Below are 72089 nucleotides of genomic sequence, written 5' to 3' on the forward strand. Positions count from 1 at the left end.
AGACCATGCAGAGGCAATGGAGGAGGCCTTCACATCCCCCCTGTGCCCCAGCATGCTCTGTGGCAATTCTGCGTGTGATAACACAGATAGCTGGACGTGGAATAAGTTGGGCATAAAATACACAGGACCACTAGATAAAACCCCTAGGTAGGAGGAGCACTGTAAGACAGGGCGCCTGCTCCAGTCCATGGATTGCATTAGCAATCAATAGGAGTTAGGTGCCTAAATACATTTGAGGATCTGGTCCTAAGTATCTGTGTTGATGATGCTCGCAAGTTGGGAAGAGAATTCTCTCCCTATCTCTCCAATGTCATGTAGGTCACCTGCACAAGGTCCATTTACATGGGTTTTGATCAGATGACAAGGAATCTGATCTAAGATATAAATGGCCAAATCCTGCCTTGTCTCATACATCTGCGGAGAGTCTTGGTAGAACCAAGAACACGGTGGGAGTATGCGCGCTGCCCTCCTCAGCAATCATATAGCCCAGCACTGCAAGGGCTCATTCCATATCAGTGGCACAGAGATGAGAATAGTGGGGTTGGTGGATCTGCAGCCAATGAAAACCCTTTACCTGTCCCGCTACCCATGCATGGAGCTTGATACTGAAGCCCTGAGATTGAAGAAGAGGCTGTGGAGTGGCTTTGCTTTGTGACTTGGCACAGTGTATCTGTCTCCTCCCCCAAGCCCTAGTGTGTAAAGCAATGTGCAGCTGCATGCTGCAGACAGGATTTGCTTCCAAAAGAGGCTATTCTTAGAGGGTAAGATTAAATCATATATGCTCAATGGTGTCCTAGGTTATTAATGGAGAATCTTCATGGCATGTGATTTCTTGGAATTTACTCCACCAAAGTAAACTCCCAAATAATGTATTTTGAAGTAGAAAGCACATGCCAATCATCATACACTATGGCATAGTTTTGTTTAGAATTGTTATTAAAAACTTCAGACTTCTATTTCTCATAATCCTCTTTTAAATATCAGCTTAGTAAATCTATCCCATTTATTGTCAATTACAATTTTCTTGTGACCTTACTTATCTCTGGAAAATACTGAGAAGAGAAGCAGCAGCGGACAAATGAAAAGAAGAACACCCATTGCTTATTATAATTCCCCCCTTTTTCTTTGAAGTGTACAGAAGAAAGCTCTGCACAATTCAACACTGATATTGTCAAGATTACTTCCACCACAAAAAAATGGTCAGTTAGGTTGCTTGTCATAAGCAGAACCAGTTTTATTGCACCAGAATGCAGGCGTTGGAAGCAAATTTTTCTCAATATTGCAGTAATCAGTGTTACCAGCTCTGGAGATTTCATCATGAGCCTCACAATATTTGATGGGTTTTGTACAGATCAAGCTTCTGGAGGCACTTATTATATGAGACTCTTAGCTATCATTAAAAAAATGTCTAGCCAGCATGGTTGCAGTAAAAAACTTGAAAAGTTCTAGCGGTTAGAATAATTAACCACTGGAACAGTATACTAAGGGTCATGGTGGATTCTCCATCACTGACAATTTTTAATTCAAGATTGGATGTTTTCTAAAAGACCTGCGCTAGGAATTATGTTCAATGGCCTGAGCTATACAAGAGGTCAGACTAAATGATCATAATTATCCCTTCGGGCCCTGGAATCTGTGAGTATACGAATCTATGAAAATGTATCCTTAGTGCACCTGGAAGGCTCCTGATTGCACCAGTAGGCAAACAGAAAGACCCCCAACTTTTTTTTTTTTAATAAAAAGTAATAATTTTAAAGCCAACCTCATGATTTTTGGGACCTGACTCATGATGCTTGAATGCTGGAGGTTAGCAATACTGATAACTCATATTTATTGAGCACCTCATATCACAAAGATACCCAGAGAAATTTCTAAATTAATGTATTAAGACTTTTTTTTTTCAGATGATCTACCACATAAAAGCAGAGAGCTCTGGAGATGAACACAGGAACATATAGCAACAGTACATGACAGTTTCAGGGCCTGCTTCAAAGCCAATCAAAATCAACAGAGACTTCCATAAGCTTCAGTGAGCTTTAGATCTGGACAGAAAATTTAACACAATGCAATAATAGTTTGAAACTAGGATTCCCAACATTCTAATTGCAGAAAACTGAACACCCCTGCTCTGCCCCTGCCCCTTCCATGGGGCCCCGCCCCCGCTCGCTCCATCCTCCCTCCCTCCCTCCCTCCATCGATTGCTCTCCCCAACCCTCGCTCACTTTCACTGGGCTAGCAAAGCAGGTTAGGTGCAGGAGGGGTGTGAGGGCTCCAGCTGGGGGTGTGGACTCTGGGGTGGAGGTGGTATGAGGGGTTTGGAGTGAAGGAAGGGGCTGGGGCAGGGTGTTGGGGGGGTGGGATCCAGGGGGAGTTTGGGTATGGGAAGGGGGCTGGAGCAGGGGGTTAGAGTGAGGGAGGGAGTGCGGGGTCCCGGTGGCACTTACTGCGGCTCCCAAAAGCGGCCGCTAGGTCCCTGAAGCTCCTAGACACAAGGGTGGCCAGGGAGGCTCTGCTTGTTGACCTCACACCCACAGGTGCCACCTCCGCAACTCCCATTGGTTATGGTTCCCGGCCAATGGGAGCTGCGGAGCCGGTCCTTAGGGCGGGGGCAGCGCATGGCGCCTCCCTGGCTACCCATGAGTCTTGGGCTGCAGGGGAGCTGGTGGCCGTTTCCAGGAGCTGTGCAGAGCTAGGGCAGTCAGGGACCTTGCCTTAGTCCTGGCTCCCGGCTGTGCCACTGACCGGATTTTTAAGGGCGTCTCTTTTCAGCCGGGTGTTTCGGTCAAAAACTGGACACCTGGAAACCCTATTTGAGACTGTAGGGGGCATTTAGCTAGGAAATACTGTAACTATAGTAAAATGAACAGATTTTCTCAAAACATTTACTTTCATACAAACCTGAGACATGCAAAATTCTGTGGTTTTGTTAGCAATAAGCTTTAATAATTTTTAAACTTTCTTTATTGCAAATGATATTGGACAATTCTCTCTTACTTCGACATCTCACACTTTCAAGCATAGGGAGGGAATAATCCCCTAATATGTTTTCAGAAGGTTGCAGGGCAGTGCCACATGTGTTGTATAATACCTGCACTTGTGTGACTTATGCACATAGTTAGTGCATGCTTTTCCTGAAATTTAAATTAGAGTTCTGTGACTTAACGAGATTTATGGTAAGTCTGCATCTTGAGTAACAATAGGCTTCAAGAGTCTGCAGGCTAGTGACACAAATCCTTCTATGCTATCACATGCACCACATAGAAATTGCAGGATATTAATAATATGGAATGGATTATAAATTTGCAATCAGCCCTGGCTAAGTGTTGGTTGCATTGCCCCAGGAGCAGACCAGAGGATAAATTGTGACACAATCACAGTTCCTACCCTTGCTTTGGGGAGGGAGTAGGGCCAGGTCAATGGGTGTGAGGCACCTAAATCCTTTGAGGGCCTAAGTTATTTCACCCCATTTCACGAAGAAGTTTACTTCCTGCCAAAGTATCTATAAGAGGGTGGCACTGCACCTAGTAACAATATCAAATAATACAAAACATATGGTCAGGATAAGTCCATGCTTTTTATTCTGAAATCATTGATTGTTGTTTCCCATTTCCTTTCATACTAGTTCCAATTCTGTGTTGTTCTTGCTGAGGTTTGCTTCATTATGATCGCTGATGAAGTGCAGCCAAACAGTCCTTTCTGGTCCTACTAGATTCATCCATGCCATCAGGATTGCTTTTTTCTCCCCTCCAGTGTTACTCATAGGAACAGAGTGCTTACCTTTTATAGAGTTTTAACATTTCAGCAATGCCTGTGATACACAAACTGTGGTGTTTTAGGAACAATAATCTCCAACATGCACTTTATTGTGCAAGTCACTTCCTTGTGGGTTAGTTGACATGTCCATTTTTGGTAAATATTTTCCCCCTTGTTATTTCAAACCATTTGAGTTCAGTAGGGATAGGAAGCTGAAAGTACCATTAATAGACATGTATCAGTCAGTAACACTAGCATAATATATATATATATATACACACACCTTGCTTTGCTCAATGATAACAGCACGATTAAAGAGGATATAGGCACCAGGTAACTTGTTTTTCTTCCCCACAGAAAAAATTCTGTATTTTGATGTGTTCTGGGGTGTACAGTAGGAAAAATATATTTTACGCTCTTCTAAAAAATTCTATTAAGACATACCCATGCCTGGGATTTCTACTGAACACCAAAGTAAGTTGCAGTTAAGTCACTTGCATCCAGCTGTATTTAATGGTAGGTTCATCATAGCATTGAGGTCCTTTACCATCTTTATCTGTCACTGCCGATGTCAAACAATTTACAGAGAGACAATATAAATTAAAACAGAGGACTAGGAATGCTATCAATGAGTTTGGACGTTTACATTTTGTTTGTCTGAGGTCACTGAATGCTGTCTCCAATGATCAATGATCTAATGAATGGCTCTAAACCCAGAGGCTGCACTCGATTCCCGTAGTTACTCCATGTTAGGTTAAAAGAAAAGGAGTACTTGTGGCACTTTAGAGACTAACAAATTTATTAGAGCATAAGCTTTCGTGAGCTACAGCTCACTTCATCGGAAGCATCCGATGAAGTGAGCTGTAGCTCACGAAAGCTTATGCTCTAATAAATTTGTTAGTCTCTAAGGTGCCACAAGTACTCCTTTTCTTTTTACGAATACAGACTAACACGGCTACTACTCTGAAACCTGTCAAGTTAGGTTAGGTTTTATTACACAAAATCCTTCTCTTGCATTTTTATTAAATAGATTTTGTGATGATATAATAGTATTTTGGCATTTTTCCCCCCAACAGGAAGAATCCAAATGACTGATGAGATAGATCGTATTTAACCTAGCTGTGATGAATATAGCAGAGGTGAAAGGGTTATATCTATTAATAAACAGCATTTGAAAACCTTTTAACACCATCTTTCACATCACACTGTTTTAACCTCTTGCACTATGAGTTCCAGCCTGGTCTGACATGAAAAAAAAAATCATGATCTCAGGATTATCAAGGTATTTAATTTGTCCTGCTAAATGAATGAAATGTTGGTGGCACTGCAGTTAGCACTTCACTCGAATGCAGAAAGGTGGGAAATTTATTTCAGTCCTAGTGGGCGTTGACATTTTAACCCACTTATCTCTGATTTATTCAGCCCTTGATGGTGCCAAAAGAATGATGTATTTTGCTCAGAGGGTCTGTAGGTGAGGAAACTTGACATAAACGTTTTCTTTCTGTTAAGAGGGTGATCTCCTGAGCTGTACTGCAGGCTGGCAGCACTTCAGTGGGCAGAAAGATGTTTTCAGAGACACTAGCATACTATTTGCTACTGGGAGAAAATAATAGAAAAAGTAAAATGTTCATGATTTTGGAGTTTTTTGAGCCAGTTTTCTTCAAGTTGTTTAAATAACCTTGGAATAAAAAATGTGGGACTTCAACCTCTAAAGGTCAATGTCTGCAGCATGATCTACGGTGGAGTTGAAAAGCATTAATACTTTACCATGACAACACTAAAAAAATATTCAGGAGGATTCCAGGCTTTCTAGACTAGCAGGTTATTTCTGTGCCTATACCTTACCTTGATATATGTCCAGATTATTCTAGGTATAGTTGCCATAGGTATGGGCACTTCCACATGGATATATCCCTCACCTGTGGCTACATGGAGCGTGAGAATGTTTTGTATTTATAGAATGGCTTCCATTCTGAAAAATCCCAAGGCACTTTGCAAGTTATAGGCTGGATCCTGGGTTGGGTTGTCAGCTTTGTGCTGTACCATTGGTGGATCCTGATCTTAAAGCCAGTGGAATGATCCTGTAAGAACCACCCCAGCATAAGAAGGACCGTTTAGTGGTGCACAGCCAGAGCAGAGCTTCTAAACCACTCCTCTGTTGCTGGTGTAGAGTGTATGGCCAGAGAAAATTTTGGGTTAAGTGTCCTGGGTGCCCCTGTACTGTGCTAATCCCCAACTACCATTTCAGCCCATAAGGCAACTCCAGTTTATGCCTGGGGACCAGTCCTGGATACAACAACTCCAGAACTGGGGAAGTGCAAAGGTGAATTTTGTGCTCCTCAGCTGTAGCTAACTAAATTTAATCCTACTCCAGTTTAGTTCAATGGGAGTTTTGCAGTTGACTTCAGTGGAAGCAGGAGCAGATCCCTATAAATGTAACATTTCTGAAACATAAGCATCTCTGGGTGGAGGGAAGCAGATTGGGCCAGCCAAAGTACTTAGGAACTTGCTGGAGCTATCAAGAAAAGCAGGGATGTTGGCGGAGAAGCTTTCTGCTCAGGTAATTCTGCTGGTAAGGATAGGATTCTACCAGGTGGGCCAGGGGAATTCACAGTACAACGCACTTGATGCCTCTCTGAATGGGAGCAACATGTACCCCTGGCTAGCGCATGTCGCTCATTGCATTCCTGCTAGATAGAGCTTAATTCAGGAGTACATGCATAAGTATATGCTTAAATATATCCCTGTTCAGGATAGCACTTTAGTACATACTTATGTTAAGAACAGGGGATGTTTTCCTGAATTTGGGCATAAATGGGGGGGGGGGGGAGCAGGCGTCTTCCTCTCCAGGCTGTGGGGCATAAGCTGATCACAAATCTCCCTTTAAGAACCTTTGCATGCTAGGAAGACATTCTGTCAACAAGTCAAAGTGCAGCGCCAAGATTTTGCAATCTGAAATCGAATTTCTTTAATGGACAGCTGTTGCACACTACTGGGGATAGGTCTCTTGCCTTTCCAGCTATCCAATTGCTCATATTCTGCTGCAAATCAAGGGAGTTTTTTGGGGGGTTGGGGATTGAAATCAAATCCTCACTGTTCCGTCCCCTCTCACTTAAAACAGAACTGGGGCTTATGAAAACTTGAAGCATGATTTTTGTTTCTATCTCACTCTTGCTATATATAGAATAGACATCTGCAGCATAGCAAAGATAATATAAGGACAAGTTCATACAGAAGAAGGAAACAAAATCAATGCTCTTTCCCTGCAGAAGCCTCCTTAGGGAATGGCATGTTTCATAACCCATGCATAGCTAAATATTGGTTTAAATGGACAAACCTGTCCTAATTGACCAACTGATAGGAAAAAATCAATGGGGTGGGGTGGGGCGGGGGGGAAAGAATGCAGAGATCCTGATTAGATTTCCCCTTGGTACATTCCATTTATGTAGCTCCATTTCTTTTGTGGATATCAAAACACTTCACAGGCACTAGAGGCCTAATTTTCAGCAGGGCCATAACCCAGCTTCTGGTATAATGGGTACAAAATTGCTGGTTCATTAAGTGCGCCCATTATGGTGTCAAGGGTCTGATCCAGCTCCCTTGGAGGTCAAAAGAGAGACTCACATTGGCTTCAATTGAAGTTTTTTGAAGTCCTTGGATGCCTGACTTGTATGGACAATCAGGAAGTTAGACATCTAAATGTGACGAATTGCAAGCAAACTTGCAATTTGAGGACAGATTCACAACTGTATGGCTTTAGAAATTAATCCTCACAATATCCCTGCAAGGTATGTATCATTCCCATTTTACAGATGAGCAAAGTGAGGCAGTGATGTGGCTATGATGACACAGCAAACACAGCCCCTCAGTACTAACTACCAGTGTTCCTATCTACCCACTAGATCACAATCCTGCCTCCATGAGAAACAGCACTAAAATCTGCAGTGTAACAACTCTTTCCTGGCTTACAGTGAGCCTGCCACATGCAAGAGAAATGAAGTTTGAACCATGGAATCACCCCAGTTTGCTCCCTCAAATATATATTTCATAATGAGCTACACAATGTAGTTTGTAAACCTTCTTCCAGCCCAATGATTCCTATATAGCACACTTCTCCAGACCTACTCAAGGGAAGCTTTCAAATGATTCTGAGGTATCTTTGTTTTTATTCCCCCCTTCCCCCCGCCCCCACAACATCTTGTTTAGGCCATTTTTAAAAGTGAGCAATGAAAAACAAGAGGAAAAGAGAGTGTACAACAGTGATATACTAATAACAGACTGTGGCCTGTTCTGCACACTGAGACAAAGGAGTAAGGAGCATAAGACACTCACTCCCTTCCACCAGCACTCCCTACTGCTGCTTTCATTGATGGAGGAGAAAAACGGCTCCACAGAGCTGCTACTTCTCCCATCCCGAGCCAAGTGGATGATCAGGAAATGTTTATCCTACTATTAACGCCTTTGGTATATCCATGATAAGAAATTCTATCTCAAAAGGAAAGATCCCCTCTTTCATGGCCTGATCCCATTTCCATGGAAGCCAATGGCAAACATCCCATGGCCTGTGTGTCAGAATCAGGTTCTTAATGCGATCCCTTGGGGAATCTCAAAACAATCCCCATCCAATGCTTATATAAGAGGCTGAAGTCATCCCTTTGGAACTGAGATTCTTGTACAAAGCCCATGATGCCCACAAGGCAAAACTGACAAACAAAATCTTACCGGTGGCGAATCTTTGTCTTTTCTTGCTTCTTTTAGAATTCTTAGCATATTATGAAAATAACAAAAACATAGAAGTATGGGCCTGGGACAGGGCCCTCTGGAACTGCGTGCTGTTAGCACGGTGAGCACTCTCAGTTGTGAATTTTCCCTCCAAGGCCCACAGGGTCAATGCTTGAGGTATCTATGCTTACATCACAGTTGTGGGGCTGATTACACCTCTGTCTCCTTTCCGGTCTGAGTTCATCTCCCCAGGTGCCTTGCACCCTACCTCTCTTAGGGTAGAATTTCTCAGTTCTCCCACTCTTAGACCAGGGTATGTGTGTAATAACCCATCAATGTCAACTGCTTATTATTGTGCAGGTGATAAGGACATAAGAATATAAGAAAGGCCATACTGGGTCAGACCAAAGGTCCACCCAGCCCAGTATCCTGTCTACCAACAGTGGCCAATGCCAGGTGCCCCAGAGGGAGTGAACCTAAGAGGTAATGACCTAGTGATCTCTCTCCTGCCATCCATCTCCACCCTCTGACAAACAGAGGCTAGGGACACCATTCCTTACCCATCTTGGCTAATAGCCATTCATTGGACTTAACTTCCATGAATTTATCCAGTTCTCTTTTAAACCCTGTTATAGTCCTAGCCTTCACAACCTCCTCAGGCAAGGAGTTCCACAGGTTGACTGTGCGCTGAGTGAAGAAGAACTTCCTTTTATTTGTTTTAAACCTGCTACCCATTAATTTCATTTGATGGCCCCTAGTTCTTATATTATGGGAACAAGTAAATAACTTTTCCTTATTCACTTTCTCCATGATTCTTGATTCTTCATGATTCTTCATGATTTTATATACCTCTAACATATCCCCCCTTAGTCTCCTCTTTTCCAAGCTGAAAAGTCCTAGCTTCTTTAATCTCTCCTCATATTGGACCCGTTCCAAACCCCGAATCATTTTTGTTGCCCTTTTCAGAACCTTTTCTAATGCCAGTATATCTTTTTTTGAGATGAGGGGACCACATCTGTACACAGCAATATTCAAGATGTGGGAGTACCATGGATTTATATAAGGGCAATAAGATATTCTCCGTCTTATTCTCTATCCCCTTTTTAATGATTCCTAATATCCCGTTGGTTTTTTGACTGCTGCTGCACACTGCGTGGACATCTTCAGAGAACTATCCATGATGACTCCAAATAAATAAAAAATGGACACCTGCATTTCTGTCTTTTGGAAGCCTGTGACCACTGCCATAGTTAAAAAACAGGCTTCTTGGAATGTGTATGTTTATTAGCAAACAGAACAAAGCTACCTTTCTTAGGTACCTATCTGACACCCATTAATACAGCATCTGAGCATCTCACAGCCTCCAGTGTATTTAGCATGAGAACATTTCTGTGGGGTAGGGAAGTGCTACAATCCACATTTTATGTATGGGAACTGAGGCACAGAGAGACCAAGTGATTTACCCAAGGTAACACAGGAAGTCTGAAATAGGGCAGAGACTTGAATCCAGCTCATCCAAGCCCTAGGCAAGTGTCCAAACCAGTTGACCATCCATCCTCTCTTTCACTAGATGAAATTTCAAAACAACAAACACCCTACACATATAGCTAAACTCAACTAATCATATGCTTCTCTACACACTAAGTTAGAGACTTCCCTCTTGAGTTACAAGAAAAGAACAGACACCACTTACACTCTTTTAGGAAGCCAAGGAGTATTGGGGACTCAGCCTCTGTCTTCCCTTCAGAATGTGTGTATCCCAGACTTTTTCCCCCTTGGAAGATAAACTTCCTCGGTATCATGGAACAGATGAGCCACCAGTGTAACAATATCTATGACAATCAGTTCTGTAGGTTCCTGTTGACTTTTGCATCTGGAATAGGATCCCACTGCTGACTACATGTAACAATTTTGGGATGAAGGGATGCAACAACCATACTGGTTGTGCCCTTGTGGATGCATGATGTAGGTTGTGTGTGGATGAGAATCTAGCCACCATTTCTTGGTCTTGCCCTGTTGGAGCATAGTGGTGTAACCTCGCTATGAACATTGTTCCCTTTAGAGCCAGCAAGTACCACAGCTTTAACTACAACACATGTGCAGGGATTCTATCCAGTACAATACGTGACTACCAGCATGTTACAGCTTCTCAGTTAAAGGCTTTTGTTTTATACCCTGTATTAGCTCTACTTAATATAAATTACCCAATATTCCAGAGATACTCAGCTGTCTTCACTGTTTAGTTTTTTCTGTGCAGAAATAAAATAAAATAACACATCTAAATCCTTAAAGGAAAGTGGTAGTGTCTGTCCTGTTCTCCATTTTCGTTTGTTCAGCAGTTTTTTAGGAGAAACCTCTTCATGCTTTCTTAGGAATTCACTGAAGATTAGTTTAGATTTACTTACAAGGGAGTCTGGTGGAAATTCCATAATTTCCAATTTTCCACTTCTCCCCCACAGATGTGTTTTCTACCTATGCAATTAGTTGAATCAGTGTGGCTCATAAAATTGTGTTTGCTAAACTCAATTTATATAATATATATCCATGTTAACTTTTGACTTTGATGGAAAAAGACATAGCTCTAAACTCATCAAGTTCTTTCAAAACACCCAGAATAATTTTTCTTTTCATCCAATTTATTTTCTAAGGTAGAAATGGGAATGGAACCTTTCTAAAGTCAGAAATGTCAGATTTTCAGCAGTACGGTCCAGATAATGCACTCCTCTTAGGGCATGTCTACACTGCAAAAAAAATGTGTGTTCTTAACTCAGGGTAGCTAGCCTATGCTAGCTAACTGACTGAGGTTAAAATAGCAATGAAGACACAGCAACTCAAGTTTTAACTCAGGTTAGCAACTTGACTTAAAGCCTATAGGGGTATGTTTGTATTGCAACTGGGAGCAAGCCTCCCAACTTGGGCAGACAGATTTGTGCTAGTTTGGCTCGAGAGAGCATGCTAGAAATAGCAGCTTGGCTTTCAAATCAACTGATCAAATCAAAAGTGGTACCTTAGGTGCCGACTCCCTGGGTGCTCCAGGGCTGGAGCACCCATGGGGAAAATTGGTGGGTGCAGAGCACCCACCGGCAGCTCCCCACCCCAGCTCACCTCTGCTCCGCCTCCTCCCCTGAACGCACCACCCCGCTCTGCTTCTCCATGCCTCCCCCCGGCTTCCCATGAATCAGCTGTTCAGCGGGAAGCCGGGGAGGGCTGAGAAGCAGGCTGCGGCTTCCCACTCAGGCCCAGGGAGGCGGAGGTGAGCTGGGGTGAAGAGCGGTTCCCCTGCACCTCCCCCCCGGGTTACCTGCTGCGGCGCGGGTGGCCCTCCTCGTGCCCTCCCCCCTGCCCCAGATCACCTCTGCCTCCCTGGGCCTGAGTGGGAAGCCTCAGCCTGCTTCTCAGCCCGCCCAAGCTTCCCACGCGAACAGCTGATTTGCAGGAAGCTGGGGCAGGGGGAAGAGAAGCAGAGCAGGTCGGCGCATTCAGGGGAGGAGGCGGAGGCGGAGCGGAGATGAGCTGGGACCAGGGTGGGGAGCTGCCGGTGGGTGCTCTGCACCCACCAAGTTTTCCCCTTGGGTGCTCCAGGGCGGGAGCACCCGTGGAGTCAGTGCCTAAGGCGCCACTTTTGGCCAGTTAAATTTAGAAGCCCTTTTAGAACCGGTTGTCCCTTGCGGAACAACTGGTTCTTAAAGGTCTTCTAAATTTAACAACTGGGTCTAGCGAACTGGTGTGAACCAGCTCCAGCTCACCACTGGCCATATCCTTTTACTGCTGGGTTTGGTGGGGAGCACTGCACTTCCAATCTGATGCAGTTTTCTGGGAAGGGAACCCTTGTTATGAACAGATTCAGCGACTGCCCACACTACCCTCCTACATAGTGGAGAGTGGAGACCTGCATTGGAGATCTGGAGAAAGTGCATAGCAATGCTGCTTTTGCTCTTTTGTACCACAGCCAGGTAGTTTTTAAGTTGACCTTGGCCCTAACATAAAGTGTCTTATGATTGTACTCGGCATTAGGAAATGATGAACATTCTTCCTAGAGATAATAAGCTATCAAAATCACAGTGGCTCTTTTCAAAAGGGCCCAGTGCTAATGAGAAATTACAGACTGATAGCACTACAGTCTGAAGATATATCAACACTGCAATTAGACAACCACGGCTGGCCCATGCCAGCTAACTTGGGCTCGTGGGGATCAGGCCACAGGGCTGTTTAATTTATGCTTGCACTTCCATGCTCGGGTTAGAGCCCGGGAGCTAAGACCCTGGAGGTGGGAGAGTCCCAGAGCTCAGGCTGCAGCCTGAGTCAGAACATCAACACCGCAATTTAACAACCCTACTGCCCGAGCCCAAGTCAGCTGGCACAGGCCAGCCGTGGATGTCTAACTGCAGTGTAGACATGGCCTCAAAGGCCCAGCCCTATTTCTCTACAGACTGAATACAGCATGGAAAATGGCAGCACAACTTTTCCCAAACCACCCAGTCAGTGTTATTGCAATAACCTGAGATTAGGACTTTTAATTCACAGTACAAGTGTGGGGATCAGATGGCTTCTTAAAAACCCTTTGATTCTTATTTTTCCCAAGAAAGTATTATTATTTTTATTTCAAGTTTCAGAGTAGCAGCTGTGTTAGTCAGTATTCGCAAAAAGAAAAGGAGTACTTGTGGCACCTTAGAGACTAACAAATTTATTAGAGCATAAGCTTTCGTGAGCTACAGCTCATTTCAAGTTATTTCTTTTTATTCATTGGTAGAGAATTTTTGGTTAGTTAAAAATTTTTCCAGTTTTTACACAGGAAGCTAATTAATTGAACTCCCTACCACAAGTCCACACATGGAAATGTAAGCAAAGTTCCCAACAAAAAAATAATCATTTATATTCATAAATAAAGTAGGATTTTCATTAAACATAGTAGAGTAGTTTTGATCTGTATTATCATAGTAGGCTATTTTCACAGATGGAATCTTGTGAGCAAATCAAATTATTTTTGTGTCCCCCCCCCAAAAAAAATTAAATGGAGTGATTTAAAATTTGCCTTTTGGGTTTTTTGTTTATTTTAAAGGAAAACTCCTGAACTTTGTCCCACAATTTTGCATTTAAATGTATTCAAAGTTCTTGCCTTAACTTTAGGGTGGCTTTTTTTTTTTGGTGGAAAATAAGATAATAGCTAAACTAATCCTAATAGTGCATAAGATGTAGATTATAAGTGACAATTGAAATATTTTTCTTGTGCTTTACAACTGATTTTCTTAATACTACAGTCTGAAGAAAAAGTCTCACCATCTGATATGTATTATTTTGGCTTTGATTTTCCAGAGCAAATGTCATTTGAAGTTCTTGGCATGTAGTCACTTGTTCTGGAAAACTCAGTGCCCCAGTTTTTTAATATTGGCCTGTGACAATTTATTCTAATAAAGTCTTCCCCTTAAATCTTAGATCAGGGGTTGTCAAACTCTTTCACAGTGTGGGTTGCATGTTGGCAGAGAGATTGTACCACCACTTATCTTATTCCTTATTCACAGATTCCCAGGTTAGAAGAGACCATTGTAATCATCTAGTCTGACCTTTTGTATAACATGGGCCACAGAACTTCCCCTTAATCATTCCCAGAGCATATCATACTATAAGGGTCACCTTCCCTTGCATTTGCCATTGCAGAACATCTTTGGTGTAACTAAAAAAATCCCAATTATTGACATGCAAAAGTAATGTTACAAAAGCATTTTTAACAGCCTTTCATGTGATAAGTATGGAACTCTTATAGATTCCAGACTGTTTTTGGCAACAAAGAGCTTAGAGACATATAGCGGCAGATGGGAACAAGAAAAAGAGCCAACATCGCATGTCCAGCTAGTTCTCTGCAGACAAACTCCCCATGGAAACTCCCCATGGAACACAGCCTGGGATAATCTATGCTGAATGAGTGAATGGTCTCACGCCTGTTACTAATGGACTCATCTTCACATTACAAAAAACATCTTCATTTGCACCATTATTGGCAGTCTCAGCAGGGGCACCAAAGACCGAAGGGGGATGGAGTGTGTACCACCATCTCACACCTAGACATAGCTCAAAACAGGGATAAGTAATATTGGTAGGGCAGTGTACTGGGAGGTTTGTATTTCCATTACCCATGCAATGGATATTTTATAAATCTGTGGATCGAATTTAACTCTCCATGGCCAATAATAATCCAATATATTTCATGGGTAACTTAATCAACCCAAGTTAAAGAAAAATAATAATATTCAGCACATTCAAATCCAGTCTATGACATTGCAGGCCAAATTCATTCCTTTTGTAATCACACCGATTTTACCTGTTTTACACTAGGGATGAATTAGGCTCATGTGGCCAGATGGGGCCAGGCAGGTAAAGATGCACAGGTACTGAAAATCCCTTTTGAAAATCCTACTGGTTACCTATCTGCATCTTTAGATAGCTACAGACCTTTGTAACCTGGCTCATGAGCTTCTAAATGGTAACCAACTACACTATGTACTACACTATCTATCCCATGCTGCGAATAGGAAGAAAAGGAAAGTGGATGTTTGATAGTGTGACGGGGCAAGGCCAGATGGCTATGGAAGAGTAGTCTTATTGGGATCCGGGAAGTGGGCAGGCGAAGCCTAGAAGGGGGATCCACAGGACCTAGATTCCAAATAATTCCGGGTGACAACTAATGAAATAACAGGGACAGAAGTGTGGTCAAAGGATCAAACGAAGGGAACCAGATGGGGACACCGAGCAGAGAACCCCGGACAGCACCCACTGCTCCTCAAAGGCATCAAGGGAGTCAGAGGACGCCGCCCAGAGGAATTCTGACCGGATACGTGAACGGACTGAGGATTGGAAATAGGCCCCAGAGTCACAGGATACTCCATTGGCCAACCTCCTCACTCTGGTTTTATAGATGGACATTTTAGCTAGGGCCAGAGTTTCCCTCACGCCGCAAAAGGGGCAGGTGTCTGGGATTGAGGTGAACCGCGCCAAGAACATGCCCGTGCTCACGGCTCCGTGAAGGAGCTGCCAACTGACATCCCCGGTGGGACTTGGGACTAAGGTGGAATATAGGCTGGCCCACCGGGTCTTCTCACCCTCCAAAGGTGGCAGGAGGTCCCGCCATTTTGTATTGGGGCGGGACATGAAGGTGAGGGCGTGAAGGGTGTGGAGCACGAGGGTGTATAGATGTTTTCTTGGCGCAGTTTGAAAGCAGACCGGCTGCATCTCGTGCAGCCGGCTTACAGTGAAGGGGTGAAAGGGTCGGTTGGGTCCACGGGGCAGGGGTCCAATTAAAAGGTCCAGCGGGCCTGGGGTAGGGGGTGGGTGGGGCATACCCTCGTGGAGGACCCATTCGAGATAAACCCGAGCAGCGGGCGGCAAAGCGGCCTTCACCTCCTGAAGTATGCGCCAGGGAGTACAAGGTCTGGAGAGCCCCATGCACTGAGCGAGCATCAGGGGATCCAGCCAGTCTCCTCGGTCATAGTCCAGGAGGTCTCCTCGGTCATAGTCCAGGAGGTCTCCGACTCTTGTGACCTCTGCCAGGACCAACCTTTGGCGCACCGAGCGGGACTCTGCCACCTGCACACAGAGCTGGGGGTTGTATAGCAGGGGCTCCGTGAGGAGATCTACCCACTCAGTGGCCGCCGCGGACCTGGTGGTTGAAAAGAGTTTCCAGGTCCGGAGGAGGTCCTGGTAGAAGACCGGCAGCCCCGAGAGGTCTCGCGGAAGATCTCTCGGATGGAGATAAAGGAGCTGCCGGTCATATTGGAGCCCTTGGAAGCGGTGCAGGAAGGCATGCGCCAGTATGCTCCACGCCAGACTACCTGCACCATAAAGGAGCCTCTGCAGGGCCTGGAGACAGAAGACATGGACCTGAGTAAGCAGACATTTCAGGCCCTACCCTCCCTCCTCCAGGGGTAGATGGAGAACCCCTGCAAGGACCCAGTGCAGTCCTGAACAAAAGAACTCCAGAATCAATGTCCGGAGGTTGGCCAGGAAACCAGGGGTCGGGACCAGGGTGTTGAGCCAGTACCAGAGCATGGACAGAACTAGTTGATTAAGCACCAGCACTCTCCCTCAAAGGGAAAGGCACTGAAGTAGTCCTGTCCATTTCTGGAGCCGCTCTGTCACCCCGCCCTCTAAATTCTGCCAGTTCTCCGGAGGAGAGGGATGTGTGGCAGAAATTAAATGCCCAGATAGAGCAGTGGACCCGTGCTCCACCAGATGGCCTGAAGCGCGGGTGGGAGGGAGCTTGCCTGCCACCAGTCTCCTACCACCAATCCAGAGCTCTTGACCCAGTTAACCCTCACGGAGGAGGTTGCCGAATAAATGGCCTGGCAAGCCTCCAACCGCACCAAGTCACCCGGGTCCTGGACCACGAGGAGCATGTCATCAGCGTACGCCGACAGGATCAGCCGCAGCTCCAGCTCCCACAGCACCAACCCTGTCAGCCTCCTTCATAGGAGACAGAGGAAGGGTTTGATCGCCAGAGCATACAGCTGGCCTGAGAGGGGGCACCCCTGCTGTACTCCTTGACCGAAGCTTACCGGTTCGGTCAGGGTCCAGTTGAACCTGACCAGACACTCTGCGGAGGTGTACAGCACCCGGAGAAAACCCACAAACTGGGGTCCAAAGCCAAATGCCTGCAGAGTGCTCAGGAGATACCCGTGATCCACCCTGTCGAACGCCTTCTCCTGATCTAAGGACAGGAGGGCGAACGACAGAACATCCCTACACCCAAGTTCCAAAAGGTCCCGGACCAGATATAGGTTGTCGAAGATGCTGCGGCCCGGGATGGTGTAGGTCTGGTCTGGGTGGACCACGTCCACCGGCACAGAACCTAGCTGCAGCGAGATAGCTTTTGCCACGTCTTTGTAGTCCGTGCTGAGGAGCGAGACGGGATGCCAATTTCGTAAATCGCGGAGGTCCCCCTTCTTCGGCAATAAGGCGAGTGCCGCTCGCTTGCACGAAAGAGGGAGGACCCTGCTCTGCAAAGACTCGGCCCAGACAGTGACTAGGTCTGGGCCGAGGACATCCCAGAACATGCGGTAGAACTTCACGGTCAGCCCGTCCATGCCCGGAGATTTATTGGTGAGCATGCAACGGAGGGCTTCCGAGAACTCGGCCAGAGTGAGAGGCAGCTCTAGCAGGTCTCAGTCGCCTGCGCTGACTGTAGGGAGCTCCTCCCAGAGCACTCTGCAAGCGTTAGGATCGGTTGGATCCGGGGAGAAAATGCTTGCGTAGAAGGCTCTCGCCTTCCTGCACATCTCCACTGGATCCGTGAGAGGGGTGCCATCTTCTGCCAGAAGGCAGATGACATATTTCTTGGCTCCCTGCTCTTTTTCTCCAGGGCACAGAAGAAGTGGGAGCCACGATCCATCTCCTGAAGGAGACGGATGCGGAATTGAACAAAGGCACCCCAGGCCCGATGGTCCTCAAGGGGCCAGAGCTCCTCCCGCTTTTCCCGGCACGCTCCGCAGAGGGGTGGATCCTCGGGGCTGGTGGCCAGACGCCTCTCCAGCTCTAAGACCTCCCGTTCCAACAGCTCTATCGCTGCACCCCTCCATCGGCTGGCGCCACGGGTGTAGTCAAGGCAGAAGCGCCGGGCGCGCACCTTCCCTAGGTCCCACCACCAATGTGCCGAGAGAAAGGCACGCCGCTGCCATCGCCAGGCCAGCCAGAACTCCCGGAAGGACACCACAAAGCCCACATCCTCCAGCAAGCTGTTGTTGAAATTCCAATAGGCCGGTCCTGGCCTCTCTGTGCAGAGGGAGGCCGTCACGGTGGATAAATGATGGTCAGAAAATGGGCCGGCCGGATGCTGGAGGAGTGGGCTTGTGAAAGATGGAAGCGTGATAAATAAATGCGGTCCAACCAGGAGTGGCATGACCAATGGACCTCCACCCAGACAAAGGTAAACATGGAAGTGTCATCCGGGTGGTGGTCGCGCCAGACGTCCACCAGGTAGTGGTGTTCGACTATCTCCTGGAGGACGGCGGCGGCGGCCGGGGTCTGCTCGGTCCCCGAGCGGTCCCACTTCTCGAGGGTGATGTTAAAGTCCCCTCCCAGGACCAGGCACTCATGAGGATCCAAGGTGCTGAGGAAGGCGGACACCTGCTGATAGAATTGCAGCCGCTCCGGGCTCGCTGCTGGGGCATAGATGTTAACGAGGTTGACTATGAACCCCTCCATGTGGACCTGGAGGTGCAGCAGGCGGCCCGGCACAGCCTCGGTGACGCCCAGCACCTCGGGCCGTAGGTCAGGGGAGAACAGGGTCGCCACTCCAGCCGTACGAACTGTGAGATGGCTAAAGTAGACCCTGTCCCCGCAATCCAGCCGCCAGCTGTCTTCGGCAGTCGGATCTGTATAGGTCTCCTGCAGAAAAATTACAGAGTACCCCCCCTCCCGAAGGAAGGAGAGCACCTGGGACCTGCGGAGACCCATCCTACAGCTGTGGATGTTCAATGTTGCGATGGTAAGAGGTGCCATGAGGAGGGCTGGGGGGGATCCTCGCCGGCAGGGATGCTTGCGGCTCCTGACGGGCCGCGCAGCAGTCTGTGACCTACCCCGTAGATGAATAAGGAGTCACGGAAAAGGCAGACCCCCCCGGTAGCCGGGGCGCCCTGCCTCCTGGTCCTTTTACCCTCCCGCATGAGGGCCCTTGCGGCCCGGAGGATTTCATGAAAGTCCCCCCATCGCTGGCGAGCAAGCTGTACTTTGTTGCGGGAGCCATGGATGTCTTCTAAAAACTCCCGCAACTCCTCTCGCAGCACATGGGGGGCTGGGGTTATGGTCTCCTGGTTACTCCCTGACGGGGCCCATGATACAGCCCTGTGGCCCACCAAGACGGGCAGACAGGGTGCGGACCCCTGATGGGGCTCCTGATGGGTTGGCTTCACTAGGCCCGCCTGGAACCCTGGGGCAATAGGTGGCGGCAGAGGGAGGATAACAGCCCCTAGTGAGTCGGGACAGGTAAACACAAAGGCCGCTCTCTGGGGGTCATCTATTGGAAAAGGGAAGGAGACAGCCCCAGGGGTGGCAATAACATCTCAGGAGGTGGATGGGATAGGGACGGGGCAGGGGCAGGGTTAGAGGCGAGATTCTGGGCGGGGAGAGGGCTCTCAGTGATGCCTGGCGCAGGCTCTATGGTGGATTTGGCAGCCCTGGCATCAGGAGGTGGACTCTCTTCTATAGGGCCCTCTCCCGGGAAGGAGATCAAATGCTCCTCATCAACGAGGGGTGCCCCTGGTGGCTCAGGTCCTGGCCACGTGGCTCCGGCCATCACCTCAACAGGCTCAGTGGCTCTCAGCGGGGTGCCATCTGCAGCCGGGTTGATGGAGGAGTCCAGGGGCTCCTTGGGGGGTGGGAGCGGAAGCAACGGTTAGGGGGAGGGAGCATGGGGAGAGGGGGGCTGGAGTGAAGTTGCCCAGATCGAGGCCCACTGGCATAGGGTTGTCCTCCCCCTGGGTGACCGGAGTCAGACCCAGGGCCTCTATCTCCTTATATATGGACGGAAAATCATTTTCTGCCACCTTGGGATTCTCCCCGCCGGCACCTGACGCGCCGGTCGCCTCGGGGCACGCTGAGGTTTCAGCTGGCACCAGAGCAGAGTCTGGCACCTCGGGGGCCTCAGAGGGGAGGAACTCCCATCGAAGGGAGCTACTGCCTTCCAGTGCTGCCACGTCTTCCCCAGCCAGCACCGGTGGATGGAACACACCCGTGGGTAAAGCAGAAAGCTCGGCATCGGTGCCCCCCTTCCTGGTCTTTCAGGGGGCCTCCGCGTCAGATGGAAGGAGCGGAGCTTGAGCCTTCCGCTTGCCCCGCTTCCCCGTACTAGGGCCCAGCCCTCCATGGCATCATCCGGGGGCTGGCTTGCAGGGGTCATGTCAGTGGGCAAAGGCGATGGCTCAGGGACTCGAGGGGATAATGGTGGGGCAGCACAAGGGAGGGAAGATTCCCCTTGGGGCGGGTCCTCTCTCATGCCCAGTGGTGTCCCTGCTGCACCCTCCTCCAGAGGCCCACCAGATTGCAAGCAGCAGGGGCGGGGCTCTCCCGCTCGTCTGGGCATAGTTGGGGAGGTGCCCCTTGGGCCTGAGTGGGAGCAATGGTGGACTGGGAAGGAGGAAGGGTGGTGTCGGGTGCCGGGCAGCCAGGGGCGCTGGCGATGACGGGGCCGGTGCCCTCCCGAGGCTCGGGGGTCCTGGATGCCCCTCCTTGCCGGGCCAAGGGGCAGTCCCTCTGGACGTGCCCCATCGCCCGGCAGAGGTAGCACTCGGCCTCCCCCATGGAGTAATGCACCCGGTAATGGGTCCCCTGGTAGGGGACTAGGAAGGATCTCTCCAGCATCTCTCCGTCACGCGCCGCTGGCGGCAGTTGAAGCTGCACTTGCTGGCTGAAGGAGAGGACGTGACGGAGGGCGGAGTCTTTGCAGCCCAACAGGAGAGGGCTGATGAGAGAGATGGGTTTCCCCAGGGTAGAGAGGGCGGGTAACAGGGTGGCATTGGGAAGAAAGGGAGGGATGGAGGTCAAGACCAGGAGGACGCCCAGGTCCTCTAGCGGTTCCAAGGGGACGAACACGCCCTCTATTGCCAGGCCCTTCTCCACTGCCTCCTGGGCGGCGGCCTCCGATGCTAAGAAGAAATGCCATACATTTTGGAGGCTGCCACAATGACCGTGGGCCCCACCACCCTCGCCAACACCCGCACATAGGTCTCTACGTGGGGCGAGGCAGGCACCAGGAGGGAACGGACGCCATGCTTCCTGGTCATAGTGGGAAAGGGGCCCCGGCTGCTATAGATGGTAGCGGAGGCGGTGGGCAGGAGAGATGACGTAGTGGCAGGCAGGGGGGCTGCCGCCACCTGGCTGTACGCCCTGGGGGCCGGAGGAGGGACACCCGCAGAGCTGGTGGAGGGAATGGTGGGGCTGGGGCATTGGAGGCAGCCCCTGCAATGGAGGGCCTGGTCTTTTTAGCGGGGCCCTTCCCTTTCTTCTTACCCTGGCCCTTCCTGCCGACTGGGGGGACTTCCCCAGAATCTGAGGGGGTGAGAGATGTGGCAGCAGTGGAGGTCACCCCAGTGCCCATCGCTGCTGGTGCCCCAGTGGGGGCGGTGGCAGATTGTTCGGCAGCGGAGGTAGAGGCTTGGGGGGGTGATGGAGGGGCAGGAGGGGGGGTAGCTGGCGCTGCTGGGGGGCCCCCACCCATCTCGTCCCCCAGCATCATGAGCAGGGAGGGAAGGGGAGATACCAGAAGAAGGAGGGGAAAGGGGAAGCAGGTCGACCACTCCTACCACTAGGCTGCAGGCAGGGGAGGAGGGCGCCAAAAGGGGTGGGCTGGACAGGGGGCAACCAGGGGTTAAGGATCAGTCGCCGACACAGGGTGAAATTCCAGCTCCTCTAGCTGCACTAGGAGAGGGTGAGATACAACATCATTGGGGGTGCAGTGAAGAGGGTTGAAACTAAAATGGGGAGTGGCACAAGCGCATGGGAGGGGGCATGGGTGCACTGAGCAAGGGGCTAAGTGGGCTGGAGTTACGGCAGGGAAACCAAGGGGCTAGTTTCAGAGATTGGGGCAGGGCAAACAAACAAAGGCTGTAGAAGGAAATGGGTGGGGCAGGAGAACAAACTGAAGCTAGTAAGGGTGGGCTGGGGAAAAGAAGGAGGGCAAAAGCTGCAAGTGGCAAATGGGCAGGTTGCAAGGGCAAAGCTGTAAGGTAGGTAGTCTGGGGCGGGGGGGGACGTGCGCTTACAGAAAGTCAGTTTGGGCTGGTTACTGCTTCTGGCTCTCGGGTGGAATCAGGACGTGGCAAGCCAAGCAAGCAGCTGAGTCCAGAGGCAGGAGCTGAGGCTGATGGTATACAGCCAGTGGGGGTGGTGGAGGGGGCAGCGGTGGTGGTAGTAGTGGTGGGGGTTAGGAGGGACACAGATGGATCGGGGGGCAGCTCCACACCACACCCCCTGTGTCCCTAGAAACACACTCAAGACCCCCACCATAAGAGCACAGTTTGAAAGTTACTCAGTCTTAAAGCCCCGTCCACGGTGGTCTGCAAAGTCTCTAGGTGCTCCCCCACTGGTAGATGGTCCTCTTCTTCTCCTCCTTGGGGCTTCAGCAGCTCCAGACAGCAGACTCCGCAGCAGCAGCAGCTCCAGGAACTCCAGGTGGTGGTCCAGGGAGGCAGAAAGGACCCTTTTCAGGTGATGGTGGTGGTGGTGTCCACAACAACAGTGGCTGGGGTCCCTCACTCCTCCTCTCTGGGGAGTGGGCTAGCAGCCCCCCCCCCCCAGGGCTGCAGTTGAAGCAGTAGCAGCACCCGAGAGTGGGGGGTCCAGCAACCAGGTAGCAGAGAACGGGCGGGGGGGGGTGTCTGGCCCAGCCAGGAGAGCAGCTGGAGCAGCAGGGAGAGCTTAGGGCCTAGCAGCAGGAGTAGCAGCTTCCCCCCTCCCTCCAAGCTAGAAGACTATGGAAGAGTAGTGGGAGATAGATATATTAGCTCCAGGCTAAACAAATCCCTGGACCAGGATAAGTGAAATGGCAGCTGCTACAGGTCAATTAAGACACCTGGGGCCAATTAAGAACTTTCCAGAAGGCAGGGAGAAGGCTAGGTTGATTGGGACACCTGAAGCCAATCAGGGGCTGGCTGAAACTAGTTAAAAGCCTCCCAGTCAGTCAGGTGGGTGTGCATGTCAGGTGCTGTGGGAAGAAGTTGCGTGGCTGGAGAGGCTGAGTAGTACACACCATATCAGGCACAAGGAAAGAGGCCCTGAGGTAAGGGTGAAGTGGAGCTTTAGGAAGTGACGGCTGCTGTGGGGGAAGTAGCCCTGGGAATTGTACATGTCATGTTTCTAAAAGGTCAGCTACCATAGCTGATACTATTAAGGTCCCTGGGCTGGAGCCCGGAGTAGAGGGTGGGCCTGGGCTCCCCCCCTCCCACACCTTTGCCCCCGATTAATCACTGAGACTGGGAGACAACAGAGACTGTGCAAGGAAGGATAACTTCTCCTCACCTCCTTCACTGGCTTATGATGAAAATGTCTCAGTGGACTGTGACCCTTGTCTCTAGAGAAAGAAGGGTTACGTGGAGGGTCACAGTGAGTCTCTGAGGCTAGCAAAATGCACCAGGAAATGTGGGACCCATGGAGGCAAGGACAGAGCTTTGTCACAACTGGTGTTAGAAGTGGAATTTTGTTCACAGCGTGGCAGAAGAAAGAGTTTTTTTTTTTAAAAAAAAAACGTGTACTGGGGGTTTGGATTTTTTTTGTTTTGGTTGTTTGCTTTGCACCACAATGGAGGAGGTGGTAAGAGCTCTGGTACAAGCCACGGCAGCCCAGCAGGAGGCCACCCAGGTTCAGGCAATGGCACAATAGGAGTCTATGCGGCTACAGCAGGAAACCAATCAATTATTGATGAGCCAGGCGACCCAAGATCATGCTCTCTTGACAGAGGTGGTGGACCAGCCTCACCACCCAGGCCCAAGGGTCCAACGGGACGCAAACCCTGAGGGCCACTGGTTGTCTGCCAAAGATCACATCAAGAGATGACATAGAGGCATATCTCCTCTCATTGGAAAGGACTCCTCAGCGTAAGGCATGGCCCCAGGAGCAGTAGGCCAGCATCCTCGCCCCTTTTTTGTGTGGAGAGTCCCAGAAAGCCTATTTTGACTTGTCTGCCACAGATGCCACTAACTATACCCATCTGAAGGCAGAGATCCTAGCACGATCGGGGTAATGGCAGCGGTAAGGGCCCAGAGATTCCATGAGTGGAAATACAGGAGAACAAACCTCCGAGGTCCCAGCTATTCGACCTCATACACCTCGCATGGAAGTGGTTACAGCCCAAGGTGTGCAGGCTGGAGGAGATTTGGAAACCCTGGTCATAGACCATTACATGCGGGGACGGCCGCCAGATCTCAGAGATGATCAGAATGGTTCCTTCTGACCTTAGTATCTATGAATCTATGAATCTATGAATCTCCGCAAATGGGTAGGCCAGAACGTTCCGTCCACGTGTGACGAGATTATAACACTGGTAGAAAGACGGATGACAGCCAGGGTACTGACCCGACTACCGAAGAGATACAACAACTTCTGGTGCCATGAAAACATCAAAAAGCCATATTGAATCTCGCCCACAGTCACCTGGAGGATACCTAGGGGTAGAGAAAACCCAGGCACGGATCCTGCGGAGGTTCTTCTGGCCAGGAGTACATGAAGATATCCGGCGATACTGCACCTCTTGTCTGGAGTGTCAGTTACATAGCCCTCGCCCGCACTTGTGGGATCCTTTGATATCTCTTCCAATAATAGAGGTTCCTTTCAAATGGATAGCCATAGATCTGGTAGGGCCTCTAGAGAAGACAACTCAGGGCCACCAACATGTGCTTGTTGTACTGGACTATGCAACCTGGTACCCGGAAGCTGTTCCCCTGTGCAACACAGTTTCCAAGACAATAGCTAAGGAGCTAGTACAGATCTTTGCCCTGGTTGGGCTACCCAAGAAGATATTGAATGATCAAGTGATACCTTTCATGTCCAAGTTGATGAAAGATCTCTGTTCATTGCTCCATGTACAAGCCCTATGGACCTCTGTATACCACCCGCAAACAGATGGCCTTGTGGAAAGGTTCAATAGGACCCTCAAGCCCATGATCAGGAAAGTGGTGAGCCGGGATGAGAAAGACTGGAATATTCTATTGCCTTACCTCATGCTCACCATCTGGGAGGTTCCGCAAGCCTCCACAGGTTTCTCTCCATTCGAACTACTATATGGGCACCACCCTCGGGGCATATTGGATATAGCCAGAGAAGCTTGGGAAGAGGAGCCAAATCCCAGAAGGAACATAGTTGAGCATGTACTGCAGATGAGAGATTGAATAGCCTGAGTTATTCCCATTGTACTGGAACACTTGAAGAGAGCACAGGAGACCCAATGAACCCATTATAACCACCAAGCGAAGCTTCAACGGTTCCAACCAGGGGATCGGGTGATGGTACTGGTGCCCACAGCAGAAAGTAAACTGTTGGCCCAGTGGCAGGGACTCTACGAAATAATTAAAGCCCTGGGAGAGGTGAACTATAAGGTGCGGCAGCCAGACCACTGGAAATCAGAGCAAATTTACCACATCAATCTTCTAAAACCTTGGCATGATCAAGAGACATGCTTAGTCATGCAGCAGACCCTTCCCCAGGAGGATAACTTACACGAGCAAGTGAGGATATCATCCGACTTGATGCTGATCCAAAAGATCGAGGCAGCCGACATGATTAATCACAACAGAGATGTGTTCTTTACAAAACCAGGGAGGAAGACTGAGACCTATCACCATATCCGCACAATCCCTGGAGCCAAGGTAACATTGAGACCCTACCGAATCCCAGCAGCCAAAAGAGAGGAAATCAAGGCTGAAGTAAAGAAAATGTTAGAATTAGGGGTTATTGAAGAATCTTACAGTCAGTGGTCCAGTCCAATTGTTCTAGTGCCTAAACCTGATGGTACCATGAGATTCTGTAATGACTTTCGCCAACTGAATGAAATATCCCAGTTTGATGTATACCCCATACCATGCATCGACGAATTGGTTGACCGGTTGAGTAGTGCCAGATTCTTGACTACACTGGATCTGACAAAAGGGTACTGGCTGATTCCTCTGACCAAAGAAACTAAAGAAAAGACAGCATTCTCCACCCCGCATGGGCTATTCCAGTACACCATCCTCCCTTTTGGGCTACATGGGGCCCCAGCCACATTCCAGCACCTCATGGATAAGCTGCTGTGCCCCCATACTAGTTATGCAGCTGCATACCTAAATGTCATCATCCATACGCCAGACTGCGGAACCCACTTGGAGAAAATTGAGGCAGTACTGTGCACCTTAAGGCGGGCTGGCCTCACTGCTAATCCTGCTAAATTCACGATAGGGCTAGCAGAGGCTAGATACCTGGGATATATTGTGGGAAGGGGCATAGTGAAGCCCTAAACGAATAAGCTAGAGGCAATTCAAAACTGGCCCCGGCCAACCTGAAAGAAGCAGGTCCGTGCGTTCTTAGGCATGGTAGGCTAGTACCAACGGTTTATTCCCCACTTCGCCATTAGGGCAAGTCCCCTAATGGACCTGGTGAAGGCCCAAAATCCAGACATGGTAAAGTGGACCAACGCAGGAGAGGGGGCATTTACAGACCTTCGGATGGCCCTCTTTAATGACCCCGTACTCATAGCCCCGGACTTTAACAGGGAATTTGTTTTACAAACAGACGCTTCCGAGATGGGGTTGGGAGCAGTTCTGTCGCAAATATTGGGAGAAGAGGAACACCCAATCCTCCATCTAAGCAGAAAGCTTCTCCCAAGAGAACAGAAATAAGCAGTAGTCGAGAGAGAATGCCTTGCTGTCAAATGGGCTATGGAGACACTGCGTTATTACCTATTAGGCTGGTGATTTACTCTTGTGATGGACCATGCACCCCTCCAGTGGATGCAGTGGAATAAGGAAAAGAACACAAGGGACAACAGGTGGTTCTTATCCCTCCAACCATTCCAGTTCCACATATGGCACAGGGCTGGATGCCACCATGGTGATGGTCTGTCACAAGCATACTGCCTGGCGTCCCAAGTTGCCCAACTCTATGGTGTTGAGCGGGCGGGGGGGGGGGATATGTGACGGGGCAAGGCCAGATGGCTATGGAAAAGTAGTGGGAGATAGATATATTAGCTCCAGGCTAAACAAATCCCTGGACCAGGATAAGTGAAATGGCAGTTGCTACAGGTCAATTAAGACACCTGGGGCCAATTAAGAACTTTCCAGAAGGCAGGGAGAAGGCTAGGTTGATTGGGACACCTGAAGCCAATCAGGGGCTGGCTGAAACTAGTTAAAAGCCTCCCAGTCAGTCAGGTGGGTGTGCATGTCAGGAGTTGTGGAAAGAAGTTGCGCGGCTGGAGAGGCTGAGTAGTACACACCATATCAGGCACAAGGAAAGAGGCCCTGAGGTAAGGGTGAAGTGGAGCTTGAGGAAGTGAGGACTGCTGTGGGGGAAGTAGCCCAGGGAATTGTACATGTCATGTTTCTAAAAGGTCAGCTACCATAGCTGATACTATTAAGGTCCCTGGGCTGGAGCCCAGAGTAGAGGGTGGGCCCGGGCTTCTCCCCCCCGACCTTTGCCCCCTGATTAATCACTGAGACTGGGAGACAACAGAGACTGTGCAAAGAAGGGTAACTTCTCATGTCCCTTGCTGGCTTATGATGAAAATGTCTCAGTAGACTGTGATCCTTGTCTCTATAGAAAGAAGGGTTACGTGGAGGGTCACAGTGAGCCTCTGAGGCTAGCGAAATGTGCCAGGAAACACGGGACCCACAGAGGCAAGGACAGAGCTTTGTCACAATAGGTTCCAACATACAGCACATTTTGTCAGTGTGACACTGAACCCGGTTTAGTTCTTGGGGAAAAAAACAACATATCAGACAGTAGAAGATCCACATTTTTGGCTAGATCCTCAGTTGGTTTAAATCAGTGTAGCTTCACTGATAGTTTAATGGAACTACACTGATTCACACCAGATGAGGAGCTGGCCCTTGTAGTTTCACCTGACCATAGTAGGAGAAACCCTACATGTCCTCTACTTCTATAAATTATTGACTATTAATCATGAAGATTCAGATTGTGCAACAGCTAATTAGCCCCTCTGGTCATTTCTTAATGGTCCTGAGAAATTAATTGGTTTTAGATAAAGGCTTTTTGCTGAGCTGCAGGCTGAAATATTCCCAGAGTCTGAACAAGTTTGGGTTCTTTATTTGCTTTTTAAATAGTGCATTTTGAGGCCAAGCCTTGGCAAGCAGTTATGAGGTCAGTATATTTGCTTGGTAAGGAAAAATGTGACAGCTGGAATTGGCATTGGCTTTTTACATGGAATTTGTCTTGAAATGCTGTATTTTAAAAGCAAAAATAGAACATCAACTTCTTATAAAATTTGCAGCCATAGATCAAGGAATTAAGCTATTAATAGTAATCAGTGTACATCTTTTGTAACACTACAGATTTTAAAGCAGGGTCTTAAATCTTTCTCTCTGTTATTTGATTATGGTGTGGTTGTTAAGGTTGCATTGTTAAGTTTTCTTTATCATCCTGAGGCTAGCTCCCCACCTAAAATGAATGATGAACTTGTATTACCATTAAAACTGGCAGGTTAAGTCTGTGCCTAAGGTAGAACTTTTCTACAAAATTTGAAGTACATTGACCAAAGGATTCCTGATATATTACAATCTAAAAACAAATGTGTTCAGAAGAATTAGAACAGTCTTTTAACTTTGCTTTGACAATTGGTGATAAAATTAAAAATTTAAAAATATCCAAACAAACATTAAGAAACATGCAACATAACCAATCAGACAAAGCTAAAGAATATAAAAACCTATGAGAGAGCTAAAAGTTTGCTTTTTGGTTTCTTCTAGTAGAGATTTAGTACAGAAGACCAACATATAGGTGATTTAATATATCATAAGCAAAAGTGACACCAAACTCATTGCATTTTCTTTCACTCATGTTTATAGTAAATATAATTCTGGTTCAACCACATGTTGTTGGACTCAGTGGAAGAACTGGGTGCAGCTCCATAGCTTGTGTTGAACAGGAGTTCAGACTGGGTTCTTAGACTTATAACTGTACTTTCTGGTCTTAAAATGTATGACTTTATAAATATTGGGCAAGTCTGTGACTTGAATTACATGACCCCACAGTAGAGTAAAGGGGACTAGGAATCCCCCAGTACACCTCTGTGTGGGCTACCCAGAGCTTGGATCTAGATTTGGAGGAATAAAGGCCATGCAGTGGGCAGGGATTGGACAGAGTCTGGGCTCCTCTCCCTAAATATACTGGTTAGCTGAGCTGTGCCGGCATGGTGGGGTGTCATAATCTTCCACTGACCTAATTTGTTGTTGGGGTCAATAAAGTTGCATAGTTAATGAACCTGCTTGGCATGAATATTGACCTATTGCTTTTCACAGTTGTGCCTGGAGTACTGTCGTGGATATTTGTTCCTCAGAATTCTTCCAGTCAAATAACATTTCACAGCTTCAGGAAACTGTGGTTGCTAGAGATGTTGGTGACCAATAAATCAGAAGAGCACTTGATATTCACCTGCACTGATACAGAGATCCAATTGTTGATTATATGCCTACAATACTAGACTGAACTTTGCAAATGGATTTTGCCACATAAAGCAAATAGGATCAGGAAACATGCAACATGATCACTGAAGAACTCAAAGAAACTACCTTATATGCAGTGCAGCAGTTTATCATATGGCTTTCTCCCTTGTTCCCTAGCACTGTATGATAGATCCCAAGATCACATATGTAATAAAGTAAGGCTAATATGTATATACCATACTTTGCTCCAGGCTATTCATCATTTCATCATCTCACATTACAACAGGAATAAAAGAGCTGCACCTGTGGTTACTGTAATCAGGCACTGAATATTAATATAGCGGCACTTCCCAAACACATGTGGAGGAACATATTTTAGTTTAGCAAGAGAAATGAATGCGTATCAGAAAATGTAACATCCTTGTTATGTGCTACTGTCACTTATGAGTATTCCAAGAGCCATTTGCATTTCAGTCTCAAAAGATCATTGCTGAATCCTCGTCTGATTTGTCAATAAACATTCGCCTTGACTTCAGTGGGACTTTGCTTGGTATAACTCTAAGACCACCCCAATGCCAGCTCACACACTGTTGTCATGATATATACCCAAAAGGTGGCATATAATATATCACTGGAAAACTAATAACTCACCATTAATGCTGTATGTACAGTAACCCCCCAAATGACTTTATAGGTATGTGCTGGGAATCTATTCTTAAAATGTATTTGGCAAGCAGTACCTAAGCGATGGCTGTTCCAGAGAAAATAATGCGGTTCTGACTGCTTGATTGTGTCTCTGATGTAAATTTAAAAAGGTGTGACCAAAGAGAAAGAAAAGGCAAAAATAATTGTGCAAGGCAAACAATGCCATCAGGAGAGCAAGTGAGGAAAGATGACCACTTACCAATCTCAAAGGGGGATGGAGACTACACAGTCAGGAAGCCTTCCTGATACTTGAAGCAGGGTCAAAGAACTTTGGGAAGATATAGGAAGAGAGAAAAAGCCATTTTGGCATCCTTCACCTGAGGAAACAAAGGAACCGGGCCCTTTGAGCACTGTGAAGGGTCCTGGCCAGAAAGTCTGGTCATCCACCCTCGAAAAGGGCACATTTTTACTTTTGCTTGCTTTTGTAACCCTTTCGATCTTTATTGCTTATACTTGGTATCACTTAAATCTATGACTTTTTAAAATAAAATTGTTTACTTTTACTGTAAATCAGTTCAGTGATTTCATTCAAATTGCGAGTTTGTTAACGCTAGTGAAGGTAGCAAGCTGCTGATTACTGTCTGTTTAAGGAAGCAGTGAACTTAATAACTTCTGTAAGTGTTTAGAAAGAGTGCTGGAGGCTCCAGGGCAGATGGTTTGGGGAAAGTCTGAATTGGCAGAGGTATTGGGGTCATAGAAGGTAATTAGATTAGTCAGCCATGACTTGCCCTTGGTGAATCCATGCTGACTGTTCCTGATCACTTTCCTCTCCTCTAAGTACTTCACAATTGATTCCTTGAGGACCTGCTCCATGATTTTTCCAGGGACTGAGGTGAGGCTGACTGGCCTGTAGTTCCCAGGATCCTCCTTTTTCCCTTTTTTAAGGATGGGCACTACATTAGCCTTTTTCCAGTCGTCCGGGACTTCCCCCAATTGCCATGAGTTTTTAAAGATAATGGCCAATGGCTCTGCAATCACATCCACCAACTCCTTTAGCACTCTCGGATGCAGCGCATCTGGCCCCATGGACTTGTGCTCGTCTAGCTTTTCTAAATAATCCCGAACCACTTCTTTCTCCACAGAGGGCTGGTTACCTCCTCCCCATGCTGTGCTGCCCAGTGCGGTAGTCTGGGAGCTGACCTTGTTCGTGAAGACAGAGGCGAAAAAAGCATTGAGTACATTAGCTTTTTCCACATCCTCTGTCACTAGGTTGCCTCCCTCATTCAGTAAGGGGCCCACACTTTCCTTGACTTTCTTCTTGTTGCTAATATACCTGAAGGTTTCAGAGTAGCAGCCGTGTTAGTCTGTATTCGCAAAAAGAAAAGGAGTACTTGTGGCACTTTAGAGACTAACAAATTTATTTGAGCATAAGCTTTCATGAGCTACAGCTCACTTCATCCGATGAAGTGAGTTGTAGCTCAGAAAGCTTATGCTCAAATAAATTTGTTAGTCTCTAAGGTGCCACAAGTACTCCTTTTTTTTTTTTGCGAATATACCTGAAGAAACCCTTCTTGTTACTCTTAACATCTCTTGCTAGCTGCAACTCCAGGAGTGATTTGGCCTTCGTGATTTCACTCCTGCATGCCCGAGCAATATTTTTTATACTCTTCCCTGGTCATTTGTCCAATCTTCCACTTCTTGTAAGCTTCTTTTTTGTGTTTTTAGTGTTTAGGATTCATTGTTATTTCTTACTGTTGATATCTTCCACTTTTTACAAGCATGGTTAGCTTCCGGTGTCCTACTCATCTTCCAAGTTCTGGTAAACCCATTCTGCCTACCTAAATTCCTTTGGTATTTTCATTTGCTTTATTTATTCACTTCCATAATATAGGGCCAAATTCTGTTCATGTTTCCATTGATTCAAGTCGAAGGGCAGATTTTGACTGCTGGAAACAATTGTGTACCATAATGCTGCTAGCTCAGCATGACTGATTTTTTCCATCCAAGGGGTAGCTACATTTCACCATAACTATGATCCCTCTCTACATACTGGGTATTCGAGGTTGGGGTCTATAGTGGGATAAATAGTTAAGAATTGAATTATGGAGCTTTTAAATTGCTTCTTTTCTTGAATAGAGTTCCTACTGACCTCTTTAAAATTAAGAAGCATTGGTACTTTAAAAAAGCTGACATTTGCAATCCTCAAAATGTGGACAACCCTAACCTGCAATTAGAGGGATTAGTGAGGATCTCTCTATGAAGACAAATTCTTTATGCAACACATATGCTTTTCAGGGACATATTCATGTGCAAAAATCCAAACATGCAATAGTGAAATTATTTTATTGTAATGGTTGCATGAGTTCTTTTGAGGAGTTTATGGTTTTTGACATTTCCTGTTTAAGAGCTGGCAAAGGTAAGAGGTTGAATAGATGGTACCATTGAGAACACAATTCTTAAAACACATTGCTCCTTACATCTCTCTAATTAAAGACTAAAGTTTTAGAATATGGTAGAAAAGCAATCATCTCTTTCTAAAAGGCTGAAGAATCCCAAAAAATTAGGTTTCTAAAAGCAGAGGCCTGATTCTCATCTCACTTACATCAGTCTAAATCATGAGTAACACAAATGAAGCCAATGAAGTTTCTTTGCTGTGAACCCAGTGTAAGTTGGAAACTGAATATGTTTAATATTGAAGCAAAGGAAAGGTGAGAATGTAATGGTGTTTAATTGGACTCTCTGAATAATGAAAGCAAATTAAGTAGCAGGTGATACCAGGTGGTAGGGAAGGAAGTATAAGTAATCACTACACTATGTGAGCTTCCTGCCATTGCAGTATTGGCTCTCTGTGTCTATCTCAGGCTTAGTGGCATCTGCTCCTGCTTTAACTGCTTGTGTTGCAGAATATGCCATTGACTTTATTGTGGGAGTGCAGGTTTAGCAGCAGAAGCTTCTTGCCTGTAGTTTCTGTGCTCCTCTCCTTAGTATCATAGTCCCAGTCTCTGACCCACCTTCTCAGAACTACCCGCTAAACTAAAAACAAATAGTTCATGCTATTTTCAAATGTCCTAAAGAGAGGAGACTAAATACAGAGCACACAGATTAGAGCCTATTTTGTGCTTTTATTAACTACATCTGGGAAATAATTAACTTCACTTGTCTGAGACCAGATCTAGTGTAATTATATGTATTACTGTAGTGCCTTGGAAACTTAGTCACAGACCAACACTCCATTGTGTTAGGTGCTGTACAAACCCAGAACAAAGAAATGGTCCCTGCCCCAAAGAGCTTACTCAGTATTCATACTCACCTGCCTCTCCCAAACTACTTTTTTTTATCTCCTTAGTCACCATCTGTTGTTTTTAATAGTATAAAAATCAGAAATTTACTGGGACTGCTGACAGCCGACTTACAATATCTATTTGACTGGACAATGAATGGGAGTGTCACACTTTTGTACAGTACTTTCTAATCAACTCTTGTACTTGTAATATTTCAGAATGATGCAGCTGTATGCAATAGATAGATACACTCTGTGGAGATGGATGTATTTCTCAGTCTCTTTTAAATTTCTGTTTATCCACCAGAATTCCTTAATTGTGGCATTTAACTAGTGTCTTGGCTCCTGGTCCTTGCACAATTTCCTGTAGAATATAATATTTTCTTAAATTTTGGAAATAACCACCTATTTCTCAGTGTATTTTAGATCTGGATCCAAAGCAAAGACCTACAAAGGAGCTAAAAAATGCTTCAGTGGTAAAACATTATTATGGTAGTTGAGATAAGCTAATCTTTTCCACATTTATGTATCTTAAAATACCTGATTGTTTCTGATTTGGCCTACCTATAAACACTATTGCCTTTTAGTGACATCTGCTGGGACAGACAGAATTGAAGCATTTTCAGGTTCCCTCCACAGTTGCTACCAGCCAGCATTTGGCTCCTGAGCAAGAAAGCAGCTCATTACATTTTTCACAGCAATCCTGGGCCAAGCCAGGTTTGAATTTTTCCATATCCCCTTGGTACAGCTTCTTTCCAGCCACCTCCTCCTCATTGCAGGAGAATGACCAACTTGCCAACATGACAAAGATCCAGAAAGTTATAGAAGCTTCATTGTGAGCCCAAATCCCTAACAGGGACTCAAAGTGCCAGCACCAAAGAAGAGTGAAATTGTGCATTTAAAGTCATTAAAATAATATATCACTTGGCAGGAACTTGAGTTTTTTTAATAGTTTACACATTTTTGCAAGAATATTTACATTTTTGAGTTAGTCCTTATTTTTACATTGTATCCTCCTTGCACAGATTTCAGGGCAAATTAGCGATCGCTCTTTAAGAGCTGTATTTTAATTAATTAATTAATTATCATTAACGTTTGTTTCTAGCTGAGAAAACCTGCTGGAGTGATTTCATAATGAAAGCAAATTGGGAAAGAATCTTTTCTCTCTTTCCTGTACCTACGGCTGTCACTATTACTTGCTATTTAATTCTGATGGTAATTGTAACTCTGTAATGCATTTTGGGTTATGGTTTGCCTGAAAGACATCATAGAAAGTAAACTTGTATTTTACAATATAAAACTAGTAATTGTATTATTTTCCTTAAATATATAGGTCATTTATGACAATGACAGTATACTGAAAAATGGTAGAGGAATACATTTTTGTCAAGATAGGATATTATGATTGTTTTATATTAGTTTCTGCTGTATTTTATAAGTAACAAGAAAGAAGGAATGGACTGACATTGGCACCTTGTCTTTATTTGTGCCAATCACTGAGCCAACACAACTCCTTTTTAGTGCTGGTTGGGACAGAATTTTCCCTTCAGCTTTTTTTTTTTTCTGGTGACTAAAATTGATAAAAAGAATTCATTTGCATCACAAATTGTCTGCAGTATGTTTTTTTCAGGCTTTCATCAAAAACTGAAAATAGCCCTAAACTTTGAAGACTTTCTCATTTTCACATTTTTTATTATGTTGTGACAACCCCCTCACGCCCACAATTAATTGAAAATGGACATTTTTCACTTTGGCAAAAAAGCCATTTGCCATCAAATAAAAGTTTGTCGGAAAATTTTCAAGCAGCTAATAATGTAAGATGAACCTAGAAAAACTCCAGCAAAAATTGTGAAGGAGGCAGTTTCTTTTCATTGCCAAAAAAGGATTAAGTGACATAAATATACTCTGGCTGTCACTAAAAATAAAAGGGAGGCCTGTCCTCATATGTAAGATAAATTATTTTAAAGTATTTTAATCTGCATAAAAATTACCACTCTTATGATGGCTTAGCTCTTCTAGGATACCTGCTGAGTAACTACTTGTAGGATAGATGCATGTTGCTCAGAGGAATCCATCCATGCTTTGATAGACTATTCTTTACCTTTTTGATATTTGTGACAGTAAATGACATCTCTTTTCCCTCATGTTTTGCTTCTTCTGGACTTGAAAACATTCCCTTTACATAGTGAGATGAAAAAGTGGGCTGCTCTATATACCAGTTTTACCAGCCTCCTTATTAAAGTGCACTGCATGATCTACTAATGCAATGTCTACAAAACTGAGCTTTTACAGACCACCACTAATTCATAAAAGGCTCTTTATCTGAGGTTTAGATCACAGATCAGACTTGCCCCTGGTGTAACTCCAGTAACTTCAGTGAAGTTGCACGAAGTTGGTATGTCCCATAAATTTTAAAAGGGAAGTTGGTAAGGAAAAAACATATCAACAGCTCCCTTAAATAATGGGCACTGGGATTATGTAGTGGTTTACCTACAGCAGAGGAGACAATCAGTGTGTAAAAAAGAATGGAATATCAATAATATCAACATCATAACAACCAAAACAGATAACTATTGTAATTAGATAACACATGAGACTCCAGTTTTAAAGCCTCAGACAGATTCCTAACCCTTGGAAAGATGAAAATTTTGGCAGTCATCCCTGAGAGTTATCTACTCTCCGGTTGTCTTGTTATTACTGAGCTCTCCTCTTTAATTTTATCTTTTTATATACACACTTTTTTCCAGCATGCTTCTGATAGCTGGCCCTTTAAATCTGAGAGAGACATACAACATAAAATGATCATTTTACCTTAAGTTGTATCCCTCTGTTTTCCAGGTGATGAGTGTTTAGTTATTTAATTAATTTTTCATCTCAGACAGCTGTGTGTGTCATCGAATGTTTCCTGGAGGCACAAGAAGCAGGTCTGCTATAAACTATTTAACAATGTTTTCACTGAACAGTTTTTGCAGCTACTGTAAACTGACAATCTGAGAAAACTCAGGAGCAAATGCTAATGGAAAACTATTTCAGTTGACTGTACTAATTCTTATTCTTCTTTATTATAAATATTTTCTTGCCAATCCTAGGCAATCAGACACCGTTTTCCTTTCTTGAGACACAGTGCACTGTCATTAGTGCATACAGAACGTCATGTACATTTATGATACCGAATGTTTCTATATAAAGAATGTTGTACATGTTATGCCTTTAAACATAGCATAAAGTGTATTTTGTTGAATTATTAAGAGTTTTTTGGGAAGGGGTTTTTTTAATGAAATTTCCCTAGTTCTCTTATAAATAAGCTATCTTATCATTGGTTATTCTTTAGCTTTTAAAACTTGTGTTAGGGAATTCTGGCCAATTTTCCTTGTGGGCTGACTAATTTCATTTTGAATAATTAAAGATAGCATATAGCATGTTGAAAAGTGCAACTTAGGAATTGTCAGAGTGTATCAACATAATTGTCCATCTGGACCAGTATCCTCTGTTTGACCAGAACCAGAAGACAGAGGAAAAAGCAAGTAATAATAATAATGCCTAGCTCTTACATAGTGGTTTTCATCAGCAGTTCCCATAGTGTTTTACAGAGGAGGCAAGTATTATTATCCCCATTTTACACATAGGGAAACTACGGGAAGTGATTTGTCTAAGCAGATCAGTGGCAGAGCTGAAATCCCACTAGGCGACACTGTCATCTTCCCTAGAGTAGCCTGTTAAGAGAGAACTGAACTCTCAGTAGTTACAGATTGGTTTATACTTTGAAGCATAAGGGTTTATATCTCTTCCAAAAATGTTGCTGTGTTTCATTTAATATTTCCTATCACCACTCTGGATCATCTTCTTTATTTATAAAAGCATCTAATCCTGTTTAGAATCTTTTTGAGTGACAATACAAAATTCAGGGCAATCGTGAATCAAACCCTGTAAATCACTTCATCCACCCGATAAATCACTTCATCCACCATGGAAGCACCAATACCTAGGCGAATTACAGCAATTGTTAACTCTTAATAGTACTGCAATACTACAAAAAGATTTTAAGCCAGAAAGTGAAAAATATCCCACTGAAATCACTAAACAGAATGTAAATACCTGTGCTGGAATTCGGCCAGAATACAGATCAGGATTAATTAACACCCCTATGCTTGCAATGAGTGCTGTGACATCTTTAATGAAGAGCCATGATACATTCGGGCTATATGACTAATCCCAAAGATGGCACCTCCAACAATCAGTGCTTGCTAACAAAATGACAGGACATTGGTTCTGTGCCTTCTAAGAAGGAAGAATACCCCTCTTTTACCACATTTGCCATTTCCTGCATGCAGGACGTGAATGCTTATAATCTGGAGAGTAAACAAGCTGTTATATAGAATTTTGTCATCTATATAGTGAACAGGCCCTACTTTGCTTAGCTTGTAAGAACTGTGTAAAGTGGTATGGCTGCAGGAGAAAACATGAGTGGAACTAAACGGTTAATTAGGTTATCACATTTTACTCAGATTTGTCTGGAATAGTTTCAAGCAAATGTATTATTTATGAATTACTCATCATTTATTACATTCAGTGTCATTGTAGTCATGCTGGTCCCATAATTATCCTTTATTACATGCACCCTTAGTACTACAACTAATAGGCTAGGTGGCTGTGTGGTTCAGGCACCTAACAAAACTCTGAAGGTTACAAATTTGAGTCTTGCTTGGTCTTGCATTGACAGGACACTGCTATTTCACCCAGTTACAAAATGGGTACCTGATTCATCAGGTAAAGGCAGCCAGACATGATGCTGACCACATCACTCTCTCATGTACTGCTGGTTATGAAATGGAGGTGACTTAATTGTGCAGCCTGATGAGTCATTGGCTTGGGGGAATGTTTTTACCCTAGGCCCAATCAGCATGTTAGCTGAATATGCATTACATAATTTAACCATTTAATCATATATCCAATTCCTCCTCTCCCCATCAGTCAGAGCCACATAACTTGAATGGACAACAGATCTAGTTGTTGCCCACTGAGAAGGGCTATCAGTGGAGTGCTCTGAAACTCAGCTAGGGGAAGTTGAGATTTGAAAAAGATGGCATTTCAGAATGCATTAATACTTTAAATGGGGTCTTTGGGTTTTATACATATCTCCAGATAGTTTAGGGGAAGAGTGTGATCTGTTTTTGCTAAATCTGATTATTAGGAAAAATCTGATTCTCTCGAATTTAAATTGCAACAAATGGCATTACTTCAATAAATAGTCTCCTTAAGATGTGATATAAAATTGTTGTAATTAAGGGCCAGGTCCTGCTCCCACTGAAATCAATGAGAGTTTTCTCACTGATTTAATGGGAACACAATCGGGCCTTAAACCTTTGTTAATGTTGTTCCATCAGAAGGAGATTGCACGCTTATATTTTTCCTCTGCTCAAAAGCAATTTTCAAGAGCAACACCTGCACAAAGTGAACATGGTCCAGATCTCAATAGAAAAGGTGTATCGGGGGGGGGGGGGGGGGATTAAGTTTATCATTTGGCTAGACTGCTAATGAATGCATTCTCTGACCTAAATGTGATTCACCACTTCTAAGTAGGAAAGAATACAAAATCGGTGCTACACCTCTGATAATGATGATTTTGGAAGAGAAGCAAAGCTCATAAATTAAAAAAGTTTCAGCTTACCTGGCTGGCATTTTATTAAACGTTTCCATCCTCTCTTTCAACTTCTACAATATAATGAGGTTTTATGTTTTTTTTGCTCTTATTAACATCTTCTCTTAAAGGGGAAAATATCAAAGCCAGGAAAGCTAATTTCCTGCAGGATTAACTCACCTCTTTTAGTCTTTATCACATCCTTATTAATATAAGCAACCTTTGCTTAAGACCCCACCCACTTAGTCTAGTAAACCTGTTCTTCCACCCGTCGCTTCACTTTGTTTTGAAACAGGTGTGTGGTTTTCTCAAGCTGGCCAAGAACTGCCTTTGCTGCCTGTTATACCACATAATCATTTTCTAATCTAAACAAGTCACTTAAGACACTTTTATGCAACTGGAGCCAGTAAAGCACACAAGGGAAGTAGAAGTAATTACATGGCATTTAGTAGCATTCAGCCAAAAGGTGCAGTGTTTACTCTGCTTTCAAGAAGATACCCCTATAAACCTTACAAAGAAGGTTTGCTGTAATTATGGATTAATCAGAATGTGATCTTGTACAGACTGCACATTCACAGTAAGATGGTGGAGATTCCAACTCTGTGAGCACTTATTTATGCACAGAGTCCCATTGTAACCCTGAAGGACTACTTGAGTAAGGGCCAAGTAACCGAAGTAATCAGTGTGAGTAAGGACTCCCAGTCAGGACCATAGTGCAAGGCTTTTTTTAAGACATTGTCCAGTTCTATAACACTTGTGTCCTGGTTTTCCCTTTTCTGGATATAATATCTCTGATTTCTAGACATACACCATTTCTCTATTATTTATAAAATATCCTTCTTCCCTCAGATTTCCAGTGACACTGACAAATCAAGAGGAGATTCATGAGTTAATTCAAATTAAGAAGTACTTCTCATGTTAAAGAAACAACCTTTTACTAAGCCTTTTGCATGCACGCTTATTGTTTGTATTGCTCTTATTTTTTGCATTCAGATCTATGATGAAAACTGTTGCAGCCGCAAAAATGAAACTAGTTTAGAATCTAAGCTTGGTTTGTGCACCCCAACTGCAGTTTTCTAGTGAATGCAGCTAAACAATGTTTCCAACTGAGAACTTCAACTGAGTCTCTTCAATTATTTCTTTTATACATTATGTTTAAGGACTTTAGATAGATTTCTGAATTTCATGTGCATTAAATTTGACAGGCTGAAAGCTCAGGAGAATAAAGTGGCTTCAGCCCCAAATTCAGAAAAACTCTTAAGCATGTGTTTACATCCATCCCTTTTTAGGTAAACATGTAAGCAGATTCTTAACTTTATGTTTACATTTACGTGCACTCCTTAATTGAAGCCATAGACAACAGTAAAAATTCCTCATATCATAGAATCGTAGACTACCAGGGTTGGAAGGGACCTGAGGAGGTCATCTAGTCCAACCCCCTGCTCAAAGCAGGACCAATCCCCAACTAAATCATGCCAGCCAGGGCTTTGTCAAGCGTGATCTTAAAAACCTCTAAGGAAGGAGATTCCACCATCTCCCTAGGTAACACATTCCAGTGCTTCACCACCCTTCTAGTGAAAAAGTTTTTCCTAATATCCAACCTAAACCTCCCACATTGCAACTTGAGACCGTTACTCCTCGTTCTGTCATCTGCTACCACAGTCTAGATCCATCCTCTTTGGAACCCCCTTTCAGGTAGTTGAAAGCAGCTATCAAATGCTCCTCATTCTTCTCTTCCGCAGTCTCAGTTCCCTCAGCCTCTCCTCATAAGTCATGTGTTCCAGTCCTCTAATAATTTTTGTTGCCCTCTGCTGAACGTTTTCCAATTTTTTCACATCCTTCTTGTAGTGTGGGGCCCAAAACTGGACACAGTACTCCAGATGAGGCCTCACCAGTGTCAAATAGAGGGGAACAATCATGTCCCTTGATCTGCTGGCAATACCCCTACTTATACATCCCAAAATACCATTGGCCTTCTTGGCAACAAGGGCACACTGTTGACTCATTTCCAGCTTCTCATCCACTGTAACTCCTAGGTCCTTTTCTACAAAACTGCTGCCTAGCCATTCGGTCCCTAGTTTGTAACGGTGCATGGGATTCTTCCATCCTAAGTGCAGGATTCTTCACTTGTCCTTGTTGAACCTCATCAGATTTCTTTTGGCCCAATCCTCTGATTTGTCTAGGTCTCTCTATATCCTATTCCTACCCTCCAGCGTATCTACCACTCCTCCCAGTTTAGTGTCATCTGCAAACTTGCTGAGGGTGAAGTCCACGCCATCCTCTGGATAATTAATGAAGATATTGAACAAAATCGGCCCCAGGACCGACTCTTGGGGCACTCTGCTTGATACCGGCTGCCAACTAGACATGGAGCCATTGATTGCTACCCGTTGAGCCCGACAATCTAGCCAACTTTCTATCCACCTTATAGTCCATTCATCCAGCCCATACTTCTTTAACTTGCTGGCAAGAATACTGTGGGAGACCGTGTCAAAAGCTTTTCTAAAGTCAAGGAATAACACGTCCACTGCTTTCCCCTCATCCACAGAGCCAGTTTTCTCATCATAGAAGGCAATTAGATTAGTCAGGCATGACTTGCCCTTGGTGAATCTATGCTGACTGTTCCTGATCACTTTCCTCTCCTCTAAGTGCTTCACAATTGATTCCTTGAGGACCTGGTCCATGATTTTTCCAGGGACTGAGGTGAGGCTGACTGGCCTGTAGTTCCCAGGATCCTCCTTCTTCCCTTTTTAAAGGATGGGCACTACATTAGCCTTTTTCCAGTCATCCGGGACTTCCCCCAGTCGCCATGAGTTTTCAAAGATAATGGCCAATGGCTCTGCAATCACATCTGCCAACTCCTTTAGCACTCTCGGATGCAGCACATCCGGCCCCATGAACTTGTGCTCGTCCAGCTTTTCTAAATAGTCCTTAACTACTTCTTTCTCCACAGCGAGCTGGTCACCTCCTCCCCATGCTGTGCTGCCCAGTGCGGTAGTCTGGGAGCTGACCTTGTTCGTGAAGACAGAGGCGAAAAAAGTTTTGAGTTCATTAGCTTTTTCCACGTCCTCTGTCACTAGGTTGCCTCCCTCATTCAGTAAGGGGCCCACACTTTCCTTGACTTTCTTCTTGTTGCTAACATACCTGAAGAAACCCTTCTTGTTACTGTTCACATCTCTTGCTAGCTGCAACTCCAAGTGCGATTTGGCCTTCCTGATTTCACTCCTGCATGTCTGAGCATTATTTTTATACTCCTCCCTGGTCATTTGTCCATCTTCCACTTCTTGTAAGCTTCTTTTTTGTGTTTAAGATCAGCAAGGATTTCACTCTTAAGCCAAGCTGGTCGCCTGCCATATTTACTATTCTTTCTACACATCAATCAATGAAACTTAAACCTGACTTCTCAGTTGGGGTGAAGGTGGTTTTGTGATGAAAATCTGAGATGACAAGGAACTGGATTGAGACCATCAAATCATTTCATACCGACCATTCAACAGTCACCAGAAGGTATAGACCTCAACATGACTTAAACATTTGTGGCCTTAGTGCTTCCTATTCCACAGTGGTGGAAGGGAAGTGGAGAATAACCAGAAGATATGCACAAAAGTGCCCCTACCCTTACCTCAGTCTTGCCACAATCCTCATGTGTGACACCACAACAGGAACCCCAGAAGGGAGATGGGTTACATGATATGCCAGGGCAAACAGGCCTGCACAGCTTGCCAAAATCCTGCTCATCCATAGTAAACCCACATAACTTGCACTGCTATAGAGCCTTCCACATGTGTGAGGTGGTTACATAATTTGCCCCTTAAAGCACACATGTGAAACAAGACAATTTACCAGGAAAAAATAATGGAAAGAAAAGTTAATATATGTCACCAAGAAGTTGGAAGGTTGACTTGCAACATAAAAACTAGCCTAATTATGAATTTCTGAAAAAAGAGTATATAGACACAGGAGAAATCAGTTGAATTCAGAAGTCCAGAGCTAAATTTGTAATGTATTGGCTATGGAAGAACTACTCAGAAATCAGGGAGACGAATAAAATAATAAAAATAATAATTTAGTAGGAGTAATACTGGCACTAATACTGAAATATGGTGGTTGCCGTTAATAGGACATTTATGTGAATTTAGTACAGCACAGCATCTGGGGTTCCACAATATTCTAAGAGTAGTATAACAGTGTGGTATGCCAGATATACCTCTGAGGTAATTGTTCATGAATATTTGGGAAAAAATTCCAGAAGAGCCTCAGTGATACTGGACCTCAATTTCCTTTGAAACTCTTAGCCAATAACTTTTCACTTAGAAACACAATAGACAAAATAAATGAATAAATAACAAAAAGGCTTATATAAAATGATAGAAATGACATTTATCTCTTCCTTACTTCTGAATCATGGTGGACTTGGGTTTGTGTATTCTGTTGCAACAGAATTTTGCAGGTTACTTTCATGGGTCAAATGGTTTGCTTCAACACCTTCCCAATACTTCAAGGCATAAGTATATATGGTGCTGATGACTAGTAGATACCGACAAACCATTTGACCCTTAAAAGTAGACTGCAAAATGCTGTTGATATAAAATACAAAAGCCCAAGCCCATCTTTGCCTGAGAAGTAAGGGAAAGAGAAATGTCATTGCTATCATTTTTTACTCAAAAGATGCTCAAAACTATAGCTACAGAGAGATAGATGACATTGATTTATTGATTGGCTTGGTAGGATGAGCTGTAAACTACCAAAGGCAAAAAGAAATAGGATTCTGGAATAATTAATTTTAGTATATAGTTGTATAGATTGCTTCCAGATTCTCAACTCTAGTAATACCAATAAGAAAGACACTCAACTGTTCAACTGGGATAGAAGAGAATTTTCATTTGGACATTAACAATGACTTGGCAGCAGTTGTGGCTTGCAAGATATCGGTTTCTTTGGAGAAGGAGAGGCAGGAGAATGATAATATTGAGCCCCGAAGAAACTGCTCGTGTGTCAAGGATCAGTGTGACCAAGAAAAAAGTTTCATGTTGGATTGCAGTTTTCTTGCCAGAAAGGTGCAAAGAAAAGAACTGCCTTTCTGGGAATCTGGACCAAATTTATCTTTGGTGTAACTCTATTCAAAACAGTGGATTTATATCAGAGACTAATTTTACTCACTGTGTCTGCTTAGAGACAGCATATCTCTTTGTAAAGGTTTCATTGCAAAGTTCATCAAAATAGGGCATTAAGAAGTGCCAGCATGTCAATCAGTGGCATAGCTTCTAAAATCTTAAGGGTGTTGGAGCTAAATTAGTATCTGACACCCTTATTTTAAACCTGTAACTCTCTTCAGATGGCCATTTCCTCATCTAGTTGTCAGTTACAGCATATCACACTGAATAAAGTAGTTAGACCAGTTCATGAACTCATTGTTTACATGAGTGAATGTTTAGAAGGAAAATAATTGTACAGGTATTTTTAAGTGAAATCATTACAAAGGAAGAAGAAGAAAAAAGTTAACCGAACACAGCTGACAATGTTTATCTGCTGATGGTATTATGTGGAATAAGCTCATACCATCTTGCAAATGAACTAGTTTTATCTTCTTGTGTTTGGAAAATAATGACGTATTTTCTTTCTGTTTTCAACAAAAATGGAATATAATAGAATGGATCTACTTATGTCCTTATTTGTACACCTACTTCATGGATTTCAGCTCAGTGCAAAAGCTATGTTTGTGGCACATGTGCCTGGCTTCATGAAGTCTGATATAGCTTCACTGCCAGGTAAGGCAAGTGAAGAATGAAGTCTGAATAAATTCAAAGAGAAGGCTGATGGAAAAGAAATTTTGTATGAGGCAGATTATTTAATTATTTAGATTCTAGATGTGAAGTTTGTAAATGAAGGATTGTGGTCTGTAGATTCTCTACCTTTTCCTCATTCTGGAGGTCCATGTTAATAGGAACACATAACATCATATGTTTTATATTATGAAAGTCCATAATGCTGATCCTACACTAGGATCTTCCAGGATTTGTATCATTTATTTGCACCACTCCTGAGTATTGACCAGCTGATTTACATGATAGCACTACATCATGAGAATGTAAGCCCTATAGTGACAGCCTGCAAGGGCAGAAATACAAGAGGCAGTGGAGGGAAATATCAGACCTTAGAATGGAGTGGGTTAGGTTTTCCTACATGCAAATCTAACATTCTACTCATCAACAACAAAAAAAGACAAATTATTTTGGACCATTCAGTACTGTGCCTGCTTTGATAAATTCTTGGTACCTCATCGTTGACCCCGAAGGTGGAATTCCTCCATACAATTGGAATCCATAGATTACCCAGTTTGCATCCACAAAAAGATAAAAGAAACTGGACACAAATGAATAACATGTAGACTTATTCACAGAAACAAGCATATGGCTTTTGCCAGCCTATATTACATTCTTTGCTCACTAAAGTTAAAAAAGGAATAGCCATTGAATGACCCCATAATGGAAGTAAAGAATGCAAGAACTATAACAAAAAGCCACAAATGTCCTGCATAGTTATCTGGCTTCAGTCAAAAGGAAATATCTCAAGTAAGAAAAGATTGCCTTAAGTTATCACAATTCACCACATAAAAGGGTTTAAATTTATAGAGTGCAATCAGCTACCAGCTGTGTTTGTCTTTCATATCCATGTCGTTGAACTATTATTCATCTGATTGGCTTTCCGCCTAACTTGTGCATATATTGCTTATTCTGTAGTGAAATTCTAGCTTGCGGGTGATCATACCCAGTTAATTAGTTATAGTTGCTCACATTATATAGGTTCTACTTTTCAGAACAATGTGTAGAAGCCTCTAGCTATGCCTATCTCTAAGGCTATGTCTTTAACTTCACACTGATCTTCATTTTCCATTTTCACATGCACTATCAAAGCAAAATATATGATCATTCTTACGCCAAGATTATTGATTCTCTAAGCTTTTGTATTTGGTTTTAGTTGACTTAGTGATCACAGACAATTAAGCATTTTTTATTGTTCACTGAATTCCCTCCAATTTATACTTTTCAGGTACTGAGATTTTTCAGAAAGAAGATTCATAGATATTAAGGCTAGGAGGGATTATTATGATCATCTAGTCTATCCTCCTGGATAATATTGGCCATAGAATTTCTCTTGGTTCTGAGGCATGAAGGATTAATAAATAGCTCAAAATAAAAAAAGACTAATAGAACTTGTGATTTTTTGTGCTAACATACAGTATGATCACCAAACTATGAGTCACTACAGCCTATGATCAAGCCAGACCTGACAAAGGAGCATAGAATCATGTAGAATTTCTATGGTTTGGTTTTAGAGTAGGCAGCCACTGCAGGGATTGCTGGTGATCTTAAACAGAACATTTAGTTTCTGTCTTTTGAAAAATACTTGAAGAAAATCTTGAGACCAACTGGTCCTCTTGGAAATAGCTGTATCCAACAGATTATCCATGAACAAAAACTTCAGCTACAAGCAACCTGATGACAATTATTTTTAAACACCTTCTAATTGATTTTCTATAAACTGACAATTGTAAAAAGTGACTGATCTGCCCCCAATAATCAATACTAGGCAATTTATCTGTGTTTTTCCATCCTGATTAAATTAAAGGACACTGAAAAGATTAGGGAATATTTTTCCAAGTAATGACACTGATGCTGAGAACTTGTATATGCAGTGCACAATGCTTGTGGTTTTATACCACGCCTGGATGAAGATGGTCTATGGAGGTCATGCCAAGGCTTTAAAATGTCAGATGAGATCAGTGCTTTTATTACTGCTAAGAAGCCTGATGTGGTGGACAAGGAGTATAGTTACCTTATTGAATTTGAGAGAGATTGAAAATTTAGCTGCAAGTGAACAGGGTATTGATTTTGTTTTCCATTGTTGCCATTGGGATCAGCTGTTCATAGCTTATTTTTCTGTTTCCAAGAGACTGATAAAGTTACAGCCATATGCTGAATATTCTTGAGTAGATTTGAATGTTTTGTTTTACTCTGTATCACCTGCTCAGGCTAGCCATTATATAAATGCACGGTAAGGGATATGGGGTAACTTAAATACTAGCAGAAGGTTCCTTTATTTTAAGAATTATGATTTGGTTTAATCTGTACTAGATGAAGCAGAGTTTGGGTTTCATGTGGTTCATTCATCCAAGCTGGATGAGCAAGCATCTTAGAGAGGTGATTAAGAAGAAGCAGAAAGCATACAGGGAGTGGAAGATGGGAGGGATCAGCAAGGAAAGCTACCTAATTGAGGTCAGAACATGTAGGGATAAAGTGAGACAGGCTAAAAGTCGAGTAGAGTTGGACCTTGCAAAGGGAATTAAAACCAATAGTAAAAGGTTCTATAGCCATATAAATAAGAAGAAAACTAAGAAAGAAGAAGTGGGGCCGCTTAACACTGAGGATGGAGTGGAGGTTAAAGATAATCTAGGCATGGCCAAATATCTAAACAAATACTTTGCCTCAGTCTTTAATAGGCTAAAGAGGATCTTGGGGATAATGGTAGCATGACAAATGGGAATGAGGATATAGAGGTAGATATTACCATATCTGAGGTAGAAGCAAAACTGAAACAGCTTAATGGGACTAAATCGGGGGGCCCAGGTAATCTTCATCCAAGAATATTAAAGGAATTGGCACCTGAAATTGCAAGCCCATTAGCAAGAATTTTTAATGAATCTGTAAACTCAGGAGTAGTACCGAATGATTGGAGAATTGCTAATATAGTTCCTATTTTTAAGAAAGGAAAAAAAGGTGATCCAGGTAACTACAGGCCAGTTAGTTTGACATCTGTAGTATGCAAGGTCCTGGAAAAAATTTTGAAGGAGAAATTAGTTAAGGACACTGAAGTCAAAGGTAAATGGGACAAAATACAACATGGTTTTACAAAAGGTAGATCGTGCCAAACCAACCTAATCTCCTTTTTTGAAAAAGTAACAGATTTTTTAGATAAAGGAAATGCAGTGGATCTAATTTACCTAGATTTCAGTAAGGCATTTGATACCGTGCCACATGGGGAATTATTAGTTAAATTGGAGAAGATGGGGATCAATATGAACATCAAAAGGTGGATAAGGAATTGGTTAAAGGGGAGACTGCAACGGGTTCTACTGAAAGGCGAACTGTCAGGTTGGAGGGAGGTTACCAGTGGAGTTCCTCAGGGATCGGTTTTGGGACCAATCTTATTTAATCTTTTTATTACTGACCTTGGCACAAAAAGTGGGAGTGTGCTAATAAAGTTTGCAGATGATACAAAGCTGGGAGGTATTGCCAATTCGGAGAAGGATCGGGATATTATACAGGAGGATCTGGATGACCTTGTAAACTGGAGTAATAGTAATAGGGTGAAATTTAATAGTGAGAAGTGTAAGGTTATGCATTTAGGGATTATTAAGAAGAATTTTAGTTCTAAGTTGGGGACGCATCAATTAGAAGTAACGGAAGAGGAGAAGGACCTTGGAGTATTGGTTGATCATAGGATGACTATGAACTGCCAATGTGATATGGCTGTGAAAAAAGCTAATGCGGTTTTGGGATGCATCAGGAGAGGCATTTCCAGTAGGGATAAGGAGGTTTTAGTACCGTTATACAAGGCACTGGTGAGACCTCACCTAGAATACTGTGTGCAGTTCTGATCTCTCATGTTTAAAAAGGATGAATTCAAACTGGAGCAGGTACACAGAAGGGCTACTAGGATGATCCGAGGAATGGAAAACTTGTCTTACGAAAGGAGACTTAAGGAGCTTGTCTTGTTTAGCCTAAGTAAAAGAAGGTTGAGGGGAGATATGATTGCTCTCTATAAATATATCAGAGGGATAAATACAGGAGAGGGAGAGGAATTATTTCAGCTCAGTACCAATGTGGACACAAGAACAAATGGGTATAAACTGGCTACCAGGAAGTTTAGATTTGAAATCAGACGAAGGCTTTTAACCATCAGAGGAGTGAAGTTTTGGAATAACCTTCCAAGGGAAGAAGTGGGGGCAAAAGATCTATCTGGTTTTAAGATTCTACTTGATAAGTTTATGGAGGAGATGGTATGATGGGATAATGGGATTTTGGTAAGTAATTGATCTTTAAATATTCAGGGTCAATAGCCAAATCCCCTGAGATGGGATATTAGATGGATGGGATCTGAGTTACTATAGACAATTCTTTCCTGGGTATCTGGCTGGTGAATCTTGCCCATATGCTCAGGGTTTAGCTGATTGCCATATTTGGGGTCGGGAAGGAATTTTCCTCCAGGGCAGATTGGAGAGGCCCTGGAGGTTTTTTTGCCTTCCTCTGTAGCATGGGGCATGGTTGACTTGACGGAGGCTTCTCTGCTCCTTGAAGTCTTTGAACCATGATTTAAGGACTTCAATAGCTCAGACATGGGTGAGGTTTTTCATAGGAGTGGGTGGGTGAGATTCTGTGGCCTGCGCTGTGCAGGAGGTCGGACTAGATGATCAGAATGGTCCCTTCTGACCTTAATATCTATGAATCTATGAATCTATGGTTAGGCAGCTTACCTGTTCTGGCGACTCATTGAGTTCTGAGCCACTGGTGAGCCTGTGACTCAGGGCCTGCTCCATCATTCTCCAAAGATTATGCAAGTATTTTTATTGATTTTGACATGATTTGGATCAACCCCTCAGAGATGGGATGTTTTTCTTGTGAGAATCAATGAGCTAGATCTTCTTAGGAGCATTACTGTTTAATTTGATTCATAATGTAGTTTTTTTAATGTTTTTTCCCCCCTGCTCTGGAATCGTGGTATCTGATAAAAGCTCTTGAATAAAGCCAGAATGATGCTAATTTGATTTTATTTCTCCTCATGTAACCCACACACCTTCTGGATGTGGTACTCTGTCCCATCTAGTGGCACTGAGACCACTTAAAGAGAAAGAGAGAGTTAAATGCATCTTCTCTACAGCCTTAGTTAAGAGGCTTTTAGCTCATGCTATAGAGGCTCATGCACTAAGCTCCATAGGTCCCCAATTTGATCCTGCCCACTGACGCCCAGGGTCTGTTGGTGTTACACCCACACACACCTTCCACACTGAATTCTCTTACTGTCATAAGGGTAATATTAGCACTCCATTTCAATATGATTGAGAGGAAAACAAAACAATGAAGATTCTGGGCTGGGTGAAAAACTCCACTGAAATCACAGTGCAACAGGTGAAATGCTTATTGTTGCTAATGCAGGACAGACTATAGGCTGTTTCTCGTTCTAGATATTCAGAACATTCCAATGTTTTAACAAATGCTATTTCCCCCCACTAATCTATCTCTTCCTTGCAGAGAGGAGCGCTGAAGGACTGGGCAATCTATTGATTTGTTTTTTTACTTGAAGAGAAAGGTCTTCTGATAACCATACCTGAGGAGGAAGGTAACAAAAGCAGGTAAACATGTTCATCTGCAATTTGCCATGATAATTTATACTTTTTTCTTGAGTGAGAAGTAGTATTCATAGCACAGCATAGCATTCAGCTAATAATCTGAAATGGGGTTTGGGGATACTTACTATTATAGGGAATCCAGAGATATCCTCTGTCATTTGGTACAATCTTGTTCATTCCAGAATTGTAGTCCCCCATAGAGTGTCTTTTGGGAGCCGATAGCCTGGTCACTTGGAACCTGCAGGACACTGGATGTAATTAGAGTAAGAGGGAGTTAGGCATCTGATTGGGTTTGAAAGGTTAGTGGGGATCACTTGCACTTTTAGGGAGTCTGGTGAGCTAATGAGGTAATTAGCTAATCAGCTGGATAGCTCAGAGAAGAAAGCAAACAAACATTATAAAAGGCTGTGCCAGGGACACTGATGCTGAGAACTTGTATATGCAGTGCACAATGCTTGTGATTTTATACCCTGCCTGGATGAAGATGGTCTATGGAGGTCATGCCAAGAAAGGGTGCCCTTTCTACCTGGAATGTAAATCAAGAAGTAATCATGAAGACACTTTGTGGAGGTAGCTTGGTGGAGTGTGTGTGTGCTGTTTAATTGCCAGCAAAGGCCCTTAGGTCTGGAGGTGGAAACCCACTTACAATCCCTAAAACAGGAGTTTATGCGCCTAACTCCTTTTGTGCATCCAGCCGCCTGTTTGCAGTGATTCTGTCTTTGTCAGTGTTCCTGTAGTACAACAGAGGGCCTTAGTTATGGAACATTATACCCTACTTATGCTTGATTTTCAAGTTATTTATGGAGAAAGTTGTGTAATGTCCCCTCTAGGTAAATAACATGCAATCAGTACTTATCACGATGGGTTACTTGTTGTATAATGGAAGACTCTTCCAATATGTGGTCAGAGGCTCCACAAGGGAACAGAGTAAATGAAAAAGGAGGCAGCAAAAGTATGATTATGGAAACAATGCCAATTTGTAAATGAAAAGCTTGGAATTATTTTTTTTCCAAGTCTGGTGCCCGTGGGCATTTCTAAGTAGATTTGGGCAAGCCAGCCGATAAAGCGACAACACAGCCAAGCCAAGGGGCTGGCTATTCTCCATAAGCCAAAAATAGAAGCCAAGCCATTAGAGCTGACTGAACAAATATGAAAAAAGGAAAATGTATACAGAGAGATATAAAGCTCATGTGACCATAAGGAAGCCATGCCAAAGGATCATCTTCATTCACAGAAACAAAGCCAAGCCAAAGACAGGTACTCAATTAGAGGAAGAATGTTTTTTCAGGCCAGGTTTGGACTTAACTTTTGTAAAGCTTTGTAATTAAAATAAGGTAACAAGAATTGCAGAATCAACTTAAAATTAAGTCCCTTGACTAGATGCAGGGCAAAACAGCTCTTTATGGGAGTAAACAGAAAGATCTTAAAAAGAAAAGGAGTACTTGTGGCACCTTAGAGACTAACAAATTTATTAGAGCATAAGCTTTCGTGAGCTACAGCTCACTTCATCGGATGCATTTGGTGGAAAAAACAGAGGGGAGATTGATATACACACACAGAGAACATGAAACAATGGGTTTATCATACACACTGTAAGGAGAGTGATCACTTAAGATAAGCCATCACCAGCAGCGGGGGGGGGGGGGGGGGAAGGAGGAAAACCTTTCATGGTGACAAGCAAGGTAGGCTATTTCCAGCAGTTAACAAGAATATCTGAGGAACAGTGGGGGGTGGGGTGGGGGGGGGGAGAAATAACATGGGGAAATAGTTTTACTTTGTGTAATGACTCATCCATTCCCAGTCTCTATTCAAGCCTAAATTAATTGTATCCAGTTTGCAAATTAATTCCAATTCAGCAGTCTCTCATTGGAGTCTGTTTTTGAAGCTTTTTTGTTGAAGGATAGCCACTCTGAGGTCTGTAATCGAGTGACCAGAGAGATTGAAGTGTTCTCTAACTGGTTTTTGAAGTTATAATTCTTGACGTCTGATTTGTGTCCATTCATTCTTTTACATAGAGACTGTCCAGTTTGACCAATGTACATGGCAGAGGGGCATTGCTGGCACACGATGGCATATATCACATTGGTAGATGCGCAGGTGAACGAGCCTCTGATAGTGTGGCTGATGTGATTAGGCCCTATGATGGTGTCCTCTGAATAGATATGTGGACACAGTTGGCAACGGGCTTTGTTGCAAGGATAGGTTCCTGGGTTAGTGGTTCTGTTGTGTGGTGTGTGGTTGCTGGTGAGTATTTGCTTCAGATTGGGGGGCTGTCTGTAAGCAAGGACTGGCCTGTCTCCCAAGATCTGTGAGAGTGATGGGTTGTCCTTCAGGATAGGTTGTAGATCCTTGATGATGCGTTGGAGAGGTTTTAGTTGGGGGCTGAAGGTGATGGCTAGTGGCGTTCTGTTGTTTTCTTTGTTGGGCCTGTCCTGTAGCAGGTGACTTCTGGGTACTCTTCTGGCTCTGTCAATCTGTTTCTTCACTTCAGCAGGTGGGTATTGTAGTTGTAGGAATGCATGACAGAGATCTTGTAGGTGTTTGTCTCTGTCTGAGGGGTTGGAGCAAATGCGGTTATATCGTAGAGCTTGGCTTTAGACAATGGATCGTGTGGTATGATCTGGATGAAAGCTGGAGGCATGTAGGTAGGAATAGCGGTCAGTAGGTTTCCGATATAGGGTGGTCTTTATGTGACCATCGCTTATTAGCACCGTAGTGTCCAGGAAGTGGATCTGTTGTGTGGACTGGTCCAGGCTGAGGTTGATGGTGGGATGGAAATTGTTGAAATCATGGTGGAATTCCTCAAGGGCTTCTTTTTCATGGGTCCAGATGATGAAGATGTCATCAATATAGTGCAAGTAGAGTAGGGGCATTAGGAGACGAGAGCTGAGGAAGCGTTGTTCTAAGTCAGCCATAAAAATGTTGGCATAGTGTAGGGCCATGCGGGTACCCATCGCAGTGCTGCTGACTTGAAGGTATACATTGTCCCCAAATGTGAAATAGTTATGGGTGAGGACAAAGTCACAAAGTTCAGCGACCCGGTTAGCTGTGACATTATCGGGGATACTGTTCCTGACGGCTTGTAGCCCATCTTTGTGTGGAATGTTGGTATAGAGGGCTTCTACATCCATAGTGGCTAGGATGGTGTTTTTAGGAAGATCACCAATGGACTGTAGTTTCCTCAGGAAGTCAGTGGTGTCTCGAAGATAGCTGGGAGTGCTGGTAACATAGGGCCTGAGGAGGGAGTCTACATAGCCAGACAATCCTGCTGTCAGGGTGCCAATGCCTGAGATGATGGGGCATCCAGGATTTCCAGGTTTATGGATCTTGGGTAGCAGATAGAATACCCCGGGTTGGGGTTCTAGGGGTGTGTCTGTGCGGATTTGTTCTTGTGCTTTTTCAGGGAGTTTCTTGAGCAAATGTTGTAGTTTCTTTTGGTAACTCTCAGTGGGATCAGAGGGTAATGGCTTTTAGAAAGTAGTGTTGGAGAGCTGCCTAGTAATCTCTTGTTCGTACTCCGACCTATTCATGATGACGACAGCACCTCCTTTGCCAGCCTTTTTGATTATGATGTCAGAGTTGTTTCTGAGGCTGTGGATGGCATTGTGTTCTGCATGGCTGAGGTTATGGGGCAAGCGATGCTGCTTTTCCACAATTTCAGCTCATGCACGTCAGCGGAAGCACTCTATGTAGAAGTCCAGGCTGCTGTTTTGACCTTCAGGAGGAGTCCACCCAGAATCCTTCTTTTTGTAATGTTGGTAGGAAGGTCTCTGTGGATTAATATGTTGGTAAGAGGTGTGTTGGAAATATTTCTTGAGTCAGAGACATCTGCTGATAGCAGGATTGTCTACTCCTTTTCTTTTTGCGAATACAGACTAACACAGCTGCTACTCTGAAACCTGTCATTAAGAAAGATCTTACAGAGCATTGTATTGACCCACACACTATCTGGAAAGATGAGGATGTTAGAGAGACAGCATGGATGAAAGAAGAAAAGGAGTAGACTAACACGGCTGCTACTCTGAAACATGGATGAAAGATGAGCCTTTTAAAGACCTGATAATTAAAAGAGACTATCTCAAACACAAACAGAAGATTATGACACTAGAAGAAACAACACTTCTACATGGACTCAATTACCAACCAAAGTTCTTGTATTTAAGTCATAAAATACATAGGAAGAAAAAAAGGATGAGTTATAAGCAGAACTGTTTTCTAAGCAGACTATTGTTCATAGATTTCCATAATGCAATAGCGGCTGCTTAACCATGTCCTTTAAAAATTGTCATGGGGTAAATCAGAAACTGGAACTAAAATGCAGCCACTCTCTGAGACACACTTTGCTCTGTTTGGAAGTGGGCTGCTGTTTTAAAGCGTTCTGTTTACGTTTACTCTGCAAAACATACAGTGCAATTTAATTAGCATGTGATTGAAAAATGTTGACGTCTTATGTTCTGCATGGCCAAATGAATTTCCTCATGCTGGGGAATATGCAAATTCCTTGAAGAATTGTTTATTCTACCAGAGAGACTTTTAAGTAATTTTGATTACAAGAATTAAAGTAGACAGCTAAGACAGTTATTTTGAGGATTTAACATAGTTTTGAGACCAAGAGTGTAAATAACTTTTTCAAGGACCTGAAGCAGCCTGTGAAAACAGCTGTACAGATTTATTTTTTTCACTTTATAGAACAGTTGAATTTAATTGCAGCTTCTTTCCCTTCTCATCCCTGGCAGCCGAAAATAAGATCAATAAGTATAAAAAACTTCCATTCCCCAGCACTGAATATCAACTTTAAAAAAATAATACAAGACTTTGGGCCTGATCATCCTGTGCTTTACAAAAGTATAAAACCATTTATAGATTACAAGACTTGGAAGGATTATTCTGTTCATCTAGTCTGACCTTCTGTATAACATGGGCCATTGAGCTTTCCTTTGCGGTGTTGTTGTAGCCAGGTTGGTTCCAGGATATGAGAGAGACAAGATTGGTAAAGTAATATATATTGTTAGAACAACTTCTGTTGGTGGAAGGTACAAGCTGTTGAGCTACATAGAGCTGCGAAAAAGATCTGTGTGACTTGAAAGCTTGTATCTTCCACCAACAGAAGTTGCTCCTGTAAAAGATATTACCTCACCTACCTTGTCTCTCTCATGAAAAATGGTTGCTTCTTTGATTGGTTTGTCTTGAAAAAAAAAAGACAGTTAAGTGTATTTTTAAACCATTTTCTTATTGGTACTGCTTCACATTTTGAGTGAAGGCTCATTGACTTTTTTATCTGAACCGTATTGCCCCTTCCAAATCAACTTATATTTTATTTTAACTGGAGATGGGATCCAGGTGAAAAATTCTGATTTGGATCAAGACTTTGAATTCAACAAAGTTTAGGGTTTTGGTTCAGTCCATGAAGAAAAAGTCTGGGTTAGGATTAAGACCAGCATCCAAAAATTAGTTGCATTTGGATCCAGGATTTGGGGTCAAATGTACCTTCGTCAAATATGATTATTTTAAAATTTACATTTTTAGGAAAGGTGTTTTATGCTGATTAAGAAGGGACTTGGAGATGTTTTTCATAATGATTCCAAAGTGATTTAATTTTACCGTCATTGCTACTGATGGACTGAAGTTTTCATTTAAGAAAAATAGGGTCAGGCTAATACCTTGTGCAACTCCAACTACATCAGGGATGAAATTGGCCCAATGGTGTCGGAGCAGACCCAGTGAAACCTTCCAGTCAGTTACCAAAGGGGAGGGCAGGAGAGAGAGGGAGAGAGAGAGAACAGATGTTGCCTCATTATTCACTGGAAACTTGTTTATTTTTTCTAACATCAAACAATTATGGAGACTTCAGCTGTTGTTAAGGTGGCTTTAATTTAATTGACTATATAATTACATAGGAATGTTACTTTGGAGCAGGATTACTCTTTGAAAAATTAAGAAAATCTACATGGTGGCGGATGCATGTTTCACTTTCTATTACCGTAGCACGTCTATATAAACGAGTAAAATTGCTTTGGAAACAATTGTAATACACCTGCATGTGTTTTCATGGATGTGATCGTGAGAGCAACACTGGCTACTTCTGCCCTCTGGGAATCCCACATGTGCTATTGGATATAGTCATAAGCAGCCTGGAAGATGCTACCACAATCGACCCATGCTCCTGCACTCCCTGCATGTCCTCACTGCAGTTGGAGCTAGTGTGCTAAAAATAGCTGTGTGGACATTGTGTGCTCACCTTACCCCCCTAGGTTTGACAGCCTGAGCCACAACATCCACATGACTAATTGTACCATGCTGGCTTGAGCCTCGCTAGTATCAGTCTGTCTATCTTGGCCAGGAGGCTGGCTCCCAGCTGCAGTGTAGACATGTCTAATAACCGACGCCTCATACACTGCCTCCGCACTTGTCTGTACTGGGGCTCTGATTCTCATTTACATGAAGGCCACACTAGCAGTATAACCATGCATTAATGTGGGTCCATATTATGCCCATATTAACACCTTTCTGTAAAGTGGCCTTAGTGTACATGAGAATCAGGTGCTAAGTGTTAGACTGACAGAGGGACACTCCACCCACACTTACACCCCCTAACCTTAGATGTCTTACCCAATGCCAACACAGGACAGTGTTGCAGAGGTTTTCTCCCAAGTATTGGTGTCAGTAGAGAGAGCCCCATGGGACAGATGGGGGGACCCTAATGTTCCCTAGGTCATGGGTAGGTTGTCCTCATGCTCCATACACACAATTTTGCATGGGGTCACCCTTCTCAAAAGAGAGGAGAAAACAAAGGGAGAAAATAATTATTTCAAGTGGGATTTAAACCTACCACTTTTGATGGGGATTGTCTACTACTAGTTCACACTCACTGCTGGGCACCACCTAAACATCTTGGGTGCCTAACCGATCTGATTTGCACCCACAGCATATGCATGAAACACCAGGAGAGAAGCAAAGAAGGCTGCTGTCATGCTACCATTCATGAAGACACTTTAGTAACATCACTGTTATTTTCAGGCTTCAAGACACTTATGCAGAAGAAAAAACTACTGTATATGTATGTGAGATCAAACTCTTCTTTTGGATGTACTGGTTGACTTCAACTTTGCACAAGAGGGAACAAAATTTAAGCACACCCCTGGGCAAAATTTCACCACTACTGAAATGAAGTCACAGTTTTTTTATGAGCGGGAAAGATCAATACTATAGTGCCCAACTAAGATCTGAGGATATCCTAAGAGAAGTTCTGTAACTATAAACATATTGCACTGGCATGTCTAAATTACTTTAAAATGCTTAGTATGCAAGGTGAAATTACAGACTGTGTCTGGGGGAATGAACTTGGTCCTGATGAAGCCAGTGGGATTCTTGCCATTAACTTCAAAGGGAGCAGTAAAGTATCCAATTGTTATAACACATCTGAAGATAATTAGTTGTTGGGGAGCCATTGCTGTTAAACAATGTGTTTAATGAAGTATCTATAACTGTTACCTTGATTTAAAAAATTTACCTCATCACCCTGTGAAAGAGAAATGGATTATGGTGTTGCTATGGTTTTGTTGTATATCTTATAATATACTGTGCTGCAAATCTGTTTGTTTTTCTCTCTGTTTGTTTGAGTTCATTGATGTAGAAAGTGGGGTGAAGGAAGGATGATTCTTTAAAAATGGCTGAAGATTGAACGTTGAGCTTCATTTTCATCCGAGGCTTGCAACATTTCTTTACACTATATGAAATACATGGAACAGTCCTTATTTTTGAATGAATTAATCATAGCTGGCTGCAACTATATAATGAATTTGCAGAGAATTGAGTGTTTAACTCAGTGAGTCACTTTTCTATCTATACTTGCCCATTTGCAATGAGTACATTTAAGTAGCGTGTTCTCAATTAATCTATTTGTCAGTTTAGCTAAAGATAATCATAATGGAATAAAAGATGGAAAATCATGGAACAAATAACTTAAATGAGCACATAGTAAAATAAAATGTAAGTAAGACAAATGTTTAAGCTGAAAACTACTGAAAAAATACTGTGTAAGTATTCAAATCACTATACAGGAATTTCTCACACAGGAATAATTCTTGCAAATATGATTTCTGGGATGAACATCTCATAGTAAACCCTGATCCTTAACTACTTGTTGAAATCCAGACCACACAAGTTGTACACTCATTTTTATGATTTGGGGATTTGGCTTATTGCTGCCACATGCTGCACAATAAATGCACCCTATACAATTTCTGTTATACATAAGCAAAGAAGAGATAGGGTAGGGGAGAGAAATCAGTGGTGGGCTGAGTATCCTGGGGTTTAAATATATGTACAAATTTGGGTGGGAAAAGCCAACCACTTGTAGTTATTATTTTGGCCCAACACTGCAATAGCCGAAAGTGACAGTTTTATGCATGAGGATGGAGGAGACACGTTCACTGACTGGGCATATCAGTCATACAATAGTTGGCAAAACAAATGTTAAAACAGACATATCACTCTCAGATTCCAGCTATCCTCCCTCTGTCTATGTTTCTGTCAGACCTCACAAGCAAATCAGGCCTCGGACTAGGTAAGGAGATGCAAGGCAAACAAAAGACACAGGAAGTGGTGTTGATAAATCAGTCCATGCCTCTCTTTCTCCAGAGTTAGTGCAAAACCATATGGCCCTCATATGATGTCAGGGTGACACTCTAACGGCAGTTATGCTGGTTTTGGGATGAGACCATAAAACCAGACTCTTGACCCTTTGACTTCATTAAAGATCCCATAGTACTTTTCACAAATTTTGGGAGCATCTGCTCTGATGTCCTAGGTGAACTCTGTCTGAGGATTATGACTTTTTGACAGTCCTGGTACTAGAGCAGGGTGAATCATTCATATTCAATAAATAATTGGACCATTTTTTATCATTTTGCTTCTATTCAGAAATTGCCAAATGATATTATCATGATATTATCAGATCTCTTCAATATTCCAAACTTTTGGCTGAATAATATCAGGGAAAAAAAGAGAGAGAGAGAGAGAGAGAAAAGGAAGAAAATAAACCCTTTTGCTCTGTAGTTTATTAGTGCACCTATTTCAATTCAGGGAGCCGCAATTGAGGCCGGGATTCTATGCGCACAAGCACATAATAAGAACAGTGCCTGCCCTGAGGAGCTTTTAATCGATTGGCAGAAAACAGACAAAGGGTGAGAAAAAGAAGGAATTATCATCCCCACTTTACAGATAGGGAACCAAGGAACAGAGAAATTAAGGGTCTTGAATTCAAAGTTAATGGGATTTTGACTACTGAAAATATTTAGTCTCTATGTGCCTCAGTTCCCCATGTGTACAATGGAATAATAGCACGTCCCTACCTCACAGGGGAGTTGTGAGGATAAATAGATCAAAGACTGAAGCACTGAGATACTGCAATAAGAGGTCATATAAGAAACTAAGAAAGATAGATAGTGTTGTCTCCAAGTGTCTTATTTGATGGAATTAACATTGTTCATCCCAAGAGACATTCCTAATCTTAAATAATTGCTCCTTTCTTAGGCACAAATGAGAGTGCTGTATGGAGTGCCATTCTCACAGAAGACAAACATAATTCGCCAAGGAAGCACACTGAGGAGCACCCTTGCTCTTCCCTCAATAAGGAACAGAGAGTGCTTGATAACAGAGACCATATACTGGACAAGTAAAGACTATTATTGTTAATTATTTATGCCTCGCCCAAAGTGTACTTGGGGTGAAATCCTGGCCCTAATGAAACAATGGGAGTTTTCCCACTGAATTCAATAAGGGCAAAATTTCACCCTTGGTATGCTATATTACTCAGGCAGTCAGAGGAATCAATTCTACTTTCAAATACCTGAATCATAGAATCATAGAATATCAGGGTTGGAAGGGACCCCAGAAGGTCATCTAGTCCAACCCCCTGCTCAAAGCAGGACCAAGTCCCAGTTAAATCATCCCAGCTAGGGCTTTGTCAAGCCTGACCTTAAAAACCTCTAAGGAAGGAGATTCTACCACCTCCCTAGGTAACGCATTCCAGTGTTTCACCACCCTCTTAGTGAAAAAGTTTTTCCTAATATCCAATCTAAACCTCCCCCATTGCAACTTGAGACCATTACTCCTCGTTCTGTCATCTGCTACCATTGAGAACAGTCTAGAGCCATCCTCTTTGAAACCCCCTTTCAGGTAGTTGAAAGCAGCTATCAAATCCCCCCTCATTCTTCTCTTCTGCAGACTAAACAATCCCAGCTCCCTCAGCCTCTCCTCATAAGTCATGTGCTCTAGACCCCTAATCATTTTCGTTGCCCTTCGTTGTACTCTTTCCAATTTATCCACATCCTTCCTGTAGTGTGGGGCCCAAAACTGGACACAGTACTCCAGATGAGGCCTCACCAGTGTCGAATAGAGGGGAACGATCACGTCCCTCGATCTGCTCGCTATGCCCCTACTTATACAACCCAAAATGCCATTGGCCTTCTTGGCAACAAGGGCACACTGCTGACTCATATCCAGCTTCTCGTCCACTGTCACCCCTAGGTCCTTTTCCGCAGAACTGCTGCCGAGCCATTCGGTCCCTAGTCTGTAGCGGTGCATTGGATTCTTCCATCCTAAGTGCAGGACCCTGCATTTATCCTTATTGAACCTCATTAGATTTCTTTTGGCCCAATCCTCCAATTTGTCTAGGTCCTTCTGTATCCTATCCCTCCCCTCCAGCGTATCTACCACTCCTCCCAGTTTAGTATCATCCGCAAATTTGCTGAGAGTGCAATCCACACCATCCTCCAGATCATTTATGAAGATATTGAACAAAACGGGCCCCAGGACCGACCCCTGGGGCACTCCACTTGACACCGGCTGCCAACTAGACATGGAGCCATTGATCACTACCCGTTGAGCCCGACAATCTAGCCAGCTTTCTACCCACCTTATAGTGCATTCATCCAGCCCATACTTCCTTAACTTGCTGACAAGAATGCTGTGGGAGACCGTGTCAAAAGCTTTGCTAAAGTCAAGAAACAATACATCCACTGCTTTCCCTTCATCCACAGAACCAGTAATCTCATCATAAAAGGCGATTAGATTAGTCAGGCATGACCTTCCCTTGGTGAATCCATGCTGACTGTTCCTGATCACTTTCCTCTCCTCTAAGTGCTTCAGGATTGATTCTTTGAGGACCTGCTCCATGATTTTTCCAGGGACTGAGGTGAGGCTGACCGGCCTGTAGTTCCCAGGATCCTCCTTCTTCCCTTTTTTAAAGATGGGCACTACATTAGCCTTTTTCCAGTCATCCGGGACTTCCCCCGTTCGCCACGAGTTTTCAAAGATAATGGCCAAGGGCTCTGCAATCACAGCCGCCAATTCCTTCAGCACTCTCGGATGCAATTCGTCCGGCCCCATGGACTTGTGCACGTCCAGCTTTTCTAAATAGTCCCTAACCACCTCTATTTCTACAGAGGGCTGGCCATCTCTTCCCCATTTTGTGTTGCCCAGCACAGCAGTCTGGGAGCTGACCTTGTTAGTGAAAACAGAGGCAAAAAAAGCATTGAGTACATTAGCTTTTTCCACATCCTCTGTCACTAGCTTGCCTCCCTCATTCAGTAAGGGGCCCACACTTTCCTTGGCTTTCTTCTTGTTGCCAACATACCTGAAGAAACCCTTCTTGTTACTCTTGACATCTCTTGCTAGCTGCAGCTCCAGGTGCGATTTGGCCCTCCTGATATCTTTCCTACATGCCCGAGCAATATTTTTATACTCTTCCCTGGTCATATGTCCAAGCTTCCACTTCTTGTAAGCTTCTTTTTTATGTTTAAGATCCGCTAGGATTTCACCATTAAGCCAAGCTGGTCGCCTGCCATATTTACTATTCTTTCGACTCATCGGGATGGTTTGTCCCTGTAACCTCAACAGGGATTCCTTGAAATACAGCCAGCTCTCCTGGACTCCCTTCCCTTTCATGTTAGTCCCCCAGGGGATCCTGGCCATCTGTTCCCTGAGGGAGTCAAAGTCTGCTTTCCTGAAGTCCAGGGTCTGTATCCTGCTGCTTACCTTTCTTCCCTGCGTCAGGATCCTGAACTCAACCAACTCATGGTCACTGCCTCCCAGATTCCCATCCACTTTTGCTTCCCCCACTAATTCTACCCGGTTTGTGATCTTTCATAGAACTTGCTAGATCTTGTTTATTGTTTATTCAAAGTGATAAAATCTTGCACTTATATGTTGTCCAGTTGGTTGAAATGGCACAATGCTGACCTTCTATCTTCAAAATGGACTCCCCACAAAAGTGAGCAACTGAAAAGTCTCTTGCAACCTGATATGTTACTAACCTAGGCTTTTTCACTATGGACGGACAATTAAATTTGGAGAGCATAACTCAGCCCAAAACTCCGCCCAGAGGTCAAGCTAAACCCAAGCCAAACCTTTGTGGAGGGTTGGAAAATTTCTGTTGACTTTTGTATTTAACAAAATTAACAATAATAATATCTCCATACTGTACTTCTGCTTCTGGTTTCTAGCTGGAACTGAAAGTTGAAATGCCTAAATATCATAAGACTGTCTGTCTGCAAGCAAGAATGTTCAGAAATCTCATAAGAAAATAAGGGAATTTTCCAGCCCAGTATTGCAGATACAAGAATTTGGAATAAACATCCAAATGGCAGGATACTTACCTAGACTTCTAAGGACTGTTTTCTTATAGTTAGCCCTGCATGATTCCTTGCATAAATTTGCATGTGCTTAATTTAGGCACATAGATACAGTGATATGTTCACTCAGATCAGAGTTTTGCATGGAAGCTTGTTGAGGGATTTCCTATGTAGTTATACATGTGCAAATACTTGATCTTTATGAATGTGCCATGTATTTGAATGCACAGGCCAGGCATGCACAAAGGTACGTGAGCACCTAGCTTTGGAAATCTGGCCCTAAAGAATTTCACCCTTTGCTATTTTTACCATTAATTATATCCTTACTAGAGAACAAACAGTTTAACTGATTAATGTTCAACCAAATTTACAACAAATTTATCACATATCCCCTTCGCACATGTTTTTTCCCTTCCCCTCACCGTTTGGCTTTACAAGCTCTATAGCCAGGGTACCTTTAATGAAGATTCTTCAGCCTCCACTTTAATCTTAACTATGTAAACCCCAGGAAAGCTAAATAACAAAGACGAGTGTTGGATTCCAAGAGCATTAACACCAATGCTAAGAACTAAGTAAAGTAAGAAACAAGCTGAGCCCAATGAAAACAGCAATTACTTTAACCAATAATAAAAGTAAAACAGTGTGTGGGAGTGAATGGAAGCATTGTTGAAATCATAATTACCGTCCAGGGAAATGGAAAAAAAACAACAACAACTTAGGATGGTTTACCTCTAAGTAAATAGAATGCTTTTCCTTGGATATTTAGGTTTCTGCTGACATCTATGGTGTTATCTAAAATAACCAAATGAGCAAGATCAACAACAAAAAAAGACAATTTACTTGAGTCAAACATATTTCAGGAACTGGTATTTAACAATGGGGTTAATAAAAGATTCTGTGAATAGATGGGATCTTGTAAAACAGCAGTGGGTTATTAAAGTAGGAATAACTTATTTGGAAAATGGTTTCGCTGGTTTTGAAGGATATGATGAATAAAATCTGCATAGCATCAGCAGTGCTTTCTGGCATATTCCAAATTCTAGCTTCAGTTACATACATGCAGCCCTAATTGAAGTTAATGGGTCAGATTGTGACCTCTGTTACACTGGTGTAAACCAAAGTAATGCCGTGGATCCATACTCTTTATTTTTGATTCATAGTCTTCCCAAATGCAAGTCTGAGGGCAGTTGATGTTATGACTGTTTCCAACTTCACTTTTGCTAGATGATTTCCCTCTTCTCTTCAATCCTCAACCACATATTCAAGTGGAGTCAACACTTACCCTTCATTTATTGGTACTGCACATTTGCCCCAGACTTGCCCTCTATGCCATTCTTTTTTTACAACCACTTTTTTTTGTGGGAATACATGGCATCCTCAGAGAGCTGATGCATTTCAAATAAGGATGGGAAGCAATCAGGATTAAAGTTCTTTATTCAAGTAAGTTCACCCAACTGCCTTCCATCTTGTTTTTCTCCTCCCTTATTCTGACTCCCTTCCTTAAGCTCCCTATACTGCTTTCAAGATGTAGTACATCTATTCTAGTGTCTTTATCTTCAAGAAGCTGTGCTAATGATTCTCCATGGATTAGCTAGTTGGAAGTCAACATCCTGACACCAAATAGGGGGCATAAGAAAACAATAAACAATGTAAGACACACCTTTTAGTAGGAAACATTTCCCCCTGTAATCTGTTTCAAGAGTCAGCATTTCTGATTAAAATCGTTGATAACAAGAAAAGGGAGATAGAGTAAAATCCAGAGGTATATTGGGATCTGAAAATGAGGAATGTTCCTTGCAAAGAGGAATGTGCTTGAGGTATAGTATGGGACTGGACAGTAAAGCAAATGAAGCTCTTCCCTTGCAACTACTCAAAGATTAGCACAACTTCCATGGCAACCTCACCCTTATAAAATATCTTACATTATTATTATTAGTTATATTTCACTAGCACATAGATGTGCCAATCAGGATCAGGTGTCCAATGTGTCAGGTGCTGGCAGACCATAGGAGACAGTCCCTGTTCTAATAATGGTTTGAAAAATTACAGCATACCGTTTTGTTACTACAGTGTTTTTGGCAACTACTGTAGAATTCTGCATTTCCTTTTCTACATAAAGCCAGAAGCAAAACTTGGTCTGTAACATGCCAGATTGTAATGTCACATATCTAGTAGAACCGTGTAGGGGGATGAAGCTGGTTCCTTTTCTTCCATTGGTCTTGCTTGTACCTACAGTATGTATCTCTTAATCACAATGAACTTGATTCTCATCTCAGGTACACACACATAAATCATGAGTAACTCTTCTGCAGTCAATGGAATTCCTGAATTCATGAGAAATAGGCCCAATATTTGAACCTTCTGGAATATTTGAGACAAAATCTCAGTATAGAATGTTACATCTGATATAATGTATACAATGTCCAACCACTTCTTTTATTTAGAAATAACCATTTTAAAAGGGAAAAGCACATTTTAAAGTTTGGATGTGCCCTCCTTATTTTGTGTATTTATGGCATCATAAGATTGACTCAGCTACCTTCCATTACAGCTAAACTTCTGCATGCAAGGCATTGGCATCTCCTTCAGGCATACAAATCTGCCATTAACAGTAGCCCATGACACTTTCTTCCTAGTGATTTGAGTTTAAACTAAGGCTGAAAAATTTAGAGAGAGCCCCCTTTTGGTTTAAATTCTCAAGCCTATATTGTGTTTCTGTCATCAGAATGATTCTAAGAGGGACTAATTAAAAATCCAATGAATGTGTGAGGGTTAAACTCAGGCTCTGCTCATTAACAGTCATTCATCTAAGAATATTTTGAGACAATTCTTTTCTGTGATGGGAAGGAAAGGAATAAGACAAGACATTGGTTTAAGAACATATTTTATTCGACAAATACAAATTTCTGTTCTATTACTGGCTCTACGCTGATGACAATATCTAATTTAATGAGAAGATTCTGCCCTCTTTCCCTGTGTTTCTGCTCACAAAATAACAAAACAAAAGAAAACAAAAAAAATCACTAATGAACATCCCCTTCCCCCAAGAAATAAGGAAAATCAGAACCATTTGGTTAATTGTCTTTTCCCTGCTGTTTCCATGGTAATACTGGCTACTAGACTTCTCTGCAGAGTGACAGTCCAACAATTCACACACTACACCCTTTCACGCACAATGAATGGCTGTGAGAGAGGCAGAACAAGCACTATTCAGGAAACATGTGATATCTACTCAATGCACTACCTTTCATCCACATTTTCCAAATTGCAGTTAATTTAATTCTAAACAAATGGCTAAGGGGGTACAAATGAGGATTAGAAGGAAAAGAACATCTTGAGTTCTAATGGGGACGGTTTGTGTGAAGAACAATATAGCACTTTCTTCTGATGCCAAGACTGCTGGATTGAAAGATGCACGTTCCCTCTTCTTCTGAGGCCTTCATTTAGACTCTATATCAACAGTGAAAAAAAGTGGCAGAAAATTCTTTGGGTGTGCACAGTTTATATAGATTTTGTCTTTCCATTTGGAAAAATATTTGATACATTAAGGAATAATTTTAATTTTCTTCAAACTAAGAATAAACCTTCTACATTTTTCAATCAGCAATTACTTACAAGATAACTTGCCTGGCTAGATCTCCTTTTTTGGTCAGTTAGGATTTTGTTCTCTGTCTCACAGGTTATTGTTTGCTCCAACAGAAATAGCAATGGTAAATACTATCTGGTCACCTTGAGTGGTTGAGAAATAACAACAGACCTCTTGAGAACAGCAAAGCCCAGAAGGAAATTATTATTCTCATTAGATTCAATGACAGTAAATCCTTTTGCTCATGTGACTGTTTTTTTTTTGATAGATAAAAAACAGTGGCTTTACCCAAAACTAACCAAGAAAAGATCTTGAATGTTGTCACATTCAGTCAAAATCAGCTGACACATTTTAATAGATTTGGTAATTTTGTAGATGAAATCACAAGGAATAGCAGTACATAAAATCTACAATGGATCACTTCATTTTCTATACAAAGTGTAGTGTATACTAGGAAACCTGAAAAAGTTTTAGAACATAAAAAAAAATGAAAAAAGCAATAGCAATTTAGCTTTAAGACTCTGTTTGTTTATGCACTTTTCATTTCTTTTTTTCTTTGACACCAAATGCAACTATGATTCTTTAGAAAGAATAATACTTAGTTGTAACAACTTCATTGCTCCTCTAGAATTTCCTGATCAATATAGTCAAAATAGCACTCCAGATATGAACAGAAGACAGACTATTAGTATTCTCCTTTTAAAGTTCTTCTTAATTTTGTCTATATGAACACCTGAGCTGTAACCACTGCTGGCCACTTCTCAGCCATTTCTCCACAAGAAGCAACATGCATTCCATAAATGTAAATAAAGAACAATCCAGAGAGAGATGAACAAAGAGGTAAAAATTATCACAGAAGTGATCAAATTTTAGGAGACCAAAAATGTCATACTCAACTAACTACAATAATAATGGTTTGATTTTCAGATGTGCTGATCACCTGTCATTCCCCAACACCCTGACTGCTTCCCCCAGTCAGAGCACCCTTGACTTCACATGTGCTTTATATGGTTATAGCAGCTTATCTGTTTGCTGTACTCTGAAGGACTGGGGCCTATAGCCAACCATTTGTAAGTCACTAACTACAGAGATAGAGTAGGTGCTTAATATAGCTACTCCTGACTATTTTTGTCATAGTGTTTGTAAACTGATATTGGTGTGCTTTCTTACCAGGATGCTATGCATAAACAGAATTGATTCATAAATCAATCACCAAAATAAATTAATAAATGACATGTAGATCTACCAGTATATCACATCATTGCTGATACCAAATGCCAACACAGTGCTAAAGTGTACTCTGAGTACTGCCTTATCACAGTGATCCAAACCCTTGTCACCTTTGAGGACAATTATTTGAGGACCACTCAGAAACTTCACATGGGGCATAATGGGTCAGCCTTCTTGTTTAGAGGTCCATTGCCTACTCCTCTGTTTTGTTGTCTATTCTGGCTTCAGTTGATTAATGGGTGCAATTCAAGAGTTTTGCCCAAGTTCAGAAAAGCATCTTTATTCAGGGCAGCACTTAAATATGTGCTTAGATGAAAGAACACCCTGAAGGGTTTGCTGAATATGGATGGGCCTAAGCATGTGCTTAATGGCTTTATTGAATCAGGATCTTAGGTATTAACATATTTAACTCAGTGTGGGCAGGTATCTTCAGAGGGATTGTGAAAAGGATAGCACTATTATTGCCATCAGAAGTCAATATTTGCCAAAGGATTACACACTTTTATCACAGTTATTTCCTATTCTCAGAACAGAGGAAAACACTGGAGCTGCTGGCAAATGCTTACTTTTTAATGGTAATAGCCCCACAGCCTTAAATAAATATGTCTCTAGAGTGCACTTCTATATCTTTTATACCATAGGGTTTTTTAGGCTATGTCTATACTGCAAGTGCTACAGCTACACAGCTATAGCACTGCATCTACACAAGTGTAGTGTGGACACTTGCTATAGCAACAAAAAGATTTTTTTCCAAAGCCCTAGTAAATCCACCCCCCAAGAGGCAGTCACTATGTTCGCAGCAGAATTCTTCCATCAGTCTAGCAGTTTCTGTACCAAGGTTTAGGTCGGGCTTAACTATGACTCTCAAGGATGTGCATTTTTCACATCACTATGCAACACAACTAGGTTGACTAAGGTTAAGTGTAGACCACGCCTTGGATAGCAAGTCTGGGCAAATCCTTGAAAAGTGTGTGTGTCATGGAGGGAAGAGAATGCTAAAATTATTTCCCTCAGTCTATATCTCCATCTATTTCCTCCTCTTGTATTTAGGTCCAAACAAATGCACAACCTAAAGGTAAAATTTAGACAAACTTGCTGAATTTCATCCATTAAAGCCAAAGAGAAGCCACAAATGTGACACAGTTTCAAAGGAAAATGCTAAACTGGCCTCTGTTCTCTTGAAACTGGGTTAAGGCTTGTTCAAAAGTTAACCTTTCAGATGAGTTTAAGCTATCTAACTTTTCAACAAATTTTGAGTTTGTAATGAAATCTGAAAGCAGGCGAATATCATGAGTCTTTTGAGTATCATAAAAATATCACACATCATAAGAGGTTTGTGAACCTCTTATGCCTTTTTTACCTTAATGTTGAAATCACCCATATAAATTCACACATCACATCAGCAATAAAACAAATAAGTGACAGAATTCGCCGCACCTCCAATGAGGCATTGAGTTCTTTTTAGCTCTGATTTTTTTGGGATCATGCCCCAGTAAGATTCATCAGACATCTTAGTTGTTTGACATGCAGCCTCAATATTTGCTTCCCATTTGCACTGTGGCTCCTTTACTCTTAACGGAATGCCAGACAAACTTCACTCTCTACAAGTCATATCCACATTAACATACAGATCAGTAGTTAGGGATATCGTTACTGAAACCACCATGTCCACTAGAGACTGAACATGCCATTCATATGACAGATAATCAGCTATTTCCACAGCTGGTGTAAATTGGCATAGCTCCATTTGACTTCAGTGGAGCTATGCTGATTTACATCAGCTGAGGATCTGACACCCAGTATCCACTAGCTAAGGAGAGTTGAATCCAGTGACTCTTTCCAAACTCCTAGTCTACATTTCGTATATATGGGCCACTAGCCCATCCTGATGCAAAATTACTTGTACATTTCTGTCTCCATTATTAAACTGTCTCATCTCTTTTTACGAACCACTATTCTGAATCATGCCATTGGTAAATAGCTCTGATTTATTTCTAAATACAGAAGCATTTTGTGGAGTGACAATGATTCACACTGCTTATGCGTCATTTTATTATTGGCATTGAGATCATAAAGAAAGGGCAGTATTCATAAAGAAATTATGCTCATTTCTCTATACTTTTTAGGCACAGATCTACAGATTTGGGATTTGCTTAATGCCAGACCTTCCATCATTCTCAGAAGTGTTTTTTTTTTCCTGATTGACCTAAGCTTCATCCTGATTCTAATATAAAACAGCTGAAAAACTTCAGCTCTGAAGAAAAAAATATATAGAATGAGGCAAAAGACACTGTCACTAGGCACATATTTTCAGCATGTAAAATGGATATATGGTTCCCCTGGCCTCTTGAAAACCAGGCCAAGGTCTGACCTTAGTGCTTTTCTCTAAGAACAGATGCGTAGCTATGAGTTCACTTGTCATTTAAGAGACAGACCTCCATTTTTTTTCCCTTCCTTCTCCCTTAAAAACAAAATGTGTCCATATGCTCTAGACAATGATGTTTCCTCTTATTTCATTTTGTAATACTACTGAATGTGTGGGGTTGCATCCACAACAGGAACCTAGCACACTGTAAGATTTTGGAGTAATTGCAGAGGATTGCAGTTCACCGCTGGGGCACTACTTATGGACCGTTTCTAAAATTATTTGTCATATAGAAAGAAAAGGAGTACTTGTGGCACCTTAGAGACTAACAAATTTATCTCTAAATAAATCTCTAAGGTGCCACAAGTACTCCTTTTCTTTTTGCAAATACGGACTAACACGGCTGCTACTCTGAAACTTGTCATATAGAAGCTCCCTGCCTGGGAGGGTCAGTTCAAGGCCCTCCACATCACATCAAGTCTGAGAAAGGGCTAAGGGATATTTTTTTTTTTTGCAAGGGAGATGTCATCTGACTGAACATTTGTGCAGGGGCATCTGCACATTCCCTTTGCAACACAGGACTGTTCCCTGTGCCATCCTACATGGAAGGTCATGTTGTGGGTGGCTAGGAATTGATCAAGATGGGGCTGCTTTTAAGTAGATCCATTGTGCTCCACTCGACTTCATGCAAGTGGAATGAATTTCACTAGTAGTGCCCGAAGTGTGCTAGGTTCTTTATGTGCAAAACTTGCATGGACTTTTCCCCCCACTTTTCTCATGAACCTTCTGTGACTCTGAGTCAAACAAGCAGTGCTGCACCCATGGCCGGGCCTGGATCCATCAATTTAGCACCCACGAGAACTGTGTGAAATATTTGCAATGAAATCAGAAACCATAGACACAAAATCTTCTGGTTTCAGGTTTCCTTATACATTCAAAACTCCGGTGATGCTTATGAAGCTTTGCTAATATTCATGAACCTTTTGAGCCAAGTGGGCTTAGTTTGAAGAAACCCTAGATTGATGTATGTAAAATTTATAGTTTTGACAAGAAAACAAGTAATATCCATTAGATCTGACTAATTTTCGTGTTACAAATTTGGGTTAGTTAGAACTTGGATCTCAAATTGACACTTGAAGTAAAGAGTGTGTTATAGAGAGAGTAAAAGTAGGAAAATGTTTGCATAAACCCTACAAAGTGAATCTGCTGAGTTTACCATAGCTGTTGCATTCATTGAGACAGGGAAATTGAAGCAGTAATAGTAAATGCAACTTCTGATGCAGATTTGTAAATGGTTAAAAATAAAAACAAAACAAAACAAAATCTTCCAAGCTTGAAGCCAGTGAGTAAATGTGGTGGCGTAGAAGGGAGGGTGTATTGGAAGGAAAAAGGTAACTGTCTTGAAGAGAAGCAAGGAAGCCTGGAGAAAAAATTATTCTATCAACACAATTTGTTAAACCCATGCAACTAGTGGGAAAATAGTAAAGTGGACACAAAGCTGAGCCAAAAATGATAAGTTGGTAAATTTGCTTTTATATCACAGACCTCTTAATAAAACTTTCCATTAAAGTATTAACCACACGTATGCCAGGGGCCAAATTTAACTTGGGAGAAATCAAAGAAGCTACATCAAGCATGAAACTGGCCCCATATATCACTGCAGAAAGAAGGAAACTCTTGTGGTTAAAGTACAGTTCTAT

General features: G+C 43.1%; 1 long non-coding RNA gene across 1 annotated transcript; it reads right to left on the reverse strand.

Annotated features, from left to right (window-relative positions):
• Window positions 1-3732: 3732 nt before the first annotated feature.
• On the reverse strand, window positions 3733-50741 carry LOC122458544. The gene is made up of 3 exons (XR_006278588.1): window positions 50699-50741; window positions 29380-29592; window positions 3733-3965 (listed from the first exon to the last, which is right to left on the reverse strand). It is a non-coding gene; the product is annotated as an uncharacterized LOC122458544 (long non-coding RNA).
• Window positions 50742-72089: the final 21348 nt, after the last annotated feature.

The sequence above is a fragment of the Dermochelys coriacea genome, chromosome 2, assembly GCF_009764565.3.
Source record: "Dermochelys coriacea isolate rDerCor1 chromosome 2, rDerCor1.pri.v4, whole genome shotgun sequence".
Taxonomy (NCBI): Eukaryota; Metazoa; Chordata; order Testudines; family Dermochelyidae; genus Dermochelys; species Dermochelys coriacea.